At 42.6% G+C, this 71,631-nt stretch overlaps 7 protein-coding genes across 7 annotated transcripts in view; 4 read left to right on the plus strand and 3 right to left on the minus strand.

Moving 5' to 3' along the window:
- Positions 1-2,629, minus strand: part of prrg1 (proline rich Gla (G-carboxyglutamic acid) 1) — a 4,679-nt gene extending 2,050 nt beyond the window's left edge. Inside the window, exons 1-3 of the mRNA XM_080533911.1 lie at positions 2,590-2,629; positions 1,104-1,139; positions 352-512 (exon numbers count right to left, since the gene is read on the minus strand). Of these exons, the coding sequence (XP_080390037.1) occupies positions 352-512; positions 1,104-1,113 (171 nt within the window). The 5' untranslated portion in view covers positions 1,114-1,139; positions 2,590-2,629. The remainder of the gene's footprint in view (positions 1-351; positions 513-1,103; positions 1,140-2,589) is intronic.
- A 1,862-nt stretch (positions 2,630-4,491) lies between these two features.
- On the plus strand, positions 4,492-9,143 carry tmem47 (transmembrane protein 47; the record flags this gene model as incomplete). Its single annotated transcript, XM_080543570.1, has 3 exons — positions 4,492-4,844; positions 8,585-8,716; positions 8,965-9,143. Exons 1-3 carry the CDS (start codon positions 4,619-4,621, stop codon positions 9,141-9,143), a joined length of 537 nt encoding a protein of 178 aa, XP_080399696.1. The 5' UTR covers positions 4,492-4,618.
- Positions 9,144-10,697: 1,554 nt separating this feature from the next.
- tab3 (TGF-beta activated kinase 1 (MAP3K7) binding protein 3) lies at positions 10,698-19,069 on the minus strand. The gene is made up of 7 exons (XM_080550585.1): positions 18,986-19,069; positions 17,773-17,939; positions 15,538-16,810; positions 15,186-15,346; positions 13,317-13,410; positions 13,073-13,156; positions 10,698-11,596 (listed from the first exon to the last, which is right to left on the minus strand). The coding sequence occupies exons 2-7, from the start codon at positions 17,872-17,874 to the stop codon at positions 11,448-11,450; spliced, it is 1,863 nt and encodes a 620-aa protein (XP_080406711.1). The 5' UTR covers positions 17,875-17,939; positions 18,986-19,069; the 3' UTR covers positions 10,698-11,447.
- A 10,599-nt stretch (positions 19,070-29,668) lies between these two features.
- nexn (nexilin (F actin binding protein)) lies at positions 29,669-40,791 on the plus strand (the record flags this gene model as incomplete). The annotated part of the gene is made up of 12 exons (XM_080527635.1): positions 29,669-30,043; positions 30,287-30,487; positions 31,058-31,146; positions 31,281-31,425; positions 33,061-33,264; positions 33,376-33,549; positions 33,782-33,970; positions 34,193-34,384; positions 35,600-35,794; positions 36,243-36,464; positions 38,924-39,112; positions 40,408-40,791. The coding sequence occupies 12 exons, from the start codon at positions 29,669-29,671 to the stop codon at positions 40,789-40,791; spliced, it is 2,559 nt and encodes an 852-aa protein (XP_080383761.1).
- A 1,321-nt stretch (positions 40,792-42,112) lies between these two features.
- Positions 42,113-47,294, plus strand: mindy4 (MINDY lysine 48 deubiquitinase 4; the record flags this gene model as incomplete). Its single annotated transcript, XM_080527642.1, has 18 exons — positions 42,113-42,172; positions 42,385-42,504; positions 42,641-42,679; positions 43,016-43,216; positions 43,371-43,624; positions 43,716-43,774; positions 43,902-44,017; positions 44,122-44,238; positions 44,408-44,496; positions 44,701-44,802; positions 44,910-44,973; positions 45,161-45,226; positions 45,421-45,488; positions 45,731-45,794; positions 46,091-46,252; positions 46,527-46,707; positions 46,895-46,979; positions 47,102-47,294. 18 exons carry the CDS (start codon positions 42,113-42,115, stop codon positions 47,148-47,150), a joined length of 1,896 nt encoding a protein of 631 aa, XP_080383768.1. The 3' UTR covers positions 47,151-47,294.
- Positions 47,295-58,497: 11,203 nt separating this feature from the next.
- alkal1 (ALK and LTK ligand 1) lies at positions 58,498-64,190 on the minus strand (the record flags this gene model as incomplete). The annotated part of the gene is made up of 4 exons (XM_080540989.1): positions 58,498-58,562; positions 59,744-59,824; positions 61,352-61,405; positions 63,923-64,190. 4 exons carry the CDS (start codon positions 64,188-64,190, stop codon positions 58,498-58,500), a joined length of 468 nt encoding a protein of 155 aa, XP_080397115.1.
- A 2,401-nt stretch (positions 64,191-66,591) lies between these two features.
- LOC308154498 (dynein regulatory complex protein 11) overlaps positions 66,592-71,631 on the plus strand; it is a gene marked incomplete at both ends in the record, with an annotated part of 25,171 nt that continues 20,131 nt past the window's right edge. The window contains 11 exons of the mRNA XM_080527649.1: positions 66,592-66,602; positions 66,988-67,315; positions 67,566-67,685; positions 67,867-68,067; positions 68,319-68,390; positions 68,629-68,834; positions 68,962-69,046; positions 69,195-69,302; positions 69,494-69,569; positions 70,009-70,115; positions 71,546-71,631. The exon at positions 71,546-71,631 is cut by the window's right edge and continues 1 nt beyond it. Of these exons, the coding sequence (XP_080383775.1) occupies positions 66,592-66,602; positions 66,988-67,315; positions 67,566-67,685; positions 67,867-68,067; positions 68,319-68,390; positions 68,629-68,834; positions 68,962-69,046; positions 69,195-69,302; positions 69,494-69,569; positions 70,009-70,115; positions 71,546-71,631 (1,400 nt within the window). The remainder of the gene's footprint in view (positions 66,603-66,987; positions 67,316-67,565; positions 67,686-67,866; positions 68,068-68,318; positions 68,391-68,628; positions 68,835-68,961; positions 69,047-69,194; positions 69,303-69,493; positions 69,570-70,008; positions 70,116-71,545) is intronic.

The raw sequence follows: 71,631 nt of genomic DNA on the forward strand, positions 1-71,631 counted from the left end.
CCCACCCCTCACAATCTGACTCCCTCCCTACTGGGCATTCTCAGGGAGTCAGCTGCTCTTCCTGCTGATAATTATCACTTCCTGCAAAACAGGGACATTCCACAAGCTAGCACACTTGATTACAGCAGCACACACACATACAAAAAACACTGTTTATGTGTGTGTGCATCTGTGAAACTATGTGTATGTATTTGTCCTTCTTTGCATGAGGTGTGTGTGTGTGTGTGCGCGCGCGTGTGTGTGTGTGCGTGTGTGTGCGCGTGTGTGTGTGCGTGTGTGTGTGTGTGTGTGTGTGTGTGCGCGTGTGTGTGTGTGTGCGTGTGTGTGTGTGTGTGTCTGTGTGTGTCTCACAGTTTTCTCATCGTTCTCAAAGGCCTCCCTGGCCTCCTCGTAAGTACAGATTTCTTCTCGACACTCTCTCTGGATGTTGCCCTGCTTCATCTCCTCCAGCAGGAAGTTAGCCCTGCGCAACCGCCGCAGCACAGAGTGAGCCACATTTGACGGCAGGAACACTGAGAGAGAGGGAGGGAAGGAAGGGGGTGGGTGAAAAGGGGAGGGAAGTGAAAGAAAAATAAATAAAGCCAGGAAAGAGGCGGTGAGATGGAGAGAGTGAGCGATGCAGAAAAAAAGAGAGGCGGAAATTGATATAAAGCCAGTACAAGAGGTCTGCCTACTAACTGCATTTCAGTATCACACAAAAGCTTCTTTGATTTAAACGGCCATCTCTGCCCAGCATAAGTGAATCTAGGAATTAAGAGGGAGACAGAGTGCCCCTCTGTTCAACAGTTCTGGGATCAGCACAGGGGGGCAGCACATGAACCACATCGGTCCTTAAAAATGGCCAAGGAATTTGGCATTAGACACACAATGAGTAGCTGAATTTATATTGAGGGAGGGGTTGTTTTAAAAATGCCCTGCAGGTCAGGAGTGTTTCTAAACATGGAACATTAGTTCTGAACTAGCAGAACAGGTCCCTCTCACGCACATACATAAACATATACTTTTATGAAATGTAAACAAAGAGAGAATAGGATTATAGAACATTCTGGGTATCCTAGGTACAAACTGTAAAATGACTTTTGTACTGTAAAAAAAACACTTACCAGTCCCCATGTTTCCTGATGGTCTGTTTGGGGTGGCTATATTAGACAGACACACAAAAACACAGGTGATTTCAATGTTGAAATTCAAAGGCATGTCAACAAAAACAAAACAGGACAATAAGTAAACAATAACCAAAGTGATTCTCTCTCTTATACAAATGTAGTCTCTGGACATTGTCAATTCCGTCTGGCAACCGTGGTAGCAAAATATGTGCATACATTACAACATCTATCTGGTAGCCTACTGGACTGGGTTGCACCAATATGGCGTAAGTCATTACTAAATGCAGGTAGTTACTAAACCCCTAGTTGTTACTAGTTAGTTTCAAACTAGTTGTTTACTAATTTCGGTTGCACCACGCCAATCTTTTGCCAATCTTAGCTAGTAAATACTCAGTTTTGGTAACTGTTTTTTTTTTCTCTACTGTAACATAACCAGGTACATTAATAATAATAATAATAATTAATAATTACAATTTACAATACAAATACAACAATTGGGGGTCCCTCAAAAAAAATGTGGGCGCGCTATGCGCGCACAAAATCACCCACCAAGCCCTCATTCTGGCCACCAAGCCCTGGTATGTACTGTATAACATGATAGCCATCTATGAGCAATGCACTGTATATAAGATGATGATCAAGGGTCTTTCTGCTGCTGACCAAGGGGCTGAGTCCTGTTGATGGGGCCAATGTTCTTTTAGAGTCTGTAGGCTACTGTATTTGTTTATTAAGATTTCATAAATATGATATATTGTCTGAATTGTTTTCTTGTTTTATAAAATGTTAATTATTTTCATTTCTTGTGCTGGTTTATTATGAACAACATGTACAATTGCAGGAAACTAGCACAAATAATTGGGTGGGAGAGGGGGGCCGCCGCTGCCAAAACGTGCACAGTTTTGGGTCGCTCCACCGCCAAAAAATCTCACTCCAAACTTTTGGTGAAACTTGGCAGCCCTGCTATTATTCTTATTAAATCCAAACGGACAGGCATTAACGGAAATGGCCGTCACACGGCTGTGAATTTCAGACAACCGTGGCGAACTGAAAGCTGAATGACCTGGGTTCCACAGGAATGTTACCGCTTGGACCGAAATAGACCACCAGCAAAAATGCAACAAACAAAGCGCCGCACGCCCAGTCCCCATTGACAAGCGACACACCAAGGGAAGAGCCAGCCCAGTACAACGAAACACGACTAAACACCATTGACTTAATCAATTTACTCATTTTTGTAATAACACAAGGGTTGCTATAAAACGATGAGCGACGTCTGAGATTGAAGCTACTATCGCTAACCGTTAGCTGACAGGCGGATGATTTGTAACCGATGGATAACGTGCTGCTCGTTCTTGTTCAATTGTAACAAGCGACTCGTGTCTTTCGCGCAAACAAGAAATAAGCAAAATACTACAATAATCGAATAGCTTACTTGTGGCATGTATTGTTACAATGTCATTATCAATACTGAAACTTTATTTACCTGTTTTCGTCCCCGAATGTGTCCAATGATCAGCTCCACTGTCGCCTCTGACGCCCAAAATGTAGCAACGCATGCGCACAAGCCGGATTGAGAGCTCTCTTTTTTCAGTTTTCAGTAAAGGGGTAGGCTGCGTTCGTAAATGTGCTCTGAGAGCGCCAGACCGCACACTGGATTCAACGTCATAAAGATACCAAGTAATTTGATTGGACAAGAGGCATTCCACGAGTGCTGATTAGATTTCCAGAGCGTATATACGAACGTGGCCGTAGTTAAACGGTTTTGAGCATCAACACTGTCACACCACCCAGTGGGAATTTTACATGAAATTCGTATCTAAGCTACACTACACTACATTATATAAACGTTTTCCTATGCACATGAGAATAACAAAGGATAGGACAGCAGTGTTTGGGGTTTTTAATCTGAGAGTGTGTGATAAAAAAATGTGTGTGTGTGTGTGTGTGTGTGTGTGTGTGTGTGTGTGTGTGTGTGTGTGTGTGTGTGTGTGTGTGTGTGTGTGTTGTACCTTTTTGATCCCCTGGGTGTCTCCTGATTAGAATCTGTCATCAGCTGATTTAGCTGATGTAAAATAGACTTTGCCACAAGGCATAGTTGTCCTACAGTACTGAAACACAAAGATGCATGCAAGCACACAGACACACAGACACCAGACACAGACACACAGACACCAGACACAGACACACACACACAGAAACTACACTATCTGTAGTGTAGTGTGTGTATGTGTGTGCGTGCGTGTGTGTGTGTGTATCCATGTGTGTTTGTGTGTGTGCATGTTTACTTTACAAGTTTACAAGTGTTTGTGATTGAAAGAGTGTGTGCACTATGAGTGTCCATGTGTTTGTGTGTGTGTGTGTGTGTGTGTGTGTGTGTGTGTGTGTGTGTGTGTGAATTGCACTCTTTGGTTGATCAAGTGATCATATTTTCAATTAATTTTCAAATGAATTTGAATCAATATATTTCGTTTGTGTGTGTGTGTGTGTGTGTGTGTGTGTGTGAGAGAGAGAGCGAGAGAGAGAGAGAGAGAGAGAGAGTGAGAGAGAGTGAGAGAGAGAGAGGGAGTGAGGCAAGGCAAGGCAAGTTTATTTATATATAGCACATTTCAAGCATTCAAAGTGCTTTACATACAGCAAGAGGAGGATAATAAGAAAATAACAATGACAAGAATACATTTAACAAGATAATAGACAATGAATAAAAATATATACTGTAGAATAAAGTGTTATTACTGCAACTGTATTCAACTGCCATCCTAACCGATATGGCCTGTGAGATTGTCTGTGTTCAACCTCTATCCTGCCTGATATGGTGTGTGAGCTCTTAGCCTGTATTTACAGTGAATTTACGCTTACGTCGAATTAGTGCTTGGATTATGGAGCATTCAGCATGTCTCAGCCTAGACTCATAATAATAGTTCAGGATATAAAGACATCGATCGAAGTGTTAGTGTTTAATCTGTTGCAAACCATGAACGTTTTTAAATATTAGTTTTAAACATTTGCCTGTTTGATTTCTTCAGGGGTTTGTTCCAGGAGCATGCGGCAGAGTGACTGAATGCTGCTTTACCGTGTTTTGTTTTGTTTTGTTTTGTTTTGTTTTGTGAGAGAGAGAGAGAGAGAGAGAGAGAGAGCGAGAGAGAGAGAGAGAGAGAGAGAGAGAGAGAGAGAGAGAGAGAGAGAGAGAGAGAGAGAGAGAGATGGGGGGCGAGGCTGTACTGTGCATGTGGTACCTCGGAGAGGCAGATGGAAAGCTCGTGGGAGTCCGAGGCACTAGGACCCTGCAGCAGGTGCAATAACACCGTTATTTCAGTAATGTGCAGTGCAGTCGCATCAGCAGTAGCGGTACGGTAACAGCGGCGTCCCTGGCTGACGTGCACTGGCTTCCCACCATCCAACATTGACCGCTGGGGAAGAACACGAAAAATCCCACCGTAGATCCACGTTTCCCGAGGAATAGACTTTTTTCGGGTTGATCACCCCGAAGCCTATACCTACCCACCCACCAAAAGATGTCTTCATCGGTGAGTGGAACGGAGGAGGTGCGCGTGTCGGCGTTGACGCCCCTGAAGTTGGTGGGCTTGGTGTGCGTCTTCCTCGCGCTGTGCCTGGACGTGGGGGCCGTGCTGAGTCCCGCGTGGGTCACCGCGGACGACCAGTACTACCTGTCCCTGTGGGAGTCGTGCTGGAAGCCCGTCACCTCCGACACATGGCAGTGCCACACCACGCTGGAGACCGGTGAGACCCTGCTGCTTCATGCGCCATAAAGTGAAATGATCACTCTCTCAGACAGCGATGTTCATGATTCATGTCATCTTTGACTTTGTTTTATAAGTTTTAAAATCTTGTGTCTTTTTGGATGATTCATCATGGATACTTTCACCGTCAACCCACTCCACAATATGTTCAGTACAGTATTCAGTGGAATGTGAATTCAGTGATGACAAAGGGTTCTCGCTCAGAGTACTGTCTGTATAGCCACGGGTGCGTCAAAAGCTCTTACTATCAATGTTTCCTTCTCTTCTCATTATTATTTCAAGCGCTAAAAGGTAGATTCCTTGACTCTCATCTTTTTTTCATTATAGGGTTTTTCCATTATGTATCTACTGTTAAAGATGAGTGCATAGCATGTTATGGCTTGTTAGAATAAAATAAAAAAAAGTTCATTAAAAAAGAAAAGTTTATCACTCTTACTCTATCAGACAATTTTTCATAGAATACCCTTGCAGACAGACAGATCTCTCCTAAACATTGCCCTGCACGCCACTGAATGATGTGGGAATTTTGCCTCGCTAGCAGCGGTCCAGCTGGGGTTTCATTCGGCTTTTGTTGCTCACAAAATGAGCCTTTGTTGAGGTTCCTTCACTGGCCAAGGAGCAAGGGCAACTTGGAGAAGCAAACTCCCCAGAGACTCGAATGCCAGGAGATTAGTAACCAAGGAAACAAGTGGTGCATTCTAATAATGTTGTCTTTCCACTCAAATGGAAACTTCTTTTTAGAGAAGTGCATGGAAGCTTTTGTGGAGACAAGCTGTGTTTTGATTACGCCACCTTATTTCATTGAGTGTCTTTTTAATGTTGTGGTTTCTTGGATGGAGTGGTTGCTAGATGTCACTCTCGGTTTTTTTGTGCAGCACGCAGTGAATGTGTTTTTGTTTGTTTGTTTTTTCCGTTTCAGTGATGAGTAACTATCGGGTCATGTTGGCCCCGCTCCTCTCCTGTCAGTCTAGAGAAAGTGCAGCTGATTCCATATAAAGACATGGAGCCTCCGTGTCAGCACCACTCAGCATACCAGAGTAACTGCAGGCAGCAAACTGCCTATTTCCACTGGTTTGTGCTTGGGCGACATATTGATTAGAACCACAGTAATCAGTTTCTCCTCTCATGTGAAAGTCTGGTGGATGAGATGTGTGTCGATGTCGTGGGAATTTTATGCAATATAGCAGTGCGTGTGGAAGGAATACATTACATTACATTAGGCCTACATATTATTAAACATGTATAACACACGTATGCATAATGTATGCACACACATGCACCTATGCACACACGCACACACACACAGACCTGCAGACATGGCAGAGGTCAGGTATAAAAGATACAGGCTCGACCGAGCTCAGGAATGTGGAACATTTGTGTCAGAACGTTTCCCCGCTGATGTCGGGTCAGTGAGAGGAGAGGGACGAATGTGGAGAGAGTGTGTGAGTCTGCCTACTCCTGATTAGTGCTGATTCTAGTTCAGTCGGAGGTGATGGAGAATGCGGAGAGACTCCAGGCTCTCCTCTGACACAGTTCTTCCTCGTTGTCTCAGACGGAGAGAGTGGCCCTGGAGGACTTTCGATTAACGACACGGCAGCCCCTCAACTACACATAGGGAGGTGTAATTAATGTTCAGATTGGATCTCACATATCTCCATTTCCATCTGTCATCACCACAGAGCCCAGATTAATTGTAGATGCTTCCTGGCCCTTCAAGCACTTGGGCTCAGGATGTATTTCTCCCACCGAGAATTATGGGTCCAATACAAATCTCAGATGAGACGACTCTCTGTATCCTGCTGTTTCAGATACAGGCAGATAAGACTTTACAGTGGCAATTTCTCCTGCAGGCTGGTGATAAAAAAGTCTAAAATGACTAGAAAAGGATTGGAGTGACACTACAGTAATTGATACAGACATTTAAGAGTGAGGCTAGTTTCCACAGTTTGAGGGGCAGCCAATGGGATTGCTGTAGAGGAGAGGGTCAAGGGATTGTTCTGGAAGGGTTCCCGGTGTTATGAAAGCACAGAGGGAACTGGAGCTCTGCTTTTTGTGGGTTTTCGCCAACTTCCTGCAATGACAGAACCATTTTTTAAACTCTAAACGTGTAAGCCATATTTGGTCAAGGAAGTTTGTTTATGTTCGAGCAGCTCAGCCTCCGGAATGAGGTTTTCCCCCCGATGAGTGGGAACTGTAGTTTCAGCAGCTTAGTTACATGTTGTTTAACGTTTTGAGGATGTTTTCCTTTCAACTAAGGGAAAGGTTTTGCCATTACTCTGCCTTTCTGTGATTGTATCGGACAAGGATAGTTATGAGAACAAGTTTGAATCGGTTTTTCTCAACTTTCATTGACATGATTCATGATTCAAAGCTCTGGTATGTACTGTACTGTATATCTTAAATTGATTTCTCACAGTCGACATTCAAAATTGTAAGCTGGTCCATTATATAATCTCTTATGATTATGCACATCTATCAATCCCTTGTCTGTAACTGTCTTTACTTTTCCCCACTGTAGCTTGTTTCCTCTAGTGTAATCATGTACCTCACCATAACATCCCCTGTTTGTTTACATAGCTTTCCCCCAGCACACAGTCAGTTGATGAACTAGACAATTACTCAACAACTATGTACAGTTCATCATTCAACAGTCCATAATTAGCCTTCATCAGTCTATTAGGATGATGTGCCAAACAAGTACATGTTATACAGCCCATCCTATAACACACATAGGCTGGCCTACCCTTCCTAGACTTCCTGATTGCTGCTTTGATGATATGGTGTTATATATATATAGGTATATATATATATTTATAATGTAATATATAATAATAATCTGTTTCCACATATCTTTTATTTTATGCACTTTGAATGTATTGTTTCATTAATTAAAAGCGCTTTAAAATGTAATAAATAATAATCATAATTATTATTATTATTATTATGATTATGATTATGATTATTATGATTATTATTATTATCCAGCCTGTTACTATTCTATACCAGCGCTACCTATAGTAATTTACCATTACTTCTTATTTGTAGTACCATTAACTAAAATTATTATTCATTTTCTTCTTACAGAGATACGTCGGTATAGTAACAAATCCTTTCTCTCTCTCTCCCCCCCTCCCTTCCCCCCCTACCCCCCTCTCTCCTCTCCCTGTTAGCATTCCAGAGGGGATAGAAAGCTATTTCTAGTCTGTACTCTCGTTGAGTGTTTTGGAGTACTTCTGAATGAAACGCTGAGAATGCTGCTGACTTTGCATCAGGCAGGAGGGAGGGATACCTATTATCCGAGTCATCCAGATAATGACTTTACCTTCCATTGCACAGGTTCCGTTATTATAGCTGTAGCCCTCCGTCACCAAATGGTCAATAACTAGTCTAGTGTGTGCTGCAGTTTTTAATCTGGGTGACTTTTTGTCAGGGGTTGTGTCATTTCTCACTATGGGACATGTCTGTGAGACTTAGCATGGCTATGTTATTGGGCTTGACTTTCTGACTCCCCTCAACCTTTCCCTATCTCCCCCAATCTCTCTCTTTTTCTCTCTCCTGTCAGTGTGGGGCAGGGGAGGTGCTAGAGTGTGCTCAGACGAACTAGCTTTGTGACTGTGACTGAGCATGGCTCTCTGACTCTCTCTCTCTCTCTCTCTCTCTCTCTCTGTCTCTCTCTCTCTCTCTCTCTCTCTCTCTCTCCTCTGTCTGTGTCTCTGTCAGACTGGCAGATTGCCACGCTGGCCTTGTTGCTGGGCGGTGCGGCGCTCATCCTGCTCTCCTTCCTGGTGGCGCTGGCTGGTCTCAGTCGCTGTCGCTGTTACAGGCCGGTGGCCGTGATGCTGTTTGCTGCAGGTATGGTACTCTCGCACATACACACAAATACATGTACACTGATACACACATACACATTATGCACACGCGCGCGCACACACACACGCACACGCACACACACACACACACACACACACACAAACACACACACACACACACACACACACACACACACACACACACACACACTGTGGTTGTATCTGTTTTTGTTTGTTTTCATGATTTCTCTCTCTCTCTCTCCCTCTCTCTCCCTCTTTCCCTTTCAACAGTGGTCCTTCAGGTCTGCAGTTTGGTCCTGTATCCCATTAAATTCATTGAGACCATCAGCCTCAGGATATACCATGAGTTTAACTGGGGCTACGGCCTGGCCTGGGGAGCCACCATCTTCTCCTTCGGAGGGGCCATTCTCTACTGCCTGAACCCCAAGAACTATGAAGACTACTACTAAGGCTACGAGATGAGATGAGAGCCCTCGACACTGTCTCGTATTCTCTATACTCTCTGTGATAGCAACTGATCCTCTGAACTTAGTCTGTCTGTACAGAACTGATCAACTGAACACTCACACAAAACATACAGTACCTACACACAGACTAGAGAATCAAAATAACCGGTATTATCTATCGCAGACCATCACAGGTACTGTACCATCCTAGACAATTGTCTCACATGTCCACTTTGGAACTGTATAAGGTCGTTGTCTCCAAAGGTATTGCTACCAGGTTGGACTGAAGTCTCCATAGGCTGAACGGTGAGGCTATGTAGCCTATCAAACAGTGTCATGGAATTTTATGATCAATTAGTAACAGCAGTAGGCCCCTTTAATAGGAAGTCCACCGGTGTTGGCAGGCAAAAGGCCCTGTCAAACAAAACACAGAGAGCACAGATGGATTGCCTCAGAGAGGCAAGAGGGGGGACGGATTGACCAATCATAGAGGGGATGGTCGGCATTGACGTAAAACTATGCCAACCAGAGAGCAGGCAGATGGTTCAGATGGACAGATAGTGAGGAAAACTGTAGGACACTCGACCCAGGAAATGTTGCTTGCCCCGACATAAATATTTTATATATGTGCCTTTTGTTCATCTGCACTAATCTAAGAACAGTGGATTGTTGAAGGCACTTCATTTAGATTAGTGTGGATGAAGGAAGAGATGATGAAATAAGCCATCGACTATTGGAACGCTCCCCAGACCTCAGTCAATGGGTAATGTAATCATAGCTTAGGCTACACTAGCCAAGCTCTGAGGAAAATATAACTGGTTAAACGTTAAACCACACACCCACACACACACGCAATAGTGGTTTGGCATAATCTTGGAACTTTGGCCACTAATTTCAACCTGCGGCCTAACCCCGCTATACCGTTTGATAGCAGCAGTTGTAATATATGTAAGTACAGTATTGTAGTTTGAGACTCGCCCTTGTGTTATGCATTTCTAATTCAGCATAAAGATAGTGTGTGAATGAAGAAGGCAAATGACCAGAGTGTGTCGAAGACCGTGAGTGACAGTCATCATGCATGTGCTCACACACTCCCTATGTAGACCGTGGGAATATTCTGTACAAAGGCCTCTCAATACCATGAGGAACATGTAGAAACTAGTGGTCTAGCAAAGAAGCCTTGAGCATATTGTGATTAATAACAAATTCAACTGGAAGGTAGAGGTAGTCTTTACATCCCAATCAGTACATGTCAAGTAAATGAATACCCAGTAGGAATGCACGTGTGCTTTTCAGATAAAGTGTGTTTGCGAATACAAGAAAAGAGTGGCGAAGCGTGTGAGTAAAAGAGTGTGTGTGCCTGAGGCTGTGTGCCTAATTCTCATTGATTTGTTTACTAACACAATAAACAGGTATTACAAATAAAGTGTACGCTGTTCATTTGAAAAAAGTGGAATGAACAACCGTGAAATGAAACGGGAGAGAAATTATGCCACGGTGCAAACACCAGTCACATAGAATCAGCTTCATTTATTAAGTACAGCAACTTGAGGCATTTGCACAGGAAATCCAACATTGTTTTTTTAAACACGGAATACAGTGTGTGGCATAATATGCATAAAAGTACCAGGAATATATTCATATGCAAGTCTCTTTAGTGTTCTTCATTCAATGAAAGGGACTCCTGTAAAGAGCCGATACAGTGTAAAGTCTACATAGTATTAGTCAGACCCTATTCCATTGCATTGTCCCACTTGTCTGAGGGAGGGTGCAGCCCCTGGTTAAAGGGAGGGGCGTCCCACTGTGAGAAGTGCCTCCATCGGTTATGGGAATGGGCTCAGTCAATCGTGTAAACAAGGCAAGTCTTATTCTGCACGGAATGTTCACTCGGTAAACCACAGCTCATCCTCCTCTGTATTCTTAAAACTCTCATACGATCATTCGTTGGGACCACACCCGCTGTCCGGTCCACCGCACAGCACTCCCTTTTTGCATCCGTCGCCACAGTAACGGTCTCCCACTGTCCTCCAGTAAAAGCATCCTTCCTCCAATGGAAACAAGGGTCAAAGTGCAGGGAGCATGGGGGGGGGGGTGGGGTCCTGGTAAAGTGGCTCTTCCTCAGCAGGTGGGAGGGGCATATATAAGGATGTTGGGGGGGCGGGGTGGGGGTTTGTTCACAAGACTGGGGGATTAGAGTGGAGTGGAGTTTACAAGAGTGGAGGATTTTAAAGGGTGTGGGGGGGGTGAAGACTATCTGGGCAGGTCTAGGGGCCGGGGCAGGGTTCAGGTGTGTGGGCGGGGCAGGGTTCAGGTGTAGCGCGGGATCTCGCACTGTTCACAGCGGTTGAGTGCAGGGTGGTTGAGGAAGGTGCATTCTTCACAGTTCCACTGGGCTCCCTCAAAATCCTCGTCCCTCTGGGGCCTGACGACGGCCGGCTTGGGGCTCCGCTCCACCTCTGAGAGAGAGAGAGACGCACATCGTACTGAGTATTAGAGCACCAAACACACTCCTCCCACTATATAGGCTACTATGCAAATGCTGTTACTATGCAAATGCTTGTTCAAAATGATGAGATATGAAATAGCTAGGATTCACAACTATGTCTGTTGCCATGCCAACTGTTGAATTTTGGCCAAGGTCACCCAATTCTTTCCAGCTTTGGTCTAGACCTGATCAGAGCACTTTTGAGAATGAAAAAAGAGCATGCAAAAACCAAGAGACAGATCCCTCAGATTGTTACGTGCAGTGTTTCCCCTACAATTGCCTTGGGAGGGCCCCCAACGGAACCCCCCCACCTCCCCAAGAAAGAGGAATTATTACGGACGTAGACACCTAACATCTGACAAGTAGGCTAAAATATCCGCTTTTTTTAAACGCACCCAACCCGAATCTGGCGACAGTGGCAAGCCCATGGGCTCGTTGGTAACGTTACTCTGCCAGTAGTCTCGCATAGCCAGACCTATCTCCACACTTCGCTTCGCTGTGCCAGCGCTGGAGAATAATACAAGATTTTGCGTGAGTGTGTGCGTGCGACGCGAGAGAGTTTTTGCAGGGTGAGATTTCTGCAGATGGAAAGTAAGCAAGTTGAAACGTTAGCAAATATAATTGCTGAGTGTTCTGACAGAGAAAGTTGGTTAAAACTGGTCGTTATTATTGTGAGTAGTGTCTGACTATAGTTTCATCGTGTAAATAGTGTCAAAGAACTAGCAAGCTAGCTAGCTAGCTCAGAGGTGATTAGATGAGCTAGTCTGCTTGCACACTTGCCAGCTAAAGAGCTAACTGGATGCACTTTATTATTTTACTTAAAGTAGATACAATCTTTCTTATTCTGGTAGAATTGGGCTTTATGGTAATACCATAATGGCATATTTACAGTACATGGACAGTGGATTGAAGCATTGGAAATGTCTGTTTTTATAAATTTTTTCAGGTGAGAGAGTAAAGTCAAAATGACATTATCTGACTGCATTATATGACTGCATTGCCCACAGCAATCCAATATTCAATTATAATTATGTTATAAATTGATATGGATCAATGTATACCTCTTATTAGATTAGAAATACTCTGGTTGTTATGTTTGCCTTTTGGTTGACAACAAAAGAGGGAGAGAGGAGGATAGGGAGGGAGAGAAGGAGAGAGCAGGATGGTGTCGGCACACCAGAGAGAGAGAGCAAGAACCAGGTGAGAAAGTGGACAGGTAGTCAAGACCACATAAGTAAGTAGCCGAGAACCGATGGTTCTGGAGCCTAATGGCCCATGGGGGAGGAGCCTCTCCTGTTTCCATAGCGTGAGGCGGCTTGATGTACAAGTACATGACTGGACATGACGCATGGGTCTTGGGGGGGGGCCACGGTCCATGCCACCCCCCCAAGGCAGCAAACCCAGGGGAAACACTGAAGTGGTTCTGTAAAGTAGATTAGTGTTTTACCTTTCTTTGGCGGCTTGGGCGGCACCACTGGACCAGGCTGGATGTTGTCATAGAAATTGTTCTTGGCTTTCGGGTCAAACTTCCCTGTGAAAAGACAAACCTTTACTGATAAAGTCATATCAGTTTGTCAACAAAATGTGTGATGCTGGACACATCTTGTATTTCCTGCTTTCAAATAAATCACACACAAGCTTAAAAAATTCTGTGTGTGTGTGTGTGTGTGTGTGTGCGTGTGTGCACCTACCCCGAGATTGCAGCAGATCTGTCTCCTTCAGGGTGCAGTCGATATCAATCTGAAGCTGTCTGTTCAGACTGCGCAATCGGGTCATCTCTTCTGGCTGGAACGAACACAAACACCAGCAGTTTGGATGAGACAAAAACAAGACAAACAAGGTTTACAGTTAACTTCCTTATGCATTGGGTTCACTGTTCACTTGTTTTGACTGTAAAAGCTGTACGTATGCATTTCTGTGTGCGCGTGCGTGCGTGTGCGTGTGTTTGGCCATGCACACGTCTGGGTTTCCGTTAACCGGTAATTACCGGTCTTTGTCCGATAAAATCTGTTGAAGTCCGACATATTTAAACCTCTTCGGTCATAATGTCCGGTGAAAATAATTCCCTCTAAGCACAATTTGAAAAAATTAATTTGTCACATATTCTGATTCCTTCTACATTAAAAAAGACGAATATATAGGCTATATGTTTTCTTTTATTATTAATTTGTAGACTAGCCTACGCGATGAACAAACGGCGGCAGGGTTGCCAGATGGGATTGACAATTTACAGCCTAACTAGTCCGCTAAATAACCGCTAAACCCAGTAGCCCATTCGGCGGTAACCCGCCCCATCTGGCAACCCTGTCTCTCAACGGCGCGAGTAGTTTAGTCAGTTAATTTAGTTTGATCTAGTCTAAATAAAACCACTGCAGTGACCGGAGTCAAGGTTATTGTTCTGCGTGTTTTGGATGTGCTAGAGCACAGTGAATGACCACCGAGGGCCGTGAGATGCGGCTAGTAAAGGACGCTAGCCATCTCAACCCCGTTCATTGATTGAGCCTGCCGTGCCCGTTCCAGCCCTGAGTCGGGAGAAGTACTACGGGAGTAGTGCGCTACTATCGACAACCTGGGCTACTGGTACCATTAATTAGGATTGATTAGATTAGGTTGACAATACCACACTACATTTGAGTTTAGGGATATCAATGTTATATATTTGTGTATGTTTTATCTTTATGTATTAAATGTTATAATTGTTCCACATTTGAGACCTGTCTTCCCCCACTCAGTTATTCAGTCGGTGTCCATCATTTAAGTTCAATCTATAGTGTTAGAGTTGAATTTGTGCCACTAAGTTGAAGTAGTCCACGGGTGTGTATCCCCCCGATACATCCTCCTCATTCTCATACTCCAGAGTCCGAGTAAGTATGATTTGACAGGCAGCTAGACTTAATGCCTTCCCAATCAGCGAGACGTGGTTATAGAATTGACGTTGTTTTATTGATAAAAAGGGTAAAACTGGAAAGAGAATATAAAAAACGTACATTACTGTCGTGAAACTATTTAACACACTTCAGTTAACGTAATGTGGAGTCTGTTCATTGATCGATCGATGCAGTCCGTTCAAATAGCCATCAAAAGCTAAACTAGGCATACTTAAAATTACCAATTACATACTCAAATCCCATTAATGCAATTGAAATAAACATCTTAAAGTAGCCTACAGTCGTAATTCAAAGTAGCAACGGTGACTAGGCTGCCCAGTGTGGCGCGCGTGCAGCCCTGGACATATTATGCCATAGTAGCGCATGCGAATCATGAAAGGCTATATTATTATATAGTTCGCGATCTAATCGTATCGGATGAGAAATAGACATTAAATGGCATAGGCCTATATAGACTACACAACAGCTAATCACCGCGACAAACACCTATATTATATTCTAATATGATGACCGGAATTTCTCCCGTTTGTCCGACACATTGAAATCTTCCCGGACACGTTGACCGGCACCAATTTTTTCTAACGGAAACCCACAGGTTTCTGTGTCCTTGCGTGTCTGTCTGTGCTGTGTGTGTGTACAGGTGTTCTATCCTGAGAGAGCAGGGCTCTTTACCCTGGGGATGAGGCTGGTGCTGTTGACTCTTCTGAAGCGTCTCTGAAGCGCGTCGTACTCCATCTCATTGACATCCGCCTTCAGCTGCTCCAGCTTCTGTCCCTCCATCAGCAGCTCCTTCATCAGACGCTCCATCCTGGCCCTCTGGTGCAGCAGGAGAGCTGGAGAAGAGAACCACAGAGTTCAAACACACACACACACACACACACACACAAACACACACACACACACACACACAGTTGCATTCTATTCTGCACAAACAAATGTGCACACGAACAGAATACACACACTAGCAAACAACATGCACCCATACAAACAGACGCACGCAGACGTGGTAATAAGGGGTGCCTACCCTGGGTGTAGGCATAGTCATCAGAGCCGGAACTGGAGCGTCTGGGCATGCGGTTGATCTGGCTGACGATGTTGCCAGGTAGGGCAGAGATGGGCAGGATGGGCGCCGGGGCGGCGTGGTGCTCCCCTTGGTCCACGATGTTGAGCAGGGACTCGGCCACGGGAGACGAGCCCAGGGGCCTCTGGGCCTGGCCGGGAGACACTTTGATCTTGAAGGTGTAGGCGGCCTGGCTGGCCGGCTGAGGTGAGGACGCGGGGCGGGGTCGTGCGGCGCCCTGGTGCTGCAGATACACCGCCGGGTGGAAGGCGGCTGGCCCCGGGGTCCCGCTCATGCTGATGCCGCGGGAGGGCGAACTGGGGGAGGGACTGGTGGCCATGTAGAGGGCCCCCGGGCTGTGCACGGGCGAGTTGCTGCGTGGCCGGGGGCCGTCCAGGGTGATCTCGATCTGGTTCTTCAGGGGCCCCTTGGGGTGGTAGGGTCGGTAGGAGCCGGGCTGCTGCTGGGGCTGCTGCTGGTGGTGATGGTGGTGGTGGTAGGGCATGCTGGGCAAGGTGGGGGGGCTGATGGGTAGGAAGACGTGGGACTGCTGGTGCTGGGGTTGGACCTGGTGCTGGGGCTGGACGTGGGGTTGGGGTTGGACCTGGTGCTGGACTTGGTGCTGAGGCTGGACCTGGTGCTGGGGCGAGCTGTAAGGGGACGGGTAGGTGGGCGTGGCGTAGGGGGACGGCTGATACACGGGCGCCCCTGACGAGGGCCAGGGGCTGGGCTGTGGGCTCTGGGAGGGGGAGGGCCGGACGTAGAGGGCGTTCACGCTGTTGACGTAGTGACCCGCCGGGATCTGCAGAGCCTGAGGGGCGTTGGGCAGGTTCTGGGAGAGGGTGACTGTGATCGGGTTCATGTTGTAGCGAGTGACAGGGGAGTAGGTGGGGGACATGCCTGGCATGGTGGGCGGGGGGGTGGGGGTGCTGGCTGAGCGTCCCTGGTCGTTCATGAAGAAAGGGTTGTATCCTGGAGAGGGGGCCATGGCTGCTGGGGCCGAAAGGGTCTCTGGGAAGTTGCCCCGCGGGGGGTCGATGTGACCGTCACTGGAGCTGTGCACCAGGGAGCGCCCTCCCCCGTTGGCCTTGTCTCCATCCGTGGGGTAGCCCACACTGATGTGCAGCATGTGGTTCCGGTTCAGACGGGCCTCTTCTGGACTGTGGAACTCCCCATAGAGGTACCTGTTACTCTCCTGAGCCAGCAGGTGGCAGCATATATCCAGGTTATTGTTGTTCTGGAGGAGAGCAGCAGAGAAACAGAGGCTCGGTGATGGAGTTAAGAGTGAGGCTGGTTAAGTACTACAGGTTGTTTCTACTAGAATTTAGAGTCACCTATCTAAGCCATATTTACACTGAGAACATATGATGGCACAGAGGCACTGTACTGTCATATTGTTTTGTGTAAAGATGACATGGCTCAATAGAAGCAAATGAAAGAAGCTAAAGTTCACGTTCTATCGGCTGTGCTGTACACTTGGATGTGCTTCATCCTGATGATCTAGTCAGAAACTGCGGATCAGGGGAAATATTTATCACAACGGGCACCATTTCTTTTAGACCTCTCCTACACCTATTACAAGTTGTCAAATTTGTATTCCGAGTTCTGTTTGTTAACATTTGAAGAACAGGTGCAACATCAAGCACTGGCAACATCTGCTCCCTACAGTGTGTGTGTGTGTGTGTGTGTGTGTGTGTGTGTGTGTGTGTGTGTGTGTGTGTGTGTGTGTGTGTGTGTGTGTGTGTGCAAGAGATGCATTGTTTTGTTTTCATTCCCAGTTTATTTTTGTGTGGAAAGACATTATGTCTTCTTAAATTGTCGAAATAGAATGTAGAATGTTTTTTTAATTATAGCGAATGTGACTGTTTTTATGGCGGATAAGCAATGTAAAGATGGCTCTATACCAGAGAGAGACAAGTAAATCAGGCTACCAGAAGTCAGCATTAAAGGTAGGATTGGGGGGTAAGACCCTGCGACATACCAGCGTCATGTCCAGGGGCTGTACTTGTACATCAAGCCGCCTCACGCTACGGAAACAGGTACCGTAATAGGCTCCTGCCGCCAAAGGGCCATTAGGCTCGAGAACCATCGGTTCTCAAGAGTTACTTACTACTTACTATGTGTAGATGAGTCTAGCGACAGCTCAAGGTATTTCGGTGAAAGAATATGATGGCCTGTGTCTATATCTGGTCACTCTACCTGCAGAAGGTACTGGGACACTAGTCCCTCTGGGATCTCGGGGAAGCGCTGCTTGAGGTCCTGCAGGATGTGATAGTCTGGCTGAGGGCCTCCCTGCGCCATCCTGAGCCCACAGAGAGTCACTGAGCCCACAGCCGTGAACGCTGCACCTGTCCTCCTTCTCTCCCCTATACACACACACACAAACACACATGTGCATAATGTCATGGAAAGCTTGCATCGTTCGTCAGTCACTATCACATAATAGTCACTAGCACACAATACCCATACAGAAGACACAAGACACAAGAGGGCATAATACATGTCTGCATATAACGCTAGTGAATAACACGTGCTTTAAATAGAAGCTTAAGTCAGATGATTGGATGGAGTGTTCACTGTTCAGGCAGATTTGTTCAGCAACCGTTTCTGATCGAAGCAAAAGAAGAACGCAATGATGCGACACGTGCACGTTTGACAGTGATGGACCTTAAGGGACCGGCCAGGCCAAAACAAATACCACATGTTACCCAAAACATCGAGACAAAGGTTAGTCTGCCACGAAACATTCGACAACTCACACAGACACTAACCTGGCTACTGGATAAGCTGTAGTATAAGGCCTGCAGTGGGCCATTGGATATGTCTCTGTTGTGTGTTTAGCTAGTCATTTCGCTGCGCCAAGGCAACGACTTGAAATCCAAGACAAGAGACGTGACAAACAAGCTAAGCTAGAGAGGCACACAGCAATTACAACAAACCATCAGGCAAATTCAAGTGATCTACACACAATAACTTACAAGTGAACTGATCAATGCATAGTTGAGGAATCAAGAAAGTAAGCTCGTTATTTCGACTATTAAAACGCTTACCAACTTGATAATAATAGCATATATCACTGGCGTTTTCTCATCAGGCTAAGTTACCATCGCCTCATTATGTCAGCCTGCAGTATTAACATGGAGCTGGGCTGTCATGTTAGTTAGCTAGCTGGCTAGCTTCAAGTAGGAGTGTTTTGCTAGATAGCTAGGAAGTGAACAACTAAACATAGCATGGCGCTAATACCTCCTGGTGAAACGAAACTTAGCTCAGTGAGTTAGTTGGCTGTTTGGTTAACGGATCCTGCATGTTTCATGTATGAGAGCGCATATCGACAATAGCAACATTCGCACCGATAAGTGATCATAGCCGCTAGCTAGAGTTAGCTTGGCTGTGCAGGATCAGCTATGCTTACCATGGGCTTAGCTAGCAGGCGCGTCAGTCATCCTGTTATGGACCATAGCTAGCTTAGCTGTCCGGGTTTGGAGGCAGAAGCCCCTGATCTTTTTCTCTAAGTGGCAGACTGATGTTGATCTTAAACTTGCTAAAGAAGTAGCTAAGCGATTATTTCACATTCCAAGACCAGGCCGTCGTCGATAAACTACACGAAATGTGCGATAGATGTCAAGCTTTCCCCCGTTTAGGACCAGGAAGTTGTCCACATCGGAGCTCTCCGTGTTGCGCACGCGCCAATTTGCCTGTCCTGTCTCTTGCGCTTCTATTCGTTCAAAATAGTCTAGTAGTGAGTCTAGTAGGCTACTTGGTATGGAAGCATATAGCTGACTAAATTCAAATGCTAATGCAATATGAGATTGCAATTGCATGTTCCACTTTTGCATGCATTCTTTCAGACAATATTCAAATTCAAATGCAATTCTAATGATTTGCATTTTCATTTTCATGTACCCGATGTGCACATTCGCTGTCAATATTAAAATTATAATGCAAAGCCATTTGACATTTAATTTTCAAAGTCATGCGCTGCTTTGTAGCTGACAAAATTCAAAAGTTCATTCTAATGTGCAAATGACTATGCAATCCCAAAATAGCATATTCATTTGCCACTTTTGCCTGCGTTATTTGAGTCAATATTCAAATTGTAATGCAATAATGTGATACGCAATTGCATTTACATGTTCTAGGAAACACATCCGCTTTACAGCTGACAAAATTCAAACTCTCTATGCAATTCAGTGATTGATCACCATATTGAGAAGTCATATGGTTATGGGGGGTGATATTGCAAGGTAATTTAAGCACCTAGTGGAGAGAGAGGGGAGCCATGTATTTTTGTTGACCGCATTATATGCATATGACTCAGATGAACCACTGATGAACCAGATGAGACACTGACCTCATGTCTTTTAGCTTGCTTTTATAGTTGTTTTTATTTTCTTAATATTGTTGTCTTTATTTGCACTTGACACCACGGACCTCATTGTCTCTTAGCTTGTTTTATAGCATTTTCGCTTTTGAATTTGTCTAGTGTGTAATATTTGTGATATGTTATGTGTATATGTTTGTGAATATGTGAATATGTTTTTCTGTTTTTGCACCTTCAGAAGAACCACTACAATTTCATTGTATAGGCAACTGTACAAGGACAATAAAGTCTATTCTATTCTATATTCTATTATACGCATTGTTTGTTATTTTTCTGGTTTTGATCGCTTATGGATTATTTTTGTACATCGCCAAGTTTGATTGTTCTATTCAATAAATGCTCTAAAACGTACTTTTCATCTCAGCCGATTGTTTGGCGCATCATACAATTACCAGCCAGACCCTGGTTGCGTCTCTCAGCGACTTTTTACTTTTGGCTCTATCTATCTAGCTACAGGTGTCATATAACCCTAACCCATATCCTGTCATATAAAAGTACCTTATTGAATCTCCAGGTAATGTAGGCTATTTCTGACATCCATCACTTTTGCTGTCGTTAAGATACTTTATTTTTCTGTTTTGGTAGTCTGTCCAATGTGACACTTGCCCTCCTCCACCGGCCCTAGTTTTGGATCTAGCTTGCTGTTCATTATTTTCATGATAAATCGTAGCTAGCTAGCTATAACATCTTCATATACACCATACAGGCTACTGATTAACAGTAGGCAAATGCCAATTGAACAGATTTATTCATTATCCTATCTTAAGAAAACTAATGTAACACTCTCATCTGGGGATTTACACGGCAAATCAAATCAAAGATCGACAAATCCCTGATGACAGGGAGATGACGTATGACTGCTCTGATGAATCAACCCCTATTTCATTAATTTTCTTTATATAACGACGTCGATCATTGATCGGCAACGACACTATATAATAGTTTGCCTAACTGGCCATTGGATTTGGGCTCCTAATATCTAAAAAGCACTACGGTTTTCTTTTTTTATCGGATTAAAGTAGCAAAGACCAGAAATCTCCATTGACCGCCAGTCAAACTTCTACTCTTCTATCACCCAAAAAGGGGCGTGGACATGACGGGAGAGCAAAGTACCCGGATGCTTTTGAATTGCATAGAGAGTTTGAATTTTGTCAGCTGTAAAGCGGATGTGTTTCCTAGAACATGTAAATGCAATTGCGTATCACATTATTGCATTACAATTTGAATATTGACTCAAATAACACAGGCAAAAGTGGCAAATGAATATGCTATTTTGGGATTGCATAGTCATTTGCAGATTAGAATGAACGTTTGAATTTTGTCAGCTACAAAGCAGCGCATGACTTTGAAAATTAAATGTCAAATGGCGTTGCATTATAATTTTAATATTGACAGCGAATGTGCACATCAGGTACATGAACATGAAAATGCAAATCATTAGAATTGCATTTGAATTTGAATATTTATATTCATATATAGTCTGAAAGAATACATGCAAAAGTGGAACATGCAATTGCAATCTCATAATGCATTAGCATTTGAATTTAGTCTACTATATGCTTCCATAACTTGGGAGTGGGTCATCTCCTCTTGCTTTCCTCCTTTCATTTCTTCCTCCACGCCTTCCTTCCTTTCTCCCTTCCTTCCTTCCTTTACCCACACTCCCAGAAGATGGAGTGTGAAAATAATGTAGTCCAAATGGGAATAGCAGACCATTTATGTGATCCGCTCAATACAGTGGAAAAGACGTGGCTACCAAATGGCATGTATAAGGCATAGGCCTCTTTACTGTTAGATTAGCCTACTAAAAAATGTAAGTTTTTTTTTTTTTTTTTTTACTAATTTCATGGATAAGTGGATACTAACACTAACCCTCTATAAACAGTCATGATCACAGTATAGCTTTCAAATATGGCGACTTTATTGACATTTACTGTAAACAACGTCATCATTTCTTTCTCACAGAATATTAATTGTGTCAATGTGTCCTACTAATTGAAGATGGTCATGGTTTTAGAGTTTTAGAGTTGAGGCCAAAATCCAAAATCCATGAATTACTGGAGGTTAGCGATGAAAGTGCCGATCACTGTGATCTGAGTAATGATGCCTTCGGTGCTTGGTCACAAGATGGATATCATTACTGGAACGCGCTTTGCTCCAAAGGCAAGCTTTCACGAAAAACAATAACGGATCTGAGAAGAGAAACAGCGGAGAATGATGTGATAGGCATATCCGAGTCTCAACATTTCAGCGACCCTGAGCTGTACGTTCATTGAGCAATACAGAATCAACAAGTTGCGTCGCCTGATCTGTCAAAATCAGAACACGTGGGTGTTGCTTAAAAGCTACGAGGAAGAGCCTCGAGGGGAAAACAACATAGAAACTGGAGACTCCCTAGAACAACAATATTCATTTTTAACTGAAAATAAACAGAAGGACGGAGGTAAAAAGTTATCATCTGCAAGGTAAGAGCACATAAGCACCCGTATATGAATGTCTAGTTGGTTATTAAAAAATGATGTACTATATAATTTGTATATTGATATTAAAAAAAACACATTTGAGATTGAATTTTGGAGACCAGGCCTTATCTATTTTAACTTCATCTCAGAATTCTGGTGGCACGGACCTGTCTAAACAAGAGGCACGTGGCCCAGTATACTCACCCATCACTCACATGGAGACAAGGCTCTTGTCTTTGAGCCCGAGACTCAGGAACAACACAGTCATCCGGAGGCACCCGGTCCCGGTACATAAGAGTGCCACCGTGGGGAACATATCCCTGTCTTAATTCAAAAACAACATTGTGTGCAGCTGTGGATATCAAGGTGGCTCTTCAATGCAGACCACCACTCTCCCCAATGTGCACAATGATCCAGCAAAGGGAAAAGGGAAGGAAAACACAGAAGAAAGGGTCCCTCAAAGTCAAAAGTGAGTTCTATATGGAAATGGAATCTATAACGTATTTATTGTTTTCAACCTCCTAAATGTTGCACAATAGTAAGTTGACACTAAGTTATGGCTTGATGGATGACATTTTATTTAGAAGGGAAGTGATGCAGAATGAATATGTGTGTTCATCTGGTACTCTGTTAATGTTAATATTAATGTTAATTTTATTTATAATGCGCCCCCCATCCAACTTTTACATCTGCACTACTCTGCAGTGAGGCCAGGCTGAGCAGGGATACCCCCCAGTCATCCCCTCCCAAGGGGAGGTCCCGCACCCCAGGCTCCTCGCTGTGTGCCACACCCCTACATCTACCACTGGCCCGGAAGTCCACTTCCAGTTGGCACCCGGTCTACCGTCCCTCTGTACCAACCCGCCCACTGCTGATCCAGCACAGGAGGAAGAGCTCAGTCATCTCACGGCATAGTCAGTCTATGACCTCATAACCAGGTTGGGGGCTTATGTCATCTCAGTCACGTTCATGATATGCACTTAATGAATTTACATTTGAGAAATTCTCATGAGAACATGTATGCATGTATGCAGTTTCAGCCAATTGTTGATCGCTGACTGCTTTTGAAATACTGTTTATCTTGACATAGTGGATGACTTTGTCTGTCCTCAGATGCTGCTGCCCCCAAGACCGTGAGAGAGGGTTAGCTTCCTAGAGATTTTGTTGAAGATTGTGGATACAAGCAGACTGAAATAATGTATAAACTTCAATTAGAATAAAACACAAAAACATCAATTGTGCTTTAAATGCATTGAGTGTATGCATGAATCGTTTGGCCAAATTACTTGTTGTGTATCAGGATAAAACACAACACAACATAAACAATGAACAAAGCTTTTGAAACCCATCTACACATTATCTTAACGTATTCTTCTTTCTTATAGCCCATTCCCTCAAGGTGAACCTAGTCTACCAATGTCCACTAGGGGGCATTGACGGCTGCATCTTTAGATTGTAGTGAGCTGAACTTCCACCTCTGACAGTTTCTCTCAAGTGTGGAAAGGAGTTGTACAGGTGATGAGGACAAACTCTAAATATTAAGACACAAATAAAATGTGGAATGGGATCATCCAGTGGAAACAGGTAAATCACATACCTGTGAGATAGATTGGGAACTTCATTACATTACGACAGTACAGTATTCCATCATTCTGTTCATAGTTGACCCTTTCTATGTTGTCACAGATGGAAATATGTGAAATTTCACAAACATCTCAGATACTTACGTTATGCATGGCTTTAGGTCATCATTTGAGTAAACTAATGCCAATCTCTGATTCAGATCAGAGCTTTCGATCGTGGAAAAGTTATTTGTAACGATAAGTCAACTGCTCCGCTGGGCTGTTGGGCACAGTGCCAGGTCTCACTTGTCAGGGGCCTTAATATAGCCAGTGCCTGTTAGTTGATAGCACTGACATTAGGTGTCTGTAAGTAGATATAGAGGAAACTGGGATCTTTTTAGTCCTGGGCCCCTTGTTGGGACCGGATCCTGCTCCTATGCCCTGCCGAAAAACTCTCCCAAAGGTTTGTCAGGGTTCCGGAATGCAAGGGTTTGAAAGCATTACATAACACCTTGAGTTCCTGTAAACCTGTATCTGTGTTGTATACTAGTAGCATATGATCAAATGAAATAAGGGCAAAGCACAAACCAGAAATGTTTTGTTTATGTGTTACTCTAGTGTAGAATGGTATACAGTCCTCCAAAGTTCTATCTACCTTGGCGACGCCTCTGAGACAGACACCTTCTTCACGGATGTTATAGTCTTTTCAATCATTGTTATGTAGTTCAAGAGAGATACATGTATTAGGAAAACAAGTTGACAACATCCAACCATTCGAAAAAAACATTCTCAATAGTTTTAATGTGTTCTCACGGCCCGTGGGAGGTCTTTATCTGTATACCACCACAGTTAACCATTTCAAGCAAGGACAGTTGTTGAGAAGAGGAGGCCAGGGCAGGTCACTGGAGGTCGTGACATGTCAGCATGGCCAGAGGAGTCTAGTCCAGCCTGTCACTGCTTCCCCTCAGTATGACCTCATTTTACTGGACACTTTGGCCACTCCACAGCTTTCCGTTCATCTTACTCACGTGCATGTGTTGTCTGTTTTGGCAGACAAGCCAATTATAGCAAAGTAATTTTCTGCATAGCTCAATTGCACCACTCTATTGTGTTCTCATTAAGACATGTCCCTGCATTTTGCTTACCTTCTGAGAGGAAATATAATTGTTGTAGATCTCCTACTTTTGATTGTTACTGCTTTTGATTGATACCAGTCAGTGATTGATTGAACTGTCAGTCTCTGACAGTGTCTCTGTCCCAGCATAGTGATTGCCTGATGAGCTTGTCCCCTCAAGGACTGGACAGAGGGGTATGAGGACCGTCGCTGCAGCAGCTGAGGCTCAGGCCCAGCCTGACTCGGACGAGCCTGTCTCCACAGCGCTGATTGGTTCCCACAGCTGTGGGGGCTATTTAAGGCAATCCTCTGGTTGTCCCTGATGGCCTGTAGGTCCCTGGACAGAACAGCACTCTTTGGCATTGGGATTCAAGGAACTGGACCCCCTTTTCCCCATAGGAGGAAGTCAGTGAATGAGGTGGGGTGAAGAGAACAGCTTTCGGACACTGGCACCCCTGCTATTTTGACAGTAATCCCTCCTATGGAAACACACTTTACCTATTTGATGACCCCAGCTTCGACAGCATAACTTCCAGAATAAAAGAACTGTGTTCCATGCAAAGCCAGTCCTCAACACTTCACAACCTCTCTTTTTTTGTTACCAATACAACTGTCTTCCAGTATCCAGTCTGTCTATTCACCCAGGTGAAACCTCAGCCTCTTTCATTCACTCTGGACCCTCTGCACTGAGAGAGATGCATGCTGGGACTTGCTCTCAGGTTTCAGTTCATAGCATTAGCTAAAGGGTTGTCTCATGCTGGGGGCATTCCCCAGGCCTGTCCACCCACCCACCATTTCAGTAGCTACTGTAGAGGAATGTTTATATCATCTAGTTTTATTTGTTGACACTGTCATCAGTTTTCCATTTCAGCTACTGTAACTGTAGTTGATCGATTCGTCCGTATTCATTGCAACAAAAGGGAATTCAGATGTTACCCAAAATGATATGATGTCTGATGAGATTTTACAACATACCTTTTTTTGAACAATATATAGGCCATTTTCACTTTATAGATCAGTGTTTGTTTTTGTGTTACCTCTACACGGTTTGTATCCACAAACATGCTGCCCCAATCCTTATGATAGCATGAGCTGCGGCCGGCTAGCCCTGTGTGAGGAAGTGGTCAGTGAGTCAGCAGCTGTGCATGGAGTCATTACTGAGACTGATAAGAGCTGACAAATGTGTCTGAATAAGTGTGTCTATTTACATCCTCACCACATAGAGAGAACTACTTTCTTAGTGTAGTTTCAGTGGTTAGGGCAATGACAATAAAGTTAAACGTTTGCAATGACAATCAATTAAATGTACAGTATGTAGGTTATTGCATGACCTAGTGAGAGTGGGATCTGGGTTACTGCTGAGCTGATGGGCAAAACAAAGACAACCTGCTTTCACTCACAACAAGTCCCTGGCCAACACGTGGTCTTGTTAATGTTTGTCCAGTGCAGATTAGAAAGGCATTTATATCAATGTTACGGATAACACTTGGCAGGCATTCTAAGTAGTAGCTACCATATGTTCAAGAACTATGTTTCTGACTTTTTCATTTCTGTCATTTTACAGGCGCCTAGCAAGGAACCACATTAACATTTTGGCAGTAAAAAATAAAATAAAAATTCTCCTATTTTGTGTAAAGGTAAACTACTTGTGTAACATCGCACAGATTTGGCAGTCAACTACATGGGAAAGGACTAGCAGGTGCTTGGCAGGCGCATAAACAAACCAATGCAGGCTATTAATTGGGCATCAAACATTTACCGCACATCATAATTGACCCACGAAATGTTACTATTGTGGCAGAAAAGATCGGTTATTGGAATAAAAACACTGTGTAGACTACTGCAGCTGTATCTGAGCCAGGCGAAAAGTAAAGACAACGCGTGTGGTATGGCAACAGCTGAGCCAGGCGCTGGCGCGCGCGGAATGCGGTAGACGGCAAAAGTAACGGTACTTTTATGGAAGCTGCCTACAGACACGTAACCTCACCCATTCAATGACTTTGAGTTGTCGCGCAGGGAACGAGGCACGCATCTCCGTGACTTTGCAATTTGGGATTTCTCTACTTGTCGTCACCTTTGATTGAATCCATTATATTTGTACAGAACATTCCTATGAAAGCAAGGAAGAGGATATCACACTGAAAGAGGTAAACTTTATTTGATGTGCTAAACTTCAATGTAAGAAAAACAGAGAGAACAGAGAATAGGCCTACTCTAGCTATTCACCTGTGGAAGAAAGTTCATGTTTGAAAGTTGATTTTGTTGAACAAAGGGTTGACGTTCTGCGCGCAAGTGGAAATGTTGAAAGTAATTGTGATTCGTTACCTGCCATTCAGCTGTTTACGCCTATAGATTAAATGGAAATTAAATATAATTATTTATTTGTAGTAGTAGTGTAGGTCTACATTTACATTTATTAAATAATCTAACATCTGTTTTTATCAGTTGTTTACGATTTCAGAGTTGTTTGTTAGAACAGACTTCTTTACAGACAAACACATATTTAACACATCTAAGAAAGTAAAGTTAGACTAATTTAAATGTATATAGTGTACTGTATCCAATTATTTCCCTCTTAGCCTAAAAAGTAATCCAGCACATTGTCGTGATAATGTAGCGAACGTTAATGGCAGCTGAGTACCTAATGTTAGCCAAAAATAGGACTCACTTGCCAGGCATTTATAGGTTAACGATGATATGGCAGTTCAACTTATTCTCGGTAAATCGTTCCAAAAATGAGGAGTCAAGGAAAGTATTCATAACTAATAACTAATGCAATAGATTGTAGATTGTGATGATTATTATAATGATAAGATAACCAAACAATGATCATTCATGAAATTATAACGTAACAGTTTTCTGTTTTTGCTTATTTGTATCTCAACACAGACTCATTGCAGAACGATGATGCTATAATGGTAATGATTACAAGCCTATACCTCTAATGGTGTGTATACATCAAACAGAGTGGACACATGAAAAAATAAAAGATTGAGTCCAATTGATATATCAGTATTGTCATTATTGTTCTGTTATTACAGAGTTGATGAGAACAGTGCATGCTAGCCTGTTAGCCAACCAACTGCGGCAGATGAAGGTGAACCTCTATAGCTGAAAGAACAGGTGGCGATATTCTCGACTACTTTAACTGGTTTCAGCCAATCTTTCAACATAAACTTGTTCATTAGGTGTGTAATGAGAGATACACCCATATCCACTGTAAACCATTAATCAATTGCAACAGTTGCAACAGGTGGTCCGTTTGGCACAACATCTGCAAAGTAGGCCCTTCCAAAATTATGTAATGATTAAATGAAGGCATCTGATTGTATAACATGTTTATTTATTTGTTTATAGGCGAAAATAAAATAATAATAATAAAATATTATTATATTATATATATATTATATTATAAATAAAGCAGTATGATACCCAAGGGAATGGATGAGAGAGCTTTAAGTTCATAGTCATGGGTATTTCTAACACTGTGATAAACAGCAAACAGTCTTTTTAGTGCCTGATGACTAAATGGCCCAAACATCTCTTACTCATCCAATTGTCTAATATTAAGTCTAGTCATTTTGTCAAGGGTCCGTTGGGCGACATGTGGATGCCAACTCTGTTCAACCGCATATCCCTCATCAGAAATAGCATGATCACATGTCCTGGACACACAAGTGGGCTATAATTAGAGGCCTGGCTATGTGTCTTTGCATACTGGGGGGAGGAGCAGCCTTTTCTTCCCCCAAACTGCGGCCATAAAGAAAGTGACACAGACACAGCCCCCACCTCTATACCATTTCAGCTGCTCTTAGACAAAAGGGTGGAGCGAGGAATGTAGACAAACACACCATCTGATACAACAACAATAGTTCACATACTGTAGGATGTTATTTATTATTTTTATCACCACATTTTTGAGAAACAAAATTGTGACGCGGTCTGGTGAAAAGGTCCGCAATTCTCAAGTCGTGCAAATGACTAAAACGTTTCTTTTTAAAAAACAAAAATGTGTTTTCTGTTTTTTTGCATATTACAAAACAACAGTTATAGGGTCACTAAATACTACTAATTTGTTAATTGGATTCACTGTACCGTCTGCCGTAGGCTACTGGGTAAGTGATATATGGCTTGTATCTTGAATTTACGTTTTAGGACGTGTTCAAAAGCAAGGACTGTGTGATCATCTAATTAAGTGTAGTTTAGCATGTTGATGTTCTATCAGCAGGTTGTGATGTGTTAAACATGCAGTTGGATGTTCAGATGTTGACAGTAAGATGCTACTAGCTACTAGCAGCTGTTTTGCGTGTGTTTTGATTCAGAGCGATTTTCTCCAGTATTTGGTTTGAGGTGTACCAACATTCAAATAAGCATAGGCTTATTCTCTCAACTATTTTCAGATGTCAATGTATGACACATCATTGGAAAATCTGGACTTTTTCACCAGACCCTGTCACAATTGATGATCGTGTGGTATGTTTGTGGTTATTGCACCACAGCAATGGTATCTAAAAACTCATTTCTGTGCAGGTAACATTTGAAGAGGGCCCTGTCAACTTGTCAGAGTGGCACAAACATGACTGAAGTCGCACAGAATATGGCTGATGTGGTACACGACAGGGATGATGTGGCACATGACAAGAAAGATGTGACCCACAGTGAGGATGAAGAGGTAAAAACAGAGAGCGATGAAGAGGCACACAGCGAAAATGATGAGACACATGACAAGAATGATGAGACACATGACAAGGACGATGAGACACATGACCATAATGATGAGGCACACAAAAAGAATGACATGCCAAATGACAAAATTGATGTAGAACACAACGTAAATGGTGTGACGCACGACACAAACGATGGGCGGGAAGAAGAGAAGAAGACACCCAGCGAGTCACCCGACACAGATGACGTGCCACAGAACGTGTCTGAAGTGGCACTGAAACAAGAGGTGAGGTTGTCTCCTGTCATCACAGTGTTTATTCTGTAAAGTAAAAGTAAGAGTCTCCTGATATGGTTTATATTGACAAGTATACAGCAGCTTGTATAGTCACTGATGTCACACTATTATCATTATTATTATTATTATTATTATTTGGGAATGACTTGCTTGTAGAGCTGTTCTGAAGCATTCTAATTTTCCAATTATTCTCTATCTCATGGGTATGCTTCTGTCTGGTGGTCTTTGCTGTAGAAACTCCTCCGCACACGCAAGCCGGTGGCCAGGAGCTACATACCCAATCTGGAAAAGGAAGGTAAAGGGGATGCGAAGAACAAGTTTGAGGCCATGCAGAAGGCCCGGGACGAGCGTAACAAAAGGAGGAGCGAGGAAGAGCACCAGAAGAGGAAGGATCAGTATGTCAAAGAGAGAGAGTACAACCGCAGGAAGCAGCAGGTCAACAACACTCAGATAACCTCCCACTAACCGCGGCCTGCATGGCATGAGGCATGAACGTCGACATCACCACGGGTGTGTTCACAACACACCACACGACATCACTATACAACTGCACCAGTTAAATTCCTTTAAAAAACACAATGTTTGCTTATATTAACGTATGGGAAAGTTTACCCAGTAATGTGGATAATTAAGTAAGTGCTAATCCAGAGTTTATTTTGCTTGTATGGTGCATTTATCACAAGCTGTATCTCATGAATCATTATTATCAACACAAACACTGTCCGATATGTGGGAATAACAGTGATACGCAGAGACAAAACCCTCCCTCTACCTGCCATCCAGTGACTCTCTGAGACCGGACATCTACATGCTGATCTCCCCCCATGTCACAATAGCATGCTCCAATCACAGGCCTCCCTGCAAGTCACATGTCCCTGCTGTTACTTGGGATTAGGCCCTTGCGCTTGCTGGGAACCAGCATGACTCCTGAGGATGCATCTGTGCAAAGCAGATGATCCCAGATCAACCGTAGCCTGATATACACTCCCTGTAATCCTCCTGCAGATAAAAGAACTACTCGCCTCCAGTGATGAGGAGGAGGAAGTAAAGCCGGGCAAGGTAGAGAAATCCTACGTCCCTAAGATTACAGGTAGGTAATGGCGGTGATGGGAGGGGGGGGGGGGGGGTAAGGTGCGGTAGAGGAGGTGGTCTGGGAGGTGACTGACCATCTTCTCACCCTTTACGGTTGTGCCATGGTGTGATAAACATGTCGCGTCCCTACAGGTAGCGTGAAAGGGAAGTTTGCTGTGATGGAGAAGCAGAGACAGGAGGAGGAGAAGAAGAGGATGGGAGACGAGAGGAAGAAACGCGCCACCCAGGATATCATGGAGAAAGCCAAGATCCAAAAGGAGCTGGCCAAAAAAGCAGCAGAGGTAAGCTCAGCGGAGATCCCACCTCAGTACAGAAGGTATAGCCTATGGGAGGTGGGACAGTAGGGCTAGATTGCTCAACTGTTGCCTCCATGGGGGGGAATGGCCGCCATGTTTCTGTAATCATCCAGGTAATCCTCAGCTGCCAACCGGATGAGTTATTTTAAGTGCCATTTCAAAGCCTAACAGTTGGTGCAGGTTGGAGAAGAATCCTGCAATGGAGTGGAGGGGAGCAGACTGGCAGTCCATAGCAACTCTGAGAGTAAACAGCATGTCTGATATGTTATAATCTATAGGTATGGCGTCTCTATGCAGGGTTCCCACACCTTCTGAAACATCAAATTCAACCTCCTTTCAAGGACTTTCAAGACTAAATTCCCTCAAATTCAAGGACCCAACATGGCATAGTTTGAGACAGACCTAGATGAGAATTTATATAATAGGAATGATCTGCTCACAGACAACAATTAAAAAGAGAGGTATGAATGTGTGAACACTAGATGGTCTCTTGCCTTCTCTACCACAGCACAGCAAAACAATATATTGTGAAATATTGTGAAAAGTTAAGCAATACAGAGACTTATTTACTAGTTGACGAGCTAAGTAAAAAAAAAAGTAATATTAGTTTTTTTTAGAGAGAGAGAGAGAGAGAGAGAGAGGGGAATTCAAGCACTTTCAATGACCCATGTCTATTTTCAAAAACTTTTAAGACCTTGATTTGTTTTCTCGCAAATTCACAAACAAAAATTGTTGTTCCTACACATAATTCTGTCTAGCTCATCTAGAAATTGAGGTATGAGACATTAAATCACATGCTTGTGTTTTGGTTGATCAAAAACACAATATACATGAGTATTGGATTTTAAGCATTATTACTTTTCAAAATTATTCTGAAATAGGTTTCACTTGGTTGTGGGTGGACAGAGTATTGGTGATTGGGGTACTACATTAACTCAGAGCCCTTTGCATTGACCTAGTGCTTGTTCAGGGTAAAGTCTAAAGTAAACAACGACCAATGAAAACCTAAATAGGCCGTAATCTTGTCTACTTTCATTGCAGTCCCTGTGCGTTACATATCGTGGGCCTGCCTTGTTTTGTTGACATAAATTGAGGCCATACTACTTTAATTCAGTAAGATCTACCCAGTGAGGTGCCGTTAAGTAAAGGAAGTTCTGATCGAGTGACTTACAAACACCTGGGTCAACGTATGACTGTTGCTTCTTGAGCCACAGATATTTGCCAGGTGTAGACAGCATGTGACTGGCAACTGTTTCCCACACCACTGACTGACAAAATTAGCCTCTGTCCCCCTCCCCTCTCTGACTGAATTAGACACTCCTATCTGAAGTTGACTCTCAAGAGTGACCCACTGCAAATGGAGGCCAAGAATGTTCTTCTCTAGCTATATGCTCCTATGTTCAGTGTGTGTGTGTCTGTGTGTTTTTGGTGTGTTTTTGTTTGTTTGTTTGGGTCTGTTTTGTCTATTTGTTTCCAAGGCAGGTCCTTGAATGGTTTGTGTTATTACTGTACACATGTTACAATGTTGTTACTAGAGTAATTATTGTGTTACTACTACACAGGTACTGGGGCAACTTAATGTAACGGGTTACCACACCGTTTTATTTGAATGTTTACCAGGAGGGGGATGATACCCTCCTAGTACGGGTGGTGCCAGGGAAGGCCTCCCGACCTCCAGGCAGGATCAGGATGAACTTTGAGGACCTGGCGAAGAACCGTGAAGAGGAGCTGAAGAAGGGGACGGAGGATGAGAGGAAAAGGCTCTACGATGAGAACAAACGTTCTTTCCGCGAGTCCAAACGGCGCTCTGTCGCCTTGCAGCAGGTGAGCTGCGGAAAAAAGCCCCTCAGATGGGCTTTAGCAGAAAATGGAATCTTAGAAAACATCAAGGTTCATTTTTGTATTGATAACTTTTTTCTTTTTTTATGACTACAGGAAGACGAGGCCCAGCCCCCAGAGAAGGAGCAGGTCACTCCTGGGAAGCTGAAGATGACTTTTGAGGAGGCGGAGAAGGAGAGGCAGGACCAGCGGAAGAAGCAGGCTGACAAGGATGCCAAACGCCGCCTGCTAGACGAGAAGAAAGCTTTCAATGAGGCCAAGCTGGAAATGGTGACCAAGAGTTCATTATACACTATATTAAACACACAGAAGTCATGTATATTACTGCCATCAAGTAGATGCACTTACTTAAGAGCTATGAAGTCGATATTGTATGAGATGTTCTTGAGGACCCCTTTTTGGGTTGAAATCTCTTGCAAAATGTGTGTTTTTAGCATCAAATGCTAACCTGATTAGCTTTTTGCATAGTGTGTGATGTTGGGACTCATCAATGTGCTTCCAGGGAGAAGATGAGGAGGACTTCCAGGCAGCTCAGGATGAGAAGGAGGAGTACCGGCCTGGTAAACTGAGACTGAGCTTTGAGGAAGTGGAGAGACAGAGGATAGAGGAGGAGCGCAAGAGAGCAGAGGAGGAGTACAAGAAACGCATGGAGGAAGAAAGGAAAGCTTTTGCTGAGGCCAGGAAGAGCATGGTCAGTGGGCTTCCCTATTGAGAGATAGAGGAACCTTTCGATGCATAATGTACCACTTACATGCACTAAATGTTTGTGTTGTTTTTATCTCATGTAAGCCTGGCTGTGACATTTCAATGAACCTCAGAGGATTAATGAAGTCAATTTGATCCAATTAAGTGTGATGTCGCAAGTCCAAAGAGATACTTATGTGAACTCTCTCGATGTTGTCCTCTCTCCCAGATTGTGGATGATGACGACGAGGTGCTGTTAGCCATGCTGAACCTGGAGGGCAGTAAGCCTGGGAAGCTGTGCGTCAGCTTTGAGGAGATGGGGCGCCAGAGGAGGGAGGATGAGCAGAAGAGAGCAGAGGAGGAGGCCAAGAGGAGACTGGAGGAAGAGAAGAGACTCTTCGCAGAGGCTCGCAAAAACATGGTAGGACTGGGCAAACACATAGCCCAGGAAGCATCTGCATGTGGATGTAGCAGGCTCTACACTAACATGTAGATTTAAGGGGCATCTACTAGTCGTTTTTTTATGCATGTTTTTGTTTTGTTTCTTAGAAACATGTCACGAACAAATGCCTTGAGAATTTGTATGCATTGAGTATTGTTTTGCCGCGATGCTTGATCGTCGATATCATCTGAGCACATAACCAACGTTCACTTTTACACCTTGTGGTCAGATGGTTCCTTGCCCTGGAAGTAGTCCATGGGCCAGGAGAAAACTTATTCAGAGTTGTTTAAATAGCCACAACTAACTTCAGCTAACTTTAGTCATGAGTAGCAAAAAAAACAGTGGGAGTAATGGCGGACTTTGAGACGATTTGACTACAAATATTTTACTTTGTCTATTTTCTCCTGGCCCATGGACTAATTTTAGGGTAAGGAGCCATCTGACCTTAAGGTCTAAAAAAGTGAACTATCCCTATATTTAATCTACTTCGAACTAACACCAATATTAACCTTTGAGGAATATTTAGTATAATAATGATATCTCTTATTTATTGGACTCTAATCTCTAATCTCTATTATAAGACTCTAATTGGACATGGATTAATCATACATGTAAACATACTCTACTGTGCTCAAATGGTATATCTGCAATGCTCTCCCGTTTTACAAACCATTTCTTTAAAGAGCCCTGTCCGGGATCAGGAAAAATCTATGACTGCATATGGAGATGGAGAAGTAAGATATTTTACATTTCAAATGACAATTGTATTTGAAGAAGAAATAATATAGTGTTGCCCATGACATGCTGATACAGTATACACTAACTGTAAGTACATGAGTCACACAAGGATATGAATGAATGTATGGATGGATTGACAAGAGGTGCACTTAACACTGATGCTTTGCTGATGCTTTGCTTGAAAGCCAGTCCTCAGCTGTGTAAAAGTGTCACCTGCTTATTGTGACACTAGTTTTACAGTGATGAGAAACTCATAAAGCTCACAAAGAATCTGCTTTGTTGTTGGATGCTGTCTGATATGGGATTTATGGGATGGATAGGAAATGTGGGTGGGTGAAACTGTTTTGTTTTTGTATGCTGATAGTGTATGATGTGGTTGATTTTGGATAAGACTATTATTTAGGGTGGAATTCTCAGTGACACAATGCCTCTGTCTCTGTATGTGTGTGCTGCCAGGTACCAGAGGAGGAGGAAGGGATGGTCAAGAGCGAGTCACAGGAAGCACTGCATCCTGGGAGGCTGGAAATGAACTTTGAGGAGCTGCTGAAGCAGAAGGAGGAGGCTGAGAGGAAGCGCAAGGTGGAGGCACGCAAAAGGAAAATGGAGCAGGAGAAGGAGGAGTTTAAGCAGCTCAGAGAAGAGATGGGGGAGGTCAGTCTTCAATGTATCAGTCTCAACAATTCTCTCTAATTGCGTTAGAAGTGCCCCAGGGATAGTGGCATGGGACTTCCAACTGCACTATACAGATATGATACCTTGAGAGGAGTCAGTTAATAATAATTTATTTAATAATTTTGCCATTTAGCAGACGCTTTTATCCAAAGCGACTTACAATTACGAATTACAGGGACATTCCCCCTGGAGTAACTGAGGGCTAAGTGCCTTACCCAAGGGCACACTAGTAGTGGTGTGGCTTCAGGCGGGATTTGAACTCACAACCTTCCGATCACAAGTCCAACTCACTATCCACTAGACCACCACTACCCCAGTTCACTTCAGTCAGTTCACTTCACACCCAAGAGCCATTTCTTTACTGCGTTATATGTTTAAATGATACCTCTATTTGTAACTAATCAGTTGATTGTGTTTGTCTCCCAAGGATCTGGTGAATGAGAGCTCAGATACAGTGAGTAAAGAGTACGAGGAGCTGAGTAAGCTCAAGAGGACTGGCTCCATCCAAGCCAAGAACCTCAAGTCCAAGTTTGAAAAGATCAAGCAGCTGACCGATGAGGAGATCCAGAAAAAGATTGAGGAAGAGAGAGCGAGGAGGAAGGCCGTCGATCTGGAGATCAAAGAGAGGGAATCGGAGCGATTCCAGGAGGTATGAGGATCCATCTAATACAGAATTGATTTAACCTCTATTTATTCAGGGAGACACACTGAGACTGAGGTCTCTTTTGTGGGTATGCCCTGATTACGTATGCCCTAAAACATGATTACAAAACACAACTAAATACTAAATACACACATGAATCAATCAAAACAAGAGCAGGTCTCTGCAGTGGCGATTTTAGCAGGGGGCAGTTTTGTATCACGTGACCATTACAAAAAAAAAAAGGCAATCTATGCTATGGGCTGTGCTGTGAGTGCCAGAGAGCAGAAATATTTCAAAATTGAATACACTTAATACGGTTCAGCGGTCGCCGGACACAGAACGTGTTATCAATTTTATTTCTACAATGGTATAAATTGTATTTCTTTAAATGTCAAATAAACACCACCAGAGCACAGGCTATAACACACTACAAAAGCCATATTAATATTGAAATGAATAGCTAGGCCAATTAACAGAGCTATATCAGCCCAAACCCTGTCCAGGGGTTCTGAAAGCGACAAGCAACAAAGTGTGCCCACTGGCCATCAAAGGTCTCGGCATATTAGCCCTACACCTAATATTTAGTCCTCCACTTTATATCACAGCCAGTATAACACGTTTAAAATGATTACAAAACAAAACCAATAGTCTACAGTGCACGGCGCACTGTCCATTAGTCATACATTTGTCATACTTGTCCAAACATGCCTCACTTGAATAGGAAGGTAGCGCTGTGGTTCTTTGCGTGAGCAAACCTGGATCCATGGATTATCGATGGAAAGCATTGAAAGTGCGTTCAGTCGCTGTTGTCCTATTGTGTTTCTTGCGAATGTATTAAAACTCTTGACACCAGCCAATACCCAAACAGAGTCTCCACCAAAAGCGTGCATGGGAAACAGAACAGTGCATGTTTCGAGGTGCTAGCAGTTAGCCATCTCTTCTTGACAAACCATTTGTGTTTGAACGAGTCATTTTATCCCGAGCCTGAAGCAGGACCAAGTCTTCCGGTCTGTGTGGCCCTAAACGTTTTATCTCCAACTTCTCTTTCAAAGTCAATGTAATAAACCGCACAGTCAACAAGTAATCTACACGATTAATTGTTAGCTAGCTAGACAGACGTACAGTAGATACACTCAATTGCTTTGTGATTATTTCCTGTTAAGTCAGGCCATGTTAACATCATTAGCCTTTAAGATTTTTCGCCACCTGTTGCTAGGTAGAATTCATTGAGCAGAAACATTTTTGCCCCGTCAGCCAATGTAATTTCCCCCTGCTTACGCCAATCACTCTCACGTTCCCCTAGCAACGACAGGGCAGAGTGCTCCACTGCCCTACAGCAGAGAGATAGGGCAGGGAGCACAGTCCTCAGAGCTGGAACACACACACACACACACACACACACACACACACACACACACACACACACACACACACACACACACACACACACACACACACACACACACACACACACACACACACACACACACACACACACACACACACACACACACACACACACACACACACACACACACACACACACACACACACACACACACACACACACACACACACACACACACACACACACACACACACACACACACACACACACACACACACACACACACACACACACACACACACACACACACACACACACACACACACACACACACACACACACACACACACACACACACACACACACACACACACACACACACACACACACACACACACACACACACACACACACACACACACACACACACACACACACACACACACACACACACACACACACACACACACACACACACACACACACACACACACACACACACACACACACACACACACACACACACACACACACACACACACACACACACACACACACACACACACACACACACACACACACACACACACACACACACACACACACACACACACACACACACACACACACACACACACACACACACACACACACACACACACACACACACACACACACACACACACACACACACACACACACACACACACACACACACACACACACACACACACACACACACACACACACACACACACACACACACACACACACACACACACACACACACACACACACACACACACACACACACACACACACACACACACACTAGAGAAATTACTCCAAAACAGCACTTGTGAGTCAAGTTTATTATATTTATACACACCAATTTCACCATTGAATCAATATTTGGTATTAAATATAAAATACATCAAACGTTCAGATTTAATAAGCATCTTGCACCACAGCGCCACCTGGTGGGGCATAGCCCCACATTGGATTTCAGATATCTCAGAATGGATCTCTCGATTTTCTCTGAATATGAATTGTGTTCTAAATGTTACCTCCGAGCATTATTTCAGTATGACTAATCAAAAGGTTTTTTTTCTTTCAGGAGGATGAGGACGTTAAATTTGACACAGGGAGAGCTGAGGACGCTCCGTTCAAACAGAAGGTGGACATGCGAGCACGGTTTGAACAAATGGCAAAAGCCAGAGAGGAGGAGGAGAAGAAGAGAGTGGAGGAACAGAAACTGCAGAGGATGCAGTTTGAGCAGCAAGAGATTGACGCCGCTCTTCAAAAAGTGAATTTACATTTACATTTACATTTTTTGGCATTTAGCAGACTCCTTATTCCGAAGCTACTAACAATCGATACATTTGACTAAGTAAGTGAATCATCAATCCACCCCGTCACCAATCTAGCTCAGGCCAGCGGCCATTGGCAGTCGTTGTGCTAGAAGAATATATATTGAGATTGAGATAATTGAGATTGAGATAACGTTTATTGCCACTATGCATTACACATATAGGAATTTGCTTCGTCACCACAGCAAGTGCGTTTATACTTTTTTTTCACATGTCAAAAAACAGGACAACACAACAACAACAACACAGGACAGACAACAGTGCATTGGATAGTGCGGTATAAAGTAAAGTGCAGTGCAGAGTTTTTTTTACAGTGAGTCCAGTTCAGTCATGGGCAGACTTGGGGGCGGGGGGGAGGGGGAAGCCAGAGTCATTTATCAGCCTGGCGGCTGAGGGGTAGAAGCTGAGCCTGTGGCGGGCCTTCAGTGCCTTAGGCAGCCGCAACCTTCTTCCAGAGGGAAGCAGGGTGAGGAGGCCGTGGCCGGGGTGGAAGGGGTCTGCCATGATCTTCCTTGCCCTCCTCAGAGCCCTGGTGTCATGCAGGGAGTTGAGGGAGGGCAAGGAACAGCCGATCACCCTCTCTGCTGAACGTAGCACCCGCTGCAACTTGGCCTTGTCCTTGGTCGTTGCAGCAGGGAACCAGGTGATGATGGAGTGGGTGAGGATGGACTCTATGATGGCCGTGTAGAACTGGACCATCATGGACCTCGGCAGCCTGAGTTTCCTCAGCTGCCGGAGGAAGAACATCCTCTTCTGGGCCTTCTTTGTGAGGGCCTCGGTGTTCTGCTCCCACTTTAGGTCCCGGGAGATGGTCATGCCTAGAAAGCGGCATGACTCCACGGAGGCCACCGGGGTACCTCCCAGCGTGATGGGAGGGGGCAGGGCTGCTTTCCTTCGGAAGTCCACCACCATCTCCACTGTTTTCAGAGCATTTAGCTCCAGATTGTTTAAACATTTTTTTTGTTTTATATATATTTTATAGTAGACACTGGAGAAACAGTACAAGGGGGTAGTAGAAATCTCAGAGAAACAGTATAGGGGGGGGGGGGGGGGAGCAGGTATCTCTAGAGACACAGTGCAGGGGGTAGTAGATGTCTCAATCAAGCTTGGCCTCAGATATTTTACAGTTAAATTGTTGGACTCTAAATGCATGAAAATTCAGCATGCCAGAGTTGTGGGAAAGAGGGTTTCCTAGACTACGGTTTGTGATATTCATGTCATGTTTTGGCAGAAAAAGGAGGATGAGGAGGAGGAAGAGGGAAGCATCATCAACGGCTCGGCGGCCTATGAGGACGAGGAAGACCAAGGCAGGTCGGGGGCTCCATGGTTTAAAAAGCCCCTGAAGAACCAGTCGGTGGTGGACGCCGAGCCGGTGCGGTTCACCGTGAAGATCACTGGGGAGCCCAAGCCAGAGGTGACCTGGTGGTTTGAGGGGGAGACGCTCCAGGACTGTGAGGACTATCAGTACATAGAGAGAGGAGAGACATACTGCCTCTACCTACCAGAGACCTTCCCAGAAGACGAGGGCGAGTACATGTGCAAAGCTGTGAACAGCAGAGGCACTGCAGCCAGCACCTGTATCCTATCGATAGAAAGTAAGATCACGTTAGTGTGACTGCATGCCCGCATGATATACCTCCCATCTGGTCTCTGACCTCTCTATCAGTGGATTGCATGCTCCTCCATCTTCCTCATCATCGGCATGGTTTTGATTGACCTGTGGATAAGCGCTCTTCTGTTTGATTTGATTTGATTCTGTTTTCTCTTTTCAGCTGATGACTTCTGATGCTCTCCTTTTTCTGGAACTTTCCCTGTCTCTCACTCCTTTTGTAAAACGTAATCTCTCATGGTAGCACCACACAGCGGAGGTAATAGCAGTCTGCTCGCCATTCCTTAATGGGATACACAACGTGAAAAGTGTAAGATGCTGTTTAGGTAATGCTCATCAGTGAAGCTGCAGTTCCTGTCCATATAGCAAGAAATCCTACGTGCCAAAGCAGACATATCGTTTTCATGAGTGATTATCGTCAGATAATGTCCAGATCGATTGATTATCATCATAACATTGGCAGTTTTGCATCTGGGAACATTTCCCTCCACATGTCAAATTGTCCTTTTAAGAACAACCCTATTGAAAGCCTTTTGAAATTCCTGGGAAATAACATGCAAAAATAAACTATGCCTAGTTACCAATAAAATAATCTATTTAGGCTCAGGTTCTTATTTTTATTTATTTTTCGTTTTAAGATTTGAGTTGTCTAAGGTTTGGTTGTAATGTACACTGATTTTTCATATCCCAAAAATATTTGTATGATAAGAGATCTTGAACACTGTTGTTTATGGTTTCAAATAGTGAAAAAGGTTTTATGTTCAAATGTTTTAATAAAATGAGCTAAATACCTGTCTGTGCAATTCTTTGCAAATCACGTGTTGGCCTGGTTTTCTTTTTCTCACAAATACACACGACTTGATGTATTCGTCAATAAAGCAAGCAACCTGTTGATAATAAAAGCATACACTTTTCTTTTCATTTGGTCTTGCCTGTTCGGGATTGATTGCTGCCGTTGTAGGTACCATATTTTCCCACCCTGCCATATTTTACCACTTTTCCGGTTCCGGTCAAAATATGGCAGGGTGGGAAAATATGGTACCTACACCGTCATCACCAAAGAAGAGGAGGAGCATAAACACATCTGGCGGCTGCGATGCCACGTAACCATGGAAACACTCGCATAGTTTATAGTAGTCTAAATTGTACAGGATGTGCGCAGCTATACACATAGTTTAGAGCTACAAACAGTCTCAGACCAAGTTCATTATGAGTTCGTTTGAATGACAGATGCTGTATATTCTGCTAAAAGTTGCGCACTGCACAACGCAAACGGACTACTCTCGAACTCCCGAACGTGCTAGCTGGCTAGTTCATGCTATCAAACATGGGTGTAGGAATTGAAGAAGTTGCTTCATCGCTGGTGCGGGAATATCTTAATCGAAAGGTACGTGGAGAGCTTCGTGCAATAGTGGGCCAATGCACTTTTTCATGGAAATAAAGTGCTTGTAAGCTAATGTTAGCTAGCCAACACAACAGTAATCGTATTACCTTGGGTTCGCTCGCTCGCTAGCTAGCCTAGTCAAGATGCCTCCTTAACACCCACTAATGTCATGTTACACTAATGTACTAATGTAATGTACTAATGTAATGTTACAGGGACTCAAGCGAACGATCGCCTGCATGGACGATGAGCATCCCCGTACAGATGCCAGTATCAACAACAGATCCCATCTGCGACAAATTCTTCACATGGATGATTTATACAAGAAGAATAAGGTAGGCTAATGGCAGCAAGCTAAATAGCGACAGGACAGCCTAAACCTAAAATATATTCTCTTTCTGAAATTGCTATCTAAACAGTTTTCTTTTTTTGTCAACCAATGCTTTGTAATATTCTATTATATGACTGTAGGCTGAAGATCATCCTCTAAAATCAATGTTGGAGCTCCTTGTAAAACATCAAATTGACGATGAACATATGGCTGACATGAAAAGATTAATCAGTGATGTCCACCAGTCTTCATCAGTGACACAGACATTGTTGGACAACCCCAGGACAGAGGAGAGCATTACAGGATATATTGTCAGCAAAACTGACATGTCAAGGTAGTCGTCGTTATGTTGTAAACATGTAACCTATGTTAGATTTCTTGCAAGGGGAGTGTCTTGTCCTGACGCCTTTGTCATCTGTCTCTGCCACAGGTCCCCAACAGAGTTTTCCTGTACGCCCCATGGTGTATTATCATCTAATGCAGCATCAGACACAACATACCCCATATATACCCAGAGAAGTACATGGGACCCTAGTCTCTCCTCGGAAAGCCAACAGGATCAACAGCCAATGTCTTCTCTCCTGGACAATGACAGCTTCCCTAAGAGGGACTTGTTTTCTGACAAAAAGACCACAGTCACAGAGAGTGCTCACAAGAACAGGACAAGCCGCGTTAGACGGGGCATGATGGCTGGCCCGACAGCCAGTTCCCCTCGGGTAGAGTGTTTGACTCAATGTGACCTGCATTATTGTGAGAGAATTTAACACTGTTTAGGCCTAGATGTTGAAACTTCACTGAGATAAACATTTGCAATACGGCCAATAATAAGCAGCTCATTGTAACCTTATTTCATAATGTTCTCTGTTTAAGGAATCAAATAGAAAACGTCAGACAAGAAGGTTGGGGCTACCTAATCCTCCCCTGGGAAGTGATGAAGACAACAGAAGTACAAGAGATGGGCCTCTCATGACTGTTCAGCAACAGAGAATAAGTACTGGGTTGACAGAGAAAGAGACAAGAGAAGGCCAACAGTCAACTATCCCACAGGAGAAGGACAAGGATGGCGATGGCTATGGCTATGACTTTGAGAGAGTAGACAAATACATACATAGAAAGTCTCGAAAGTAAGTTGAATGGGGAATTTTGTTCTCTCTAAGTGCCTATTATAGATCCGCTGTTTGTCTTATTTTTTATTTATTTTTATTTATTTTTCAGAATAAAACCAAAGAACAATCAAAGTGTTGACAATCTGCATATGTCAGAGATGATTTTGGGTAATTCAATCATTAATTCTTCACAAAACAGCTTCTGGCCATAGTCCTCTGAAGGAACATTTGTTGCAAAAGCTCTTGTTGCAGCACTGTACTGTACTGTTTGTGATTGTGTATTTTGTGGACTCAGATGATATTGATGATGATGATGAGGAGGAGTTACGTAAACTGTCCAGAATGTCCTTCCAGCCAAGTGTACCTCAGCGTAGTTATGACACCCATCCTATGGATCAGCACACTGCCATAGTAGGTGTAATAGCTATCATCTCTTTTTGATGCTTACTGGATACTACAATATTATGCCTGGTTGTCCCTTACTCTGCTAATGGTTGTGTGGGTGTTTCCATCAGGCCCTTAAAGAGCTCATCCTTGGCTCCAGCACGAGTTGTTTCAGTGCCGAGTGGAGGAGTCAGGGGCTCATGTTCTCAGATGGGCCTGATCTGAGATATGGGATTGTACAAAAGAAGGTAGCGAAACCCCCTATGATGATGTAATAATTTGTATTGTGCAGAGAGTTGACACATCATATTTATATCGATTTGAGCTCTATCAAAGCTCTTGTAACACATCATTAGATCATCTTGGTAATTGTCTCACATGGAGTGTTAAAGTAGTGTGACTCCTTTTCTTTTCCAGGGTGGGCCCTGTGGAGTTCTAGCTTCGATCCAAGCCTGTGTTCTACAGAAACTTCTATTTGAGGATACCAGTAATGCTGTAAGCCTTCAGTAAGTCCTCATCCAGATCTCACAAGTGCTGCCTGCCTCTCCTTATGCTAAAAAGCCCACGTGCACTAGTATTACAGACAACTGACACTTCTTTACCAGACGTTAATTCACATCAAAGTGCTTTGATTGCATCAGTGAATGTTAAGTAATACTAATTCCATTCTTGACTGCAATTATTTCACATGGCATTTATTTTGTCACTAGGAGATTAAGACCTTTGAGTACTACGAGAACAAAGTCTTTGGCTCTGGCCACTGCTGAGATCTTATGGAGAGCTGGGCAGGGGAGAAAAGCCACCGTAGCAATGTGAGCTAATACTATTTTTTTTATGAATATTAGGATATAACCAGTACACTCATACTACTTTATTAGTGAATGTCAACATAACATTTCCAATTACCCGTCTCTTACAGAACATCAGGAAGAAATAATTTCATCCCTTCAGGACACTATAGGACGGAGGGTGTGCTTGAAAAAGTAATGTTGAGGGTGTTACTCTTTTGTCATTTATTATGCTATGTGGTGTGTTTTTAATTAATCATGTATTACGTTAATTGTCTAACAATGTAATTACTGTAAGTACAGTAGAATATTGATTGATTGATATTTTATCTGATTTGGACAATTACGGATCAGATGATTCTCCAAATGTCTTTTATTTTAGATGATGTGCATTAGTGTTGATAACCTAAAGGACCTCCAGTTGCTGTTGGAGCAGCACATACAACAGGTGAGATAATCAACAGGCCATTGATGGTTCAGAGATTAAACTTAATTTACCTACTATAGCTCTAGATCTTAATATCATTTTGATCTTGTCCTGCCATGTTTATACAAGATGGTTGTAATGGATAAGTACTCTTAGCTATAAGGTTTTAAGGTTTTTTGCTTGATTCTCTTGAGTCGTTCTTTCCTTCTTTCTAGTTTGAATCTGGTGCCTTAGGATGTATATTGCTGACCATCTCTGCTGTCCTATCCAGATCAATCGAGAGGTATGTGTGTGGATATACTGTATCCTATATGCAATATAGAAATGGTTGTCATTGTTTCTTTGCCCTTTGTTATACTCTTTAATGATGTAGATATGCTGTTCTGTCCATGTCTTATGCTGAAACCCGATAAATACTCAAGTGATAAAAAAAAAAGTAAAATTAGTAAAATTGCATAGTTGTCTCTGACAACACAATAGGTGTATATGGTGTGTTCATTGTGATTCAATTGTCTCTTTCCTCAGAGTGAGAGAGGATATGGATGTGCCTACCACTACACTCATTGGAGCCCATGGCTACTGCACGCAGGTGTGTGTGCCCCAACACAAGACACAAGATGTGCTACTAACTAGATTATACTCCACACATAGTTATCAACATCTCTTTGGAAATAGTACAGTACTATCACAAGTTGATCATGCGTCATCATGATCGTGCAATCATGCACCAATAGCCGAGTATAGATTTTTCATGGACGTGGAACATGGTTTCTTTTATGCCTCCTATGTTAATGCATGAGTAAGGTTAATACATAGTGTCTTCAGTCAGTGTATAACTTGTGTGTGGATGCTGGTGACATTTGCCTTGGTAATGATCTCCCACAGGAGCTGGTTAATCTGCTGCTATGTGGACAGGCTGTTTCAAATGTCTTTGACAATGACATGGAGTTGGACTCAGGCAACGGAAACCTTACCACCCTCAAGGGGATCAAGGGCCGCTGTGACATCGGACTGCTGTCCCTATTTGAACATTATAACATCTGCAAGGTACGACACAGGGTGATATGAGTCACCACCACTTAATTCATCTCTCCGGCCCTATTTTAGAACCATTACGCTGCATAGAGGAACATTGAGAAGAGTTATTGTGAAGACGTCTGTTTTATTGTTTTACTTAATACTGTCCGTTTCAACAATCTTCACTAAAGACATGCTAGGAGTCAATTCGACTTGTAAGATAAGCTGTTACGATCTATATGGAAATATGTAGGATATGATACAATGCACTGTAATATCACTATAATATTTATTTATTTTTAAGGTTGGGATGAACTTGAAGACTCCAAAGTTTCCGATCTGGGTGGTGTGCAGTGAGAGCCATTTCAGTGTCCTGTTTGGTCTGCAGACAGAGATGTTGACTGACCAATACCTGGCCAGGGAGTTTGACCTGTACTACTACGACGGCCTAGCCAATCAACAGGAGGAGATCCGCCTCACTGTCTGTATGTAGGAAGTGTTTGTATTTTATTTTACTGTAGTAAACAGTTGCTGTTTTTTTGTATAGAGTGATTCTTCATCTTACATCACTGACACTTGTGACATGGACTTGGAACTACACAGTGTATTCACAAGGTTAATCATTATGCTATTATTTATGAAATGTTTTTATTCTCCTATGTATTTTTTTAGCTATAGGCACCTCAGCTATATCAACTGGTTCCCAGGATGTTGATACTGATCTCATTCCTCCTCTTGAACACTGCATCAGGACAAAGTGAGTTTCCTCTTGCGTTTGTTATGCTCGTCTGCTGTTAATGCTGACGATAATTCATACAACATCCAAGATAACATAAATCTCTCCAAATGCAAATTATATTTTATGTATACGTTTTACAGATGGAAAGATGCAGTTGTCGATTGGAACGACACAGAGCCTATACTTTGATTGGCCAATGGTTGGAGTGTCACAATGACCTCAGAAGAGACCACCTCCAAAGTTATCTCAAGAAATACTGCTTTGTAATATAATTTAATTTAATTTTGCCATTTAGCAGACGCTTTTAATCCAAAGCGACTTACAATTACGAATTACAGGGACATTCCCCCTGGAGTAACTGAGGGCTAAGTGCCTTACTCAAGGGCACACTAGTAGTGGTGTGGTTTCAGGCGGGATTTGAACTCACAACCTTCCGATCACAAGTCCAACTCACTATCCACTAGACCACCACTACCCCATATAACAATGATATGTATTTATTTGTATATCAAATAGTATTGTCTGACAAATTGTTAACAGCCACAGTAATTGACAGTTCACACTAATTACAGATTTAAACTTGGGAACATGGAGGCCTAACCCTTATTCATCACATGTCATTTTCATGTTGAAATTATTGTAACATTGGGTATCGTATTTCCATAAAGGTTTTGCCCCCATTTGTGTTGGTGAGTGAAAACAAATGATATAACACTTTGTGGTGCAAGACCCAGTGTTTCTTACAGTAGATGGATGTGTTATTGGTATTATGTGCCCATTAAGAGGAGTGCCTTGGATTTAACATGGACCCTTTACATCAGTGCCTTTCATTGGATGTACAGGTCTGTAATGGCCTATAACATGTCGCTATTGTCTTTCATTACTGATGCCTGACAATATCCATAAGTTATAGTATACTGTAGGTAGGCTATATGAATTATTATACAATCTGTAGCCTGTGAGCGTGTATATTAGTATACTTTTTTTTATGTATTGGCGTTTGTGAAATGAATATGTAAGAATTAGATTTATTATATTCAATATTGAATGGAAACAATTTGTTAGAGTGGTCTTAAGTGCAAGACCATCTTTCAGTAGACTTAACAAGTTCTGTCCTTGTTTCTTGTCTTCTGATACATGGATGGAGTCATGCAATACCTTTATTGTCCCCAAGCTGTCACTACTGAGCTGTGGATGTTTCCACCTGTAGTCTTTTTTTTTTTTTTTACTGAGCATCTGAAACATCACAAATGCACATAACAATAACTGTCTTAACTTTCAAAAAGTGTTTGTTTTTCTTGAATACTGTTTTTATTGGAGAATGTTCTATGGACATCACACCTTTCACCTAGTGAAACATCATTTGTGTCTAGTACACAATGCAGAGACAACACCAGATGCTAGGGGAAAGGGGGCCTAGGACCAATAGCCTCCAAGGCCAAATTCTATTGCAAGTCTATATATTTTCTCTGGGAGATGAGAGAGAGAGAGAGAGAGAGAGAGAGAGAGAGAGAGAGAGAGAGAGAGAGAGAGAGAGAGAGAGAGAGAGAGAGAGATAACCTGCTAGCCTGAAACATAATTTATTTGAATAAAGTACCCTCTCCAAAGGATGTCAACCTTCTGTTCTGTTTATTTCATCTCATTGCAAACCTGAAAACTATTATGTTGCTATGGAAGAAATTATATTAATTAACTTTCTAACAAATAACACAACAATGGCTTAATAATTCAACTCCCAAGTACTGTATTATGGATGATAAAAAATGAAACTGCTAAGAAATCCAGCAATACTTATGAAACAATATCTTTCTCCATTTCATGATTTGATAGGTGGGGCTCAATGTTATTCTGATGTTATGGAATGTAAATAAATCACAGACCCCAATCAGTTTATCAGTGGCCATCTGTTGCTTTGTATTTGAAGCTTGAGTGATTGCAGCTACGTATCCACCCACTCATGATAACGTCACATATTGTATGAATTTGGACCTCTAGCTGGGGCTAAACCTTTCATTACATTGTTTTGTCTGGGTCGTATTTACCCTCAACCTGGTGCAACAGTCATATCACACACACACACACCCACGCAGGCGCACGCACACACAGACACACACACACACACACACACACACACACTTATAAGGGTTATGCTGTATGTTTTGACTTGCAAATATTAGTTCTTTGTTGGTTTAGTATATTGTACATTTCAAACATTTATTCAAGACTGTGGTTTGCAAATCTGGCACACATTTTCAGACCGTTTAATAAGGTTTTTCATGGAAACAGGTGCTTTTATTCGTCTTCACGTTCATTGCTCCTCTATTTGGGTTGAAAATCATTCAAGCTAAAAAAGACCATACCTGACTTCATTCATGCTTAGGCGTAAGGCGTAACAACACACATGGAGGGGGTGGCAAGGAGAGCCATGCCAACACCTCCAGCACCAGGCAGGGATCAAAGCCACAGCAACTGGCAGCACGACAGAGAGCTGTGTCATCGCCTCTATTCACTCTGGAACCGAGTGTTGCTGCATCGATGGGCTTTCATCCATAAGAACCCAGCAGACCATTGTCTCATCAGAGTAGTCGGTTTGAGCGCAAGGGTCATTTCACTGCCAATACACTCAAGTACTTGCTCTTGGCAATGGAGTGCATTGTGTGGTGCAGAGAGGAATCTATTCCTTGTATCAGTCAAAGTCAATCATATCGTACCTCTGTTTTCTGGTGCCGCTGCTGTGATATCTCTTTCACCTGTCAAGGCATTTGATGAAGGTTCTGCTGATATTGCTCTAAGTGACTATTAGTCATTTAGGGATTTGTGCATTCACAAACAGAGATGATATATGAGAAATATGAATTAATCATAAAACCACACCAAAATGAATCTAGGAGCCCTATATGAGAGAAACGTGTGTGGGCACCTAGAAGAAAATTTCGCAGCAATCTACATAAAGATATCATTATCTATAAATAAAGGTAGTTTGTTTACATGGGGCCTCGCCGATTCTTTAATTGGATTAAAGTGTTTACTTTTGCCATAAAAAATCCTTTGGGTGTAAGTCTGAAGTACGTCATATGGAGCCATGTTTTAGGTTATGCATCAACTTATGAGAGGGTGGTGTGTCAATTAATGTCCTTTGTTCTCAGTGTTGCCGTAGGGTTGATGCAGAAAATAGTATCCCTGTGTAAAGCAAGTGTGATATGGTGGTGAGTTAGTGAGTATGTAGACCAGAGCCATAAAGAATCTGTTGAAGATCCATTGGGTTCACTATACTTACGTGGGTGTGGTGGTGCTGAACTGGTGGCCTCCCAAAAAATTATGTCAGAGATAAGGCTTTCAAAATCACGATGAAGCCAAATGTAGATGTGCATCTTTATACCCGTGTCTTAAAACTAAGTAAGTAGAACCGATGGTTCTCAAGCCTAATGGCCCATAGAGCAGGAGTCTATCTCCTGTTTCCGTATCGTGAGGCGGCTTGGTGTACAAGTACACCCCCTGGACATGACGCTGGTATGTCACAGGGGCTTACCCACAATCCAACCCTTAATGCTGAGTGCCAAGCAGGGAGGCATCGGGTACCATTTTTTATAGTCTTTGGTATGACTCGGCCGGGGATCGAACTCACGACCTCCCAATCTCAGGAGGACGGACACTCTAACCAAGGCCACTGAGCTGGTCATGTCTTAAAACTAGGAACCATGTTAAATCCTGGATGATGACAACGTACAAACAGTGTTGTCATAACAGATTGGTTAGTGGTCCTAACTGTGGTTCCCTGATCTAGGGAGTGATCCTCGGCCATTGGACCCAGAAACAACTCTCAAAGAGGTACTGTAGAAACACACTAGGCTATTACTTCTCCACTCTGTCTTTTAGCTGAACCAAAACTGCTGGCTCCCTCCGACAGAGAGGAAATTACCTAGCTTTGTCTGTATTTATCTCCCAGCATCTCTGAGGTAACAGAGGGGGATTCAGTTGGTTGTGTGTAATTGCGTTAGTGGCCTCCCACATACCGTCCCCAGTGCATCTTCTGTCTCTTCCCTTAATCTGCGCTGTTTGTCTCCAGATAAATGATATCCTCCTCAGATTAGGATCCGGTGTCCCCCCCTGCCCACCCGCGGAGAGAAAGGGATCCCCATTGAACCCCTGTGAGGTGTGGGCCATATTTATAGCACCTCTAATCATTTTGATAGAGTTAGCACAACACATTGCATCGCTCTTCTCATTCCTTAATTGGCCTGGGGTAATCATGATACAGTGATGCTAAATAAGTCTCACTGTGATCTCTTTTCCATCAGTGATCTTAAAATAGAATGACTACTCCCATAACAAATCAGGGCCATTCCCCCATAAGAATTGAGGTATCAATATTCCCCCTCGTTGGGCACTCCCCCAAGAGTCAATGTGTAATTCCAACCCTCAATAAGATCAAATGTTGTAGAGCCTCAATTTCCGTAGTTGGATTTTTGGCGCTTTCTTCCAGAGTGTGTATTGATGGTGTCCTCCACAATGGGGGTGATTTGTGAAAGTGCAGTGGAATGACTGAGGTTTATGGCCCCATAGGACCAGTGAAACAGACATCCATTTCATATCAAGTTGTAAATATAACCACTAACCATGCCACTAGGGACCAATAAGATGTGTTGAAATAGAAAACGTAGTCCTAAAAGTAGAAGATTAAAAATTCCCATTCTTAATGCAATAAAAAAGTGTTGGAGATACAGTATCTACTTTTTGAAGCTTGGGAGGGCCTCTTATAAATGTGAGGTATACACCCCAGTAAAGAAATATGAGCTACTGTAAATCACATGAATAAAACACATATGTCATGCAACCACAACTGTGTTTTCATGTCTGTCATTGATATAAAGGTTGGATATCTTTATCATGTCTAATATCTGCTGAATTATGGAGAGGTCAATCATAACTTGAGACAGGGTAAGTGGTTCGTTTTGGTTAATATGGCAGCTAGGCAGCTGATGTTGCACATTATTTTAAACAGACTATCGAGACGTTCTGGCGTGAGAACTGTAGTGTTGTAATTTTTGGCCAAGCATTTGTTTGTTTAAGATTCAGTTTTCTTACCCGCATGCGTGTGTCTGTTTATATCACTCTCCAAAATAAAAACAATGGACATTCAACTATTGGGGACTCAATCAGGGGAGGTAGAAATCTGAGGACAGGCTCATTCTAATGCATGGAATTGAATAAGGAATGGTATCAAAGCATTTGTTTGTTTAAGATTCAGTTTTCTTACCCGCATGCGTGTGTCTGTTTATATCACTCTCCAAAATAAAAACAATGGACATTCAACTATTGGGGACTCAATCAGGGGAGGTAGAAATCGGAGGACAGGCTCATTCTAATGCATGGAATTGAATAAGGAATGGTATCAAACATGTGTGTTCGATTCCATTCCTCATTCCATTCCATGCATTACAATGAGCCTATCCTCCGATTTCTACCTCCATCAGCCTCCACGGCCCACAAGGGACATCATATCTGCCATCTATGAGATGATACACCATGATAGGAGGAGGAATTTATAAGGCATGCTCTTGTTTTATATGGTTTCTTTTGTGAGGACATTGTGTGTGAGGACAAAATGACAAGGCATGACACTGCATGTACTCACTATGCTAGTATGTATACCTCCTCTTAATCTTAGGATTTATTTGTGTTCAAGAAACTGGCATGGGTTGTTTTTCCTTCGATTGAATCCCTACCCTTTCTGTTTGTATATTTGTCTGTAGTGTACAAGAGTCTTACAAGATAATTAAAACATGTAGGGCCTTTTGAGAGGCCACATCCTGGATATCTATAGAAAATAAACAGTTCCCAAAAGGGATAAACTACAAATTTGTATCTGTCCAGCTTGCTATACAACTGCCATTGACTGTAGACTAGTTGGACATTTCCCTCTAGTATGGCAGATCTTCTGTCAGTCACTGATCAGGTAATTATCCAGAATACACCAAATCTGAAGAGTGATTCCTCTCCCTTTGTTAACACTGACTTTTAGTGACCACTGAGCTATCATAATGCTGTCATAATTCGAGTCAAGAACCAAAAGTTGGTTCATCTCACTGAAAGTGTCTGCTGACATTTTGCTGGAGGATTGATACCAGATGCTTGCATACTGTATCAATTTGAAAGGCATGTTCAAGCAAAGGCCAAATGAATACTCGCCAAAAGACAACAATTACTATTTAAATAAGGAGAGGAAACCTTGGGTTGGCTTCATTTCCCCACAGGATGTGTTATAATTGACATCAAATCAAAAGAGTATATATCAAGGATCTCAATCAAATCCAAGCACATAACCCAGTATATGTAATGAATGATTTATAAACAATGTGGCCATTTACTTTTGTCCTGTTTAAATTGCTTAACGTTGTGTTATTCAAAAGTCCAGGATTGCAGAGCTATGAGCTTGTGCTCTCCAGAGACAAACACAAAAGTTTGCCAGCGATTTTGAAATCAAGTCTGCTCCAGAAAGGGGAATTCAATAATGCTAACACATTTTTCTCATGCCTTTCATGCCTTTCTGTAGCTATATTGTAGGGATTTTGTGAACTGGTGAAAGTGTTCTCTCAGAAATATCTACTGATTAATCTACTTTACTTTAATCGAACATTACAATTTTCCCTTGATCCCTCATTTGGGGTATTCTTTTTGAAAAAATATGAACCATGGAAAAGTGAAAAGAAAAAGGTGTGCTTACTGAATCATTTGTAAACGCTGTCACAACACTAGAAAGAGGACAGTAGACAAGTTCTGATATACACATCTCCCTCTAGACAGGAAGATAGCTATTTCATAATAATTGCAAATCTGCTGCTTCAATATCTTTTATTGTTCAGTACTGCAGTGCATTATTACCATCATCATCATTCGATATGTTTTCATTATCTGAAATCATTCAAGTGCCACAATAAATGTAATGGAGACAATGACAGTTACAGATGTACTGTATTTCAAAGACCAAGGCAGGTCCATGTCAGAATGTAATATTGACAAAGCAAATAATATTCAGTGAGTTTAATTCACACATGATGAGAGACAATTCCTCTATATCAGATATGAACTTCAAGAAAATAATCATATATTTCGTAATGATTGTGAATAATTATATACATACAATTTCAATAAATAGGTGTATTCAATATTAAATTATTGTTTTCTTAAAAATACATGATACATACATGAAAATAAAAAGCCAATCTATTTAATTAATAAAACCATCAAAGTCAGTCAGCATTTTCAATATCAACAACACAAATCAAAATACTATAAACAACAATACTATGTTTTTAATGTGACCGCTGCAAATTGAAGGCACTTCCTTGGCAAAACATAGATCCCTCTTTCTTCATTTTGAACCTGAAACACACAATACAATACATTTTCACACATTTTAAACAATGGCATTCTGTCAGGATATGAGATAGAATGGTAGGCCAAAGTATCTCCAGTCCACCATTAATGACGACATAACCTGTGAATTCCTGGACCTACTACCTATATGAGTGACATCACTGATTTCTAAGAAGAGGTAGAAAATAAGTGGGTTGAAAATAAGTTGTCCTTCCTGGCGTCCCTTGACATAAAGGTGAGAGAGCATCTCATGACAGTAGTTCCTTTACAAACGATTCAGATGAATCAATTAATGACTCTCCTAATAGGCTCGTGTAGGTCCTCCTTTTGTGACACCAGTGACGGAACAGAGACCTCTCATAATGGTTCAGGCGAGAGAACATTGTCTGAGTCACGAGAACAATAACCTGAGCGAGTGAATAACTGTTAATGTGCCAGCCCCTCAATTTTCCAATTGAATGAATTCTTATGGCACAGCAACTAAAACAGGGCTTGTAATGGCCAATTTCTCAGAAATCCTCATTCATGTCAGAGCTTCATCTGCCAGGCCTGATGGCATTCACTGAGACCAAGCTCTCAACATGGAGTAAGTTCTAAGTGAGCTTAAACACCAGCTTGCCAAAATCATGAGCCCTTGCTGTCAGCCTTGTCAGGTTGAGGCAAAAGACAAAAGTAACAAAGGAGTTCTCACCTTCACATGAATTACTATCTCCAGAATTTGTGTATAGTAAGAAAATCAGAAAGAAAAACCAAAAAAACATTATTTTATTGCCATGCAATCAACTTAACAGTCAATTGTTGGAATTTGGTATTTTATGCTCTAGGCAAGTGGTCCGCCATAGACGGCGACCCTGGAGCAATTAGGGGTTCGGTGCCCTGCTCAAGGACACCTCGACACATGGCCAGCCGGGGTTCGAACCGCCGAACTGCAGACCTTGCGATCATTAGATGCCGGCTCTACCTCCTGAGCCACAGCCGCCCCGAAACTTCCTATGTCATTGTCTGAAGGACCGATGAGTATCAGACACACCTCCAATTTGTTAACATACTTGGTCACACTTATTATGTACCTGCATCTGACTCACTGTCTAATTCTGCGTCTAGACTTGTTGATGCTATGAGTTTTGTTTTACTTTTACAGACAATGCAATAGACTGGTGAACTTTTTAGACTGGTGAACTTCGTATCAAAAACTCTTCCAATTAGATAAATACTTTTGCTTTTGTCTTCTCTGAGCCTGTCTATAAATAATCATGCGTGAACATATTTAGATTTGGTAAAGGTACCATACGTACTGTATATTGCATTACAGCTTCTCTTTAATGAAATACGTAGAAGAAATAACATTATATTTAAGGACATAAAAAAAGAAAAGGAAAGACGTATAAATGTAGGACAGATGCACCAAACACATGGCTCTGATTATGTGAACATAACTTATTTTCAATCCTTACAGATCACTAACAGATGTCATAGACACACATTTGAATACATTTGACCAACTAACAACTTAGCATTGTCCCCTGGGATTTGACAGACATAACTAGACAGAGACAATTCCTGTGGAGATTGTGAAGTGTGCTTTCCCTATGTTCTGTTCAATGTCAAAAAAACTCGAACTGTCAGGTTGTGGTCAGGTTGTTGTGGTCAGGTTTGGTCAGGTTGTGGTCAGGTTGTTGTGGTCAGGTTTGGTCAGGTTGTGGTCAGGTTGTTGTGGTCAGGTTGTTGTGGTCAGGTTGTTGTGGTCAGGTTGTGGACAGGTTGTTGTGGTCAGGTTGTTGTGGTCAGGTTTGGTCAGGTTGTTGTGGTCAGGTTGTGGTCAGGTTTGGTCAGGTTGTTGTGGTCAGGTTGTGGACAGGTTTTTGTGGTCAGATTGTTGTGGTCAGGTTTGGTCAGGTTGTTGTGGTCAGGTTGTTGTGGTCAGGTTGTTGTGGTCAGGTTGTGGTCAGGTTTGGTCAGGTTGTTGTGGTCAGGTTGTTGTGGTCAGGTTTGGTCAGGTTGTTGTGGTCAGGTTGTTGTGATCAGGTTGTTGTGGTCAGGTTGTTGTGGTCAGGTTGTGGACAGGTTGTTGTGGTCAGGTTGTGGACAGGTTTTTGTGGTCAGGTTGTGGACAGGTTGTTGTGGTCAGGTTGTTGTGGTCAGGTTGTGGACAGGTTGTTGTGGACAGGTTGTTGTGGTCAGGTTTGTGTGTGTGGTCAATATCACCTCAATGTCTCTCTCCCTCTCTCTCTCTTCCTCTCTCCCTCTCTCTCTCTCTCTCTCTCTCTCTCTCTCTCTCCCTCCCTCTTTCCCTCTCTCTCCATCTCTCTCTCTCCATCCCTCTCTCTCTCTCTCCCTCTCTCTCTGTGTGTGTGTGAGTGTGTGTGTGTGTGTGTGTGTGTGTGTGTGTGTGTGTGTGTGTGAGTGTGTGTGTGTGTGTGCGGGTCCTTCCCCTGCACCAGCGGCGAAGACTGCACCTGTTTTTAGTCCTACCAACACACCTTTTGACACTGGCAGTTGGGTTGCCATAGCAAGTCACTCTAGGCGTAGGTAGTGGGAACGAGCCACACCCCCAGGCGAATACCGTGTGTCTGTAGGTCACCCAAAGGCTGGGTTGTGGGGTTTTGAACATTCCATCATTCATTTTCTCTGGGTTAGTTTTTTTTTTGCAATGCAAGTGGAACCGCACATTTTTACACCTCTCATGTCTACCTAGTACCAAAACTGTGGGACAAGTAGCTGTGGCAAATTTTGCTATAATAATAAATAAATATAATATATATGTACAAGAACAATAAGTGCTAATAAAGGTGTTGTGTAAAACATAGCCAACATACTGTAACAGTAACTGTAACAGTAACAGACTGTTTGGATGAGTATCTCAATCAACACTGGTAACTTTCAATTTAAGGTGGAATCTTTAGTTTCATTTCTCGTATGTAATATCGAACCAGTAGGACTGAAAGGGGAGGGTCTTCAAGTGCACTGTGCACTAATTGGCTTAAATGAGACCAAGTTTATTTTTGAGCATGGTCACAGGAAACAAAGAAGTTACAAAATACCTCTAACATTTCATAAGGAAATATTACAGGATGTTCCTTGTCAGTAGATCACAACATAACTATTTAACAGGATGGAATAAGATATGTGTGATTAAATCAATACTTTCAATAATCAAGCTAACACAGCAGCCATCATCAAGAAGGCACAACAGCGGCTCTACTTCCTGAGAGTCCTCAGGAAATACCACCTCAGACAGGAGCTGCTTGTGACCTTCTACCGCTGCACAGTGGAGGGCATCCTCACCTACTGCATTTGCGTGTGGTTCTCCAGCTGCACAGCCGCAGAGAGGAAAGCGCTACAGAGAGTCGTGAGATCGGCCCAGAAGATCATCGGCGCCCCCCTCCCCTCTCTGGAAGAGCTGTACAACACACGCTGCCTCAGGAAGGCCTCCAAGATCTCCAGGGACCCATCCCACCCTGGGAACGAACACATTGTTCGGCTGCGCTCAGGCAGACGGTTCAGGACCATGTTCGCACGGACAAATAGACTGAAGCTCAGCTTCTACCCTAGGGCCATTCAGGCCCTGAACACAGCAAAGACCTAGGTTCTAGGCCCTGGACAATCTAGACAATTAATAATTGATGGCAGCTACTAGATTGTAAACATAAGTGCAATATTGAAATACAACTGTGAACATTCCAAACCTGCTAACTGCGACACTTTAAATGAATGTGCAACAAATACTATGTGCAATAATGACAACCCTTGTGTACATAAGGTTCAGATATAGGAAAAGTTTGGATATGTATAGCATAGCATAGAGTACAGCACAGTGTTTTATTGTATAGTATAGTAGTATAGTATATTAGATAGATAGTGTACATAGCCTTTATTTATGTAAACCAGCTCTTTTCCCTTTTTTATTTTACCCGTGGCCCTCTTGTTTTTAGTCTTTTTTTACAAGCAACAGGGGAGCCCCCCCTCCTAAATTTCGTTGTATGGTACCTGTACTGTATTAATGACAATAAAGACCATTCATTCATTCATTCATTCATAATGTACAGTAGCTTACCTTTTAAGCAGTCATAAAATACTGTTTGTGAAACAGTATATAGCCTAAACATGCAGAATTAACAACAGTTTAATCATATAAAGAACTTATACTCACATGCAATGTCTATGATTGTGTGCACAGCGGACTCATTGCTAACCGTGTCAGCAATCTTGCACATCTTTTGTAATCTGTAAAATGATAAAGAAAACAGTCCATCATTATTTGTCTACGTAATTTAATTTCTAATTCTAAATCTAATTTAGAATAACAATCGGGAATCCTAATTTTGTTTATTAGGATGATGATGAAGCCAAACCAGACATGTTATATGCAATAATAAAACACCCCCAAAACACACAAGGACAAATTCAACTCAACATTGCATACTAATCCCAGATTGTACAGTATTTGAGAGCAATGAGCAGAGGGGTTGAATGAGTAGGCCCTCTATAACACGTGGTTATCTTTATTCCAACAGGAAAGATTTGGTTCATGAACAAAGCCAACACACTGTATCAGACCAAAGTTTCACAAAACAGTGTTTTAGCCTGTTGTGGGGCTTTACTTCACAGTGCAAAAAGAGGAGAGGAAAAAACGAGACAGAGACTCCATGCTCTGTATACACAATGGAAGGAGGGCTGCTGCTCAGCCAAATCCACGTCACCATGTGACGTCATTCACTCCATAGATCTATTGTCTGAGGTCATCTCTCTATTTTCCAATCAAAACTACAGTGACAACCTGATTGATCAGTCAATTTTCTTAGTGTAGATGTACATAATATAATGGCCTGTGATGCACTGAGTTGGAAACAAGAGTCCACTTCCTGCTGTTAAAGCAATTGTACTGTCTAGTCAATTACAAACGGTGAATTTGAGGTTGTCATCCAAGAGAATTTGGCTGGACACCATGATTGTATTGTCAATGGACACCTATGTATTGTAATAATTCACAATGAGTGTCTGCACTCCAGTTGTAACTCTGATTATTATATGATTGAAAAAAGGCAGGGTAACAGGAATATCTAGTGCAAAACTACAGTATAACCAGTGAAACATAGTCCCAGAGACTACTAGTGTCACAATGTAGGGAAAGTTTGACCATCACGATTGCAGCCAAAAAGCATTTTTATCACATCATACAGCATACTGTAATTCAACATCAGGCATGTTAGCATTTCCTGGGAAATACTGACAAAAAAACTATCAAAATGCATCTGAATTCAAGACTAACATCTGAAAACTAATTAATTAAATGGCCAAAGGTAGAAATATATAATCTAAAGTTGGCCAAACAAACTCTCTCTCCATCAGGAACATTACTATTTACAATGCATACAGTACCATGAAAATAAAAATGCAATACATACATGCTGGTCTTGAACAATCCCTTGTGTTGTGATAAAGTCTATGAAAGTGTGTTCTGCATTCCGATGAGAACTTGACTGGTCCTGCTTAAAAGAAAAGTTCTTATCAGGAAAAAGAATTGACATATTTTAACCAGCAATTAGTGATTGCAAGTATCGAGGAAGACAAAGGACAAGCATTAGATTAATGTCTTACAGACACCTTTTCACTACTGCAGTGCTCAGACCAAGAATCAGTGCTCTATTGATCCGAGGATTGAGATTTACCGGTAATCATCTCTCAGTATTTCAGGCCATTAAGCAAGCTTCCATATAACAGATTTTCACACCAGGCAGTTACTGAAGTCTGATCATAGGTCCTGAGACAAATAATCAGCTTAACCCCCACTGGCCTCAACTTTACTCAGCTGTTTTCTGACCATGTGCTTCTTTTCTCTCTACTACCGACTTGTACTTCACACATGGCCACCTTATCCGGAACCTCTGTAAGGCTAAAGCAATCTAAAGCACTGTCACAAACATAGTTTTGGGGCATTGGTTTGCTTGTATGATTTGCATGTATAAATAACCTTTAATTACAATCTTTCACACTATGTTTGTTCTTCATTTTTTTTTTATCGTGTGCGACTGTGAACAATAGCCACATTTGACACAGAATTAATATTAATCTAAAGGCCAATTGCAGCTTAAAGGGTTTAAACGGTTGCCCTGCAACTGGTTGAACATTTGAAAGCTGTAACAAAATGGGCAGACCTAGGCTAGGAGGCATGGCTCTGAAGGGAGGATAAAGTGGACTCTGATCACAGCGTCAACAGTCCTCTATGTCAAATAAAATATGTGACCTGGGTCTGGTGAAAAGGTCCGTAGGTCGGCAATTCTCAAGTTGCGCAAATGACCAAAAAGCTTGTGTTTTCCGTTTTTTTTTGCATAATACGAATGTTGAAGTGTTGAAGAGCCCAATCAATAACAAACAACCGTTTTAGGATCACAAAATATATCATTTGTGAATTGGATTCACTGGCTTGTAAACAAACTAATGTTTTAGGACGTGTTCAAAAGCAAGGACTGTGTGATCATCTAATTACATGTAGTTATGTGTTTTAGCATGTTGATGTTCTATCAGCATTCATAGCGATGTTCCTTTTTATCTGTTAGCTACTAGCAGCTAACAGTGTTTTGATTCAGAGCCTGCGGCTGTCGTGCAGGAGGTAGAGCCGGCTTTTTATGATTGCAAGGTTGGCAGATCGGCGGTTCGAACCCTGGCTGGCCACATGTTGAATTGTCCTTGGGCAAGACACTGAACCCCAAATTGCTCCCAATGAGCAGGCCGGCGCCTTGCATGGTAGCTTGCTGCCATTGGTGTGTGAATGTGTGTGTGAATGGGTGAATGAGAGGCCGTTGTAAAGCGCTTTGGAATAAGGCGCTATATAAGTCAATCCATTTAGAGCAAGTTTCTCTGGTATTTGGTTTGAGGGGTACCAACATAAAAAAAAACTGATGGATAACCTTGCCCTACTTGAGGACTTTTTCACCAGACCCTGTCACATATTGCATTGATTCATGTACAGATGAAAGGTGAAATAGTAATCTGTTTTAGGGCAGTTTTCTTACCTGTGAAATGCTTTAAGAACTTGTCTTTCAGGTGTATATCTCTTGGGACAATCTCTACAAAAGAAAATCATATGTTACCAACCTGTAATCACACCAATAAAGCAGCCGTAAACATTGAACATCTTTACATATAGTACTGTATATCGTTACTTACTGAACTCAGTCAGGATATATAGCTACTAACAAAGAAGATATGGTAGTATGGCATCTCCATAGAACTATTTTGTTTTATTTTGCAATAACATCATACATTATGCATTCACCAAACTAGGGACACTCGAACAACATGGAAATTAATTGCATGAAAAGTGCTCTGCTGCCCCCCATGCAAAGTGCATACATGCATACATGCATACTGGTGTCAGGTGCGTTCAGAGTAACAGGGTAAGGAGATTATTGTTCAGCAGTTATAATGCTTATCAATGTCAGAAGAATAATTCCATGCAGCTACAAAGCTAATATTAGCATCCAGACAGAGGCATGAGTAGTACTCTCTGACGATTGACGAAGAAGTGAATCGGTTCAATTCAGAAAACACTAGAATGCGTAATGTGCTCCATGTGCTCATATCCAGAAATACCACCACTCAACATTATGAAAACAGTATAACAACTCATCACTCAAGTTTTAAAAAGATAAACATGCCTGTCAGGTGTTAAGTAAGGGGAATGAGGGTCTTGCTCGTGTCAAGATTTGAGTTGCGTGAAACAGGGTTAGGGTTAGTGTGAAACATTTTTTGCTGCAGGTAAATTATAATAGGCAGGGTTATAGTCCAATAATGTTGTATGGCTGCCTGACATCTCTGGATTTAAAAAGAGTGGAGGTGGATGATACTAATGCTATGCTCTGTCTCACAGTAAAGCCATGTGGGGAAGTGCACAGTTCAGGAAAAGGGTGAAGAAATGGGATGCAGAATATCACTCAGCACTATAGTAATACATAATGCTGGGCTTCATGTTCCCTGATATACATTCTTCAGTCCATCTCAATATAGTCTTGAGCCATTGTACCAGCTATATGCAATTCGTGGGAGACTTACTCCAGTTTATCAGGGACAGGTAAGACGTACACATGCAGTAACAGTAATGTACACATTATCCCAAAAGCCTCACTGGGTAAGGGTACCTGTAATAGCCGAATGGAGAGATAAACCTGTACACCTTGACATGATGCATGCATTCAATTCTTGAGGAGAATGAAAACGAGTGTGCTCGTACTTTACTTTTCCTTCTTAATTATGTAGAAAAAAATCCAATCATCTAACGGGACTGTGGATCTTTAGGAATAGCACACGCACCACTTGCTAAGCTGCAGCTATATCCTAAAAAGGTACATTCCGTCTACCCAATGGGCTGTGTGGTTTCTCTGCCTAGACGTTAGTGGATCCAAGACTCTGCCTGGATAACAGAGAGATCAGGTCTCAATAACGCCTCTAGCTAACCTTTAATACAACATTTGACTGGAATTTTAAGACAACATCTTATTGATGATTATGAGGACAGTCTGATGGTGGTGGAACACATTACACTGTTCAGACAATTGCCCTGATAAGTATGAAGGGTAAAGGTCAATAGCTACCTTCCCGTCAACACATATTATATTACAGTATGTAATGTCTTCACACATAGTGACATCATCCTTATTCTTAGTTGGCGGGTTTCAAAGGTTTCAAAGGCATAAACATTTCCCTCTGATAGAATGAGACAATGTCCAACCATGTCATGGAACTGAACATGATGACTGCCCTAAATTGAGTAATGTAACAACATGAAATGTGTTCATACCGTGTGCCAGTATTGCATAGATTTTAATGTTCCATTGGGATTTTTTTTTTTTTTGTAGCCTTTTGATTCCACAGGTGAAACAAAGCAAGTGAAATGTAAAGATGGCTGCCTGGTCATACTGAAGCTGACTAGTACGGCCATGTGAGTGTCCTGTTCTCGCCTCTCGCCTGTGATGCTTTCGTGTGATGCTTGCCATTGGCTGTTGATCATTCATGATTGGTGCACAATGAATCACGGCAACTGAATGACTCATTCACAAGTTGATAATGCTAATGCTCTTCCGTGGCCAATTTCGTGACGCCCTGCCTGTACCATCCATTGATAATCTTTTGCATGATGAAGTGGTGTACCTCCCTTGCCAAGTGTAAGAATGGCTGTGACTCTTTCTGTGCCAATAGAGTACTGGAATACAGACGCACACTTTACGCACACCACAGACAGTAAATTACATCAGTTTGCAGAATGTCTTTTAAAACATTCATAGCAATATGGAACCTGCTTTTAATAAGTTGTTAAATTGCCACCCATATCATTTGAGAGCATTCTCCCAAAGGATTGATAGTTTTAGATCATAATAATAACGTTCAACCTTCAATTAAATCTAGGCAATCTCACCTCTTCAAACTATTAAACGTGACATGCTGTACATGGAAAAAAATTACAGGAAATGAAGCATGTAGGCTACTGTAGCATACATATTGATACCAGACTGACGACAGCTGTCATTGACAGTAAAATGGGGATTACAGTTTCATCATCTCCCTAAAAATAAATCTTATCAGCTTACCCATGGGTCTACTGTTATCCAGCCTAGGAACATAGAAAGGCTTTTCTCGAGAAGAGTACTTCATGTCTTGGGCTGCAGTGAAGAGGCCATGGCTATAGCGCTTGGAGACTGTCTTGTCCCGTTGGTTGTCTCCGATAACCTGTAAGATTAGATCCAGAAGGGTCCTTCTCTCTTTCTGCTTGACTTCCTTGCTGTCCATGCACTGGCTCGAGGTTATGAGCAACAGGAAGATACTCAACAGTATGTGCCATTTCCTCTCCGTCTGCATGGCTTCTCTATCTGACAACACAACCAAACACAGGTCATGTTAGATTAGTGGTCCAAAAACAAAAACTTCTAACCATTCATTGATGTGTTACAGTAAGTGATCGAAATGTGTGGATGGCATTTCAACACTGAAATAGACAGAAGAGAATAGAATTGACATAGTATATACAGAGAAATAATACATAGACATAACAGAACTGGTGGAACTTTGGGGAACATGATGAAGCATGCAAGGTGATTCTGATCCCAGATTGCATATAAGTTCCAAGATGTTTAATGGTTAACAAAAAAAACAAAAACTAAACAGTAATACCCAAAGTCTACATGATAGGATTTTTGGGTATATTACTGAATAGTCACATTTAAGCTTATACAACTATGAGGTGTAGTGATCAAGGCAGGTGTGACAGGATACAGGTCTGATGAAGAAGTATAGGCTAATGTCAGCACTTGTATCTCTATAGGCTACAGACAAAATAAATCATGTCATGAAAAAAACATAGTTAAACTAACTTAGAAAACAAAGTCAAGCTTACCTCTCAGTTAGTGAAAGATGCGTATGTCCTGGTAAGTGGACACGGTTGTCTTCAACAAGTCTCTCTAGGCGTTGTCGGTGTTGCCGCTGATAAAGAGAACAGCCAGCAGATTGCCTTCACTGCGGTCTTTCTTGAAATCATGCGTCCCGTTTTATACGATCAGCGAGCTTCTTGAATATGATACAATCGATTTCGAGTGGGTGGTGGTAGGCAATGTTGACATCTTTGGGTTCAATTTCTTCCACTGGCGGTCGCTCCCTTTGGCATGCGCCCCTGTTGCTTTACGCTCAAAACCATCACTAGAAGTTGGATAATTGGAACACTAGACTACGATTTATTCCGCCTGGGGAAAAACAATATTGCTATGTCAACTAGCATGCATAGACAAAAGTGACAATGAGATATCCATGATCAAATAACACTTATACATTAAACGAAGAGCGCAATTAGGAGCGTGTAGAATTAAAGTTGATAGTTTCCAAAGTTGCGAGCCCTGTTGGAGAGAGGTGTTTCCCCGTAGCCTGGAGGCTTATCGCTGACCTGTATCAGTTAATTGCCGTGTCGATGTTTTTGTTCATGGATGTCCAAGTCTTGTGACCGCCTTAAGCGCGGCAGAGAATGCGCTTTCAAGAACGGCTCTCGTACTGTTTCAGGCTGTATTTGTTGATTGATTTACTTTACTCAAATTGACACTTTGATTTAGTCTATAAAATATATCAAATATCATTTCTACTGAATTCATTTATTTAAATAACAATTTAGCGTACACAATTCATTGCAGTTATTGAATGGGTGTGCCCTTCTGTTTTAGGCGTTTGTCTGAAAGTGAGAGTTTGTCTGAAAGTTATGAATTAATTTACGAGTTAGCCTATCATGCGACCTGGTGATAGTGTTTGTTTACCACATAATTACAAACACATATAACAATAATAATAACATCAATAAAATCAATAAAAACCAACCAATGAAAATGTTTCATGTGTCTTTTGAGGATATAGAATTCCTTTAATAAAAAATAAAAAAACACCCGTCAAAAGCATTTCTTCAACACCCAATTACAAAACTCTCCCAGTAGGTCTTCCTGTCAAAACGTCTTAAAGTTATAATGATAACTTTTAAGCTGTTCAGGGACTACGGATGAAAACTAGCCTTCTTGGCTAATTCTGGTGCATTCTTTGATACACTGTCACTGCCAAATAAACAAAAAAACTAAATAAATAAAATAAAATGATGATGATGATGATGAGCTAAATTTCCTCCCCTCAAAATGTGTAACAACACCCATGATTATAGAGACAGACACATTTATCCATACTCATACAGCATAGAGTAGGAAAAATCATTATCATTGCCTACAGGCGTAGTGTTCAAATAAGTGTTCATATCATCATTTCGTCAAATAGTCAGATATCTTGAGCGATATCCCGAAGAAAGCACGGCATCTGGTGGTCTTAACTTAGACTTACCTGTTTTGGGCATGACAATGATGAACGAAATTTGCTCTACAGTTCCAGACAGTTATTTTTATTTTCAGACACTCTAATTATCTCTCTCGCAATTTGTTCGAATTTCCAACTATTGTTAACAAATGATCAGGTGCATCGGTGGGATGAGCCAGGATCCCACGTGGGCTGCTTCCGGAAACATTACAGTCACCGTTACTATGGAGACAGAGGTGGACACAAACGGATAAAGTTGTGTTTGGCCTGGCTGTATTGACCAAGCCAGCTAACTATGTCTGTACAAACAGATAAGCTAAGCTAAGATAAGATAAGATAAGATAATAAGCTACATCCTTTTGACTAGTTATCAGACATTTACAGAACAAAGCTTTCGGTTCTTTTTTTGGTTTGCAATAGATCCATCATGTCTCACAGGTTAGTACAGCTAGCTAACTACGACTAGGTTAGCTTCTTATTTGCGCGATTAGTAAGCGCGAAGCAACCGCGCCCAGACTCCAGAGCCTGTGCACCTGTCTGTTGAAATGTAGAAGTAACGTTTGCTAATGTGAGCCTAGTAGTGCAAGATAAAAACTGGGACTGAAATAATGTTCAAAATGAATCAAACATAATGGTGACCAGAGGATTGAGAGCAAGACTGGGGACATCATCATTTTTCATATTTAATTGTCTTCTTGCTAGTATCACAGCAATGGACTTCAATGATTGCTAGATAGCTCATAGCATTGGCTATAGCCCAAGAAGGCTACTTTAGCTGATTTGAAAAATAATATGTCATCATTGACCTGTTTCTTTCTCTTAGTACATACAACAAACTGTGGGCTGATGCCCAAGTAGAGTTGAACAGCCTTCTGGCTCAGGAGCTCCCAGCCCAGCCCCCTCGTCCTGAGAAGGACAGGGTGGTGTTCTTCCAGCGCTTGGCCACCCTCTACGTGCGCTACTTGCAGATCTTTAGGCAGTTGGAGGAGGCCTACGACCAGGTGGTGCACCCCCAGAAGAGGCGTGTCATCCGGGGGGTGCTGGATGGAGTGATGGGAAGGCTGCTGGAGCTGAAGAATGAGATGGTGGAGGCAGAGTTCTCTGAGTACCACTACATGGACGATGTCATTCAAGACTTGAAGCTCACACCTGTGAGTCGTCTATATGTCGTACAAGTGAAACTTTTATACTGAGTGTGTAATCTCGTCCACCAACCGGTTCTCTTTCGAGCCTGGGGACGACTTTACTGTATGTCAATGAATGTTATTTAGTTAGCATTTGACTCATTAATGGGCATGTCTCCTCTTCATGGTGGTGGTGTAATCTACAGTAATTAAGGATTGAATTTGGTTCACTGTTTCTGATTCTGAGGTACTGTACATGTCTTTGGTTCGATCATAGGAGGACCTTGAAATCCCTATCCCTCGATATTTCATCAGTGAACGCAGCAAAGTGCTCCAGGACAGAGGGAAGATGCTCTCTAATATCCTCAACCTGATGGAGGTCGTAGAGAGACCCAAAGTGAGTGAGCTAGTAGAGTTCCCCCTCAAACATTCATTAGAAAAATAAAATGCAACCTCTATACTAGTTTAACCCAGATGTCAAAACTGCAGTTGACTAAAATTGCAATACATTTGTTGCTGTCATTATAAGCGATTCAGATAGAATAAACATGTTTACCACCTTTTGTGCTGACCCCCAGCCTGTAGGAGTGCGGGCTCTGAATCTGGAGGAGGCCATCAAGATCATACAGGCGTCTGAAAGGGCTCGGCAGGGGCGCCTGAGGGCAAAGTTCATGAGGTTGATCCAGAGGGATGAGGAGAGGCAGAGGAGGGATAAGGACAGGGACCTGTCCTCACAGGGGGCAGCTGCCATCAACACTGCTGTAGTCTGCATCCAAAAGGTACTGCAGGGCCAACAAGCCTGGCCAATTCACTTCACATATCCTCAAACCATCTCATATCATAGGTCTCAATAGCCAGGTGAATGATGAAGGTATATCATATACTGTAGTATGCTAATTCACTGGTCTGGTGGAACATGTTTTGAAACACACACTCCTAAAGCTGAACTTAGAGGTCTAACACGGCTGTTGTTGCTTGTACTCTAATCTATTGAGGATTCATTCATAGTGCACATTCTGTTTTTCTCCAGGTGTGGAGGGGCTACGTTCAGAGGAAAAAAACCAAGAAGGAGCGAGAGGAAGAGATGATTTTTTTGGGCATGGTGAGTCAAATGAATTGTCATGTTCTGTGCTGGTTTTCTGTCTGTCTTACATTGTTGTACCTTCATAACTTCATGACATTCATTAGACTGAACCACCAATAGATGGAGCTGTAGCTTTGCTTTCACATTCCATATTAAATAGTCTGAATAGTACTGTACCAATAGAATCATTTCATGTATCTGTGTGTGTCTCCGTCCCCTCTCTCTTCTCCCTTCTCCGCTCTCCCCTATCCCTCAGGCCATGGAGCCGAGACACACCGAGCCCTGCCCTGCCACAGGGGTGGCCCAGGCCAACCAAGCCCGCCGGCGGCAGAAGCAGGAGGAGCATGAAGAGGACTACCAGAAATCCATCGTGGCCACCACAGAAAGAACACGAGAGGTGGAGGGGATTGACATGAGAGAGACCATGAAGGACCAGATTCGCCAGTGGTTCATTGAATGCCAGTAAGATAGAGATAACAAGGGGTTGTTGTGACTGGGGGTTATTTTTTCCATACAAAACCATTATATTTGATTTTTTATATATATATATTTGTACCTTATAAGACTTTGTAATGTGTTTGGTTATTAGTGATGCAACAGGAACATTTCCTGACTACCCAGAGGAAGAGGATGGAGGGTCGCTGCTCATCTTTGCTGAGAAAACACCTCAACAGGTATCCTTCTCCAATGAATCAAACCTGTGGTGTATGTTGAGACTGAGAGTAAAACATAATATTCTAGATAATATTGATCATATTTTAAGGGTTATGAGAGTCTCCCATTCAGAATGGTTTATACAATGTGGATGTGGTCTTGTTTAAGTTAATGGAGGAACTTGCGGCAAAGGAAGAGGATGAAGCCAACAAAAAGCCGAAAGAAAAGGAAGAAAAGAAGGACAAAGGGAAGAAAGACAAGGGAAAGGGTGATGAGGTGGGTTTGCAGACTGTGCAAAGAACTTTAATTTCATTGTGTTCTACAGTACATTATCATTGTTTAGAAATGAATTATTAGGGGTAAGATGCATTTGATCTGATTCAGTCTGCAATCAGCCTACGTATTATGTTATTTAAACTCAGTGTCTAGTACCCAGTGGCTTTATCTGTTTCTTTATTGGACCCTAGGAGGAGGAACCAGGGTTAAAGATGCTGCCCTCTGCCTTCCTGTCAGAACTGGAAGTTGGACACAAGACCTTTGCCGGTGAGATATGTGGAATACTACATCCTTACTAAGTGCTACATCCTTGCTAAGGCTAAGTGCCTTACTCCTCAAGGGTACGCTAGTGGTGGTGTTCCAGGCGGGATTTGAACTCACAACCTTCCAATCACCAGCTGCAACTCAATATCCACTAGACCACCACTACCCCGACCAGTAACATCAGTGGCAGCTACATATTTGGCTGATGAATTCCATTGATTGGAATTCTTTCAATTCATATTTTTTCTTTCAAGAAAAACACAACACAAACAGCACAAATAGTTAGCGTGGTCATACAACATAATACCCTTCAGGTCAGAATAAAAAAAAAAAGGAAAGTAAATAAGCTAAAATAGAATCTTATTCTGGGATTGTCCTGCTTTCTTAAATTGTATCGAAGAGATAGATGAACATTGAAAATAGGTACTTTTTCCATTGATAGAGGTGTGGCAGAATCGCAACGAGCTCAAGAACTTCAGCCAGACACACGAGGCTGAGCTGATCAAGGAGGAGAAGAGGAAAGAGATTGAGGTGGAGATCAGACTGCAGGTGAGACGACTGCTCTGCTCACGGTACAGTAGTGATGTGAGGCAGGTACAGGTACTGTACTGTAGCCACAATCACAATCACAATCAGAAAGCTTTATTGTCACTGCACAAACAGTACAACGAAATGTGTTATGCATCACCTAAAAACAATACCTGCATACACATAGTACACACCACAACATTCATGTACCACATACACCCATATATTTCACATTAAGAATAATTTAAAAGGAAGTATAAAAAGCAGCATTTAAGAACATCAGAGCATCAAAAATTGCACATTGGTAGCCAAAGTCATATTGCACTTAAGGTCCTGGTTATTCTGATGAAGCGGATGTGGTGGCAATAGGGGGGGGGGGGGGAGTGTTTATTTAGTTGGGTGATGACTCTAGGAAAGAAGCTGTTCTGCATCCTGGAGGTGCGTGCTTTGAAGGCCCTGTATGGCCTACCAGATGGTAACAGAGAGAAGAGGTGATGAGAGGGGTGGGTTTCATCCTCCAGGATGCTGCTCGCTCTGCGGAGGCAGCGCGTCCTGAAGATGTCATCCAGTGTGGGCAGGGGAAGTCCAATCATTTTCGGGGAAGTGTTTATGACTCTCTGGAGGGATTTCCTTTCAGCTGCTGTGCAGTTTGCGTACCATGCTGTGATGGAATAGGTTCACATGCTCTCGATAGAGCGGTGATAAAAGACCTCGAGCAGCTCAGCAGACAAGTTGGTTTTCTTGAGTGTCCTTAAGAAATAGAGCCGCTGTTGTTGAGCCTTTTTTAACAGTGCAGTGGAGTTGGCTGTACATTCGAGGTCCTCAGTGATGTGGGTCCCCAAGAACTTTATGTGGGCCCTCTCCACTTCCTCTCCTTTAATGGTTAGGGGAGGGAGATCCACCCTGTATCTCCTGAAGTTAATGATGATTTATTTAATGTTTAGCGTAAGGTTATTGTATGTGCACCGTCTTATGAGTTTATGGACTTCATCCCTGTAGGCTGTCTCATCATTGTTGGAAATCAGTCCCACTACCGTTGTGTCATCAGCAAATGTGATGATTGTGTTTGAGGGGTGCTCGGAGGTACAGTCATGTAGAGGGAGTAAAGCAGTAAAACGGGGCGCTTAGGTGGCGTAGCGGGTTAAGCGTCGACCATGTAACTGCAGGGTTCGATTCCGGCCGGGAACATATCCTGCATGTCATCCCTCCTCTCTCTCTCTCTCACCCTGTCTAAATCTCTACTGTATCTGTCAATAAAATGAAAAATATGAGTGGGACTGCCCCACTCAGAAAAAATAACTTAAAAAAGAAAGAAATCAGTAAAACAATGAGACTGAGCTGATTCAGCATGCAGCATTCCAGTGGCCAGTCCCTGTCTCACTGCTGCCTTGGTGTAAGGTAGTCTGCTTTACGGTGCTGTCTACTCAGTGATTCTGCTCTGTCTGACTCAGGTGGACGAGCTGATCAGACAGGAGCTAGCCAACTGGAGACTGGCTGTGGACAGAGACAAAGGGGGCAAAGCAAAGGGAGGCTCAAA

The sequence above is a fragment of the Nansenia antarctica genome (assembly GCF_963989245.1).
Source record: "Nansenia antarctica genome assembly, chromosome: 1".
Classification (NCBI taxonomy): Eukaryota; Metazoa; Chordata; class Actinopteri; order Argentiniformes; family Microstomatidae; genus Nansenia; species Nansenia antarctica.

Coding starts and splice junctions, on each gene's coding strand:
- tab3 (XM_080550585.1), bottom strand. CDS start 17,874: ATGGCGCAGGGAGGCCCTCAGCCAGACTATCACATCCTGCAGGACCTC. Junction 16,811..17,772: donor TGTCCCAGTACCTTCTGCAG/GTAGAGTGACCA, acceptor GCTCTCCTCCAG/AACAACAATAACCTGGATAT. Junction 15,347..15,537: donor TGACTATGCCTACACCCAGG/GTAGGCACCCCT, acceptor TCTCTTCTCCAG/CTCTCCTGCTGCACCAGAGG.